At 41.3% G+C, this 72,089-nt stretch overlaps 1 protein-coding gene across 1 annotated transcript; it reads right to left on the minus strand.

Moving 5' to 3' along the window:
• Positions 1–5,348: 5,348 nt before the first annotated feature.
• CFAP300 (cilia and flagella associated protein 300) lies at positions 5,349–32,722 on the minus strand. Its single transcript, XM_006150097.3, has 7 exons — positions 32,584–32,722; positions 32,335–32,416; positions 25,202–25,277; positions 16,575–16,741; positions 9,416–9,588; positions 7,738–7,804; positions 5,349–5,769 (listed from the first exon to the last, which is right to left on the minus strand). The coding sequence occupies exons 1-7, from the start codon at positions 32,691–32,693 to the stop codon at positions 5,641–5,643; spliced, it is 804 nt and encodes a 267-aa protein (XP_006150159.1). The 5' UTR covers positions 32,694–32,722; the 3' UTR covers positions 5,349–5,640.
• Positions 32,723–72,089: the final 39,367 nt, after the last annotated feature.

A 72,089-nucleotide genomic window follows, 5' to 3' on the forward strand; every position in this document is an offset into this window, starting at 1 on the left:
TCCAGCCTTTAGCCTAAGTCAGTCTTTCTCTCTCTCTCTCCTCCTTTCAATTTGCCAGAGGGTACATGTATTCACTAGAGAGAGAGAGATCGCATACCTGATGGGGCATGGTCATGGTGCAATCCCTTCTCCATCTCTCCCTCCTTTTGGGATTTTGGGCACACATGCACACATGCCCAGTGTTATTTTCAGGCTGCTGGATTTGGGACTTGAACTGTGCCATTGGTTATGTGGGATCCATCTCCTTAACCACCAGGCCACAGGCTGGCCCAGTTCCTTTTTTAATGTTCAAATTATAAATCTGTAAGACTCCCCTCCCCACCTCCTTTAAGTAACTTTTGGAATTTCTGAAGAATTTTTTTCAAGTCCCAGAAAACCATCCTGTGGTCACTTGTCACCATGGTTAAATATCTCGCCACAGACAGCCCTTTCACTCTCAGCTGATCACAACTTGCTTTTTTCAGAGCTGGCTTCTCCAGGCTGCTGCTGCTGTTCTCCAATGACAATTATGCCCCCGGCATGTTCCCAGGCTGCACATCTAATCCCACACTGTATAGCTAAATCCAGACTATAATAGATTGCAAAATTTAACAAAAGGTTTAGGGATCACAAGAGGGACTATGCCACGGGAAACTTGAGATTGGCATCTAGATATGAAGGCTGCTAAGTCCACGGGCTAATCCCCTGAGAGGACAGTTGTACACTGATGCTCACTGACCAAAGGTGCCAACTTTTCCCCATCCTTATTGTCCACACTCCTGGGTCACATTTCAAGGCCAGCTTCTCTCCATAAATGCACTCTCTCAGTCAGAGAACAGATAGTCATCGTGTGTCTTTCAAATGCCTGGCACTGTGTTAGGCCATGGGGATGCAAGGGTGAATAAAAAGGGTGTCTCCTGCTTTCCTGAGAGACAGAATGAAATGAATGATTACAAATAGTTAAATAAATAATTCCAACTATACAAAATACTGCCAAAGAAATACCTGCTGGGCTGACTCCACGGCACAGGTGTAATACACTGATCAGAAGTTGGATCTTTTGTGGTGGTCATGGGTTGAATCTCAGGCCTGGTTAGACTGAGGCACTCTGGGCATGGGTGTGAATACCCAGGATCCAATGAGCTGGAAACTGAAGGCAGGGGATCATGGCGTGACCAGACCCTATGAAGGCTGCTCCTTTCTCTGTCACTCTCCTGTGTGTGCATGCACACTCCATCATGAATAAAGAAAACAGATTTTTAAAAAGTGAGATCAAAAAAGAAGTCCCCAAACAACAAACACCTGGAGGCCAGGCTCAGGACCTATATATTCTCTAGGACCCAAGAAGAGAGAAAAACCAATATTTCCACCTCTTATACTCTTTTTTTTTTTTAAAGAATTATTTATTTAATTTTTAAATTTATTCATCCATTTATTATTTTAATTCGACCAAAGAGAGAGAGAGAGAGAGAGAGAGAGAGAGAGAGAGAGAGAGAGAGAGAGAGAGAGAGAGAGAGAGAGAGAGAGAGAGAGAGAGAGAGAGAGAGAGAGAGAGAGAGAGAGAGAGAGAGAGAGAGAGAGAGAGAGAGAGAGAGAGAGAGAGAGAGAGAGAGAGAGAGAGAGAGAGAGAGAGAGAGAGAGAGAGAGAGAGAGAGAGAGAGAGAGAGAGAGAGAGAGAGAGAGAGAGAGAGAGAGAGAGAGAGAGAGAGAGAGAGAAAGTGAGAACGCAAGCCACCAGGTCCAGGACTTGAACCGTGGTTGGCCATGTGGGAATGTCCAGTGCCTTAACCACCATGCCACTTGCTGGTCCCCCCTCCCTCACCTTTTATACTCTATCTAGTCAAATTAATAATAATCGGTAGAAGTGAAATTCTAAACCCAAGAAAGATCATTTTTTTCATTAATATGCTGACAGTTTAGCTTCTCATGTTTCTCTCATTTTCTCAGTAAAGATTAAATACAGCCAAAATTCATGATCACTTAAACTATGTGCCTGGTAGCATTCTAACCCAAATTATGTATTAATTTATATAATTTTCAAAATAACCTATGGGAAAATCTGATTATTTTCTGTCCTGCAGAAAATGTAACAAAGGCATAGAAAGGTTAAGTAACCAGCTCAAGGTCACACAGCAAGCAATAGCAGAATTAAGAATCTAATCTGATAGCCCAGCCCAAACTCCTTATCACTATGCTATTCTGCCTCTCAAAACAGGCAATGTGCATAATTACAGATTATAAATTATAGATTATAAATTATAAATTTTCCTTACAACAATGAAGCAATCTTTTCCCAAAGGTGCATTCTATCAATAGCTCCTTTTAAAAGGGAAAAACAAACAAAAAAAATAAAAACAAAAACAAAACAAAACCCACTGGCCTGTCCTTCAGTTCCTTAGTATCAATGTCCCATCTTTCGCTTCTGGATTTCTGCCCAGGGATATGCTCAGAGCATCCTGCCACACCACACACGGCTTTCCTCTTTGGTTGGAAAAGCCCCACCATCGAAGCTTGTCCTTCCACTGAAGTCAAGTTATTTGGGTAGCTCACAATGATCTCTTCCATCCCTGAATTCATGTAAAAGTCACTGTCTGTAGTCATATCCCCACCAGGTCTACAGGAAGTGCTTGTTTCCCTATAGGAAGCTGTGCAGAGCCTTACATAGAATTGGTATTCGAAAACCATCAATGTCTGACCAGCTGTCGGGGAGGGTTGCCATGTCATAGGAGACTATCTGGTAGGCTGCCAAGACTGGTAGCAAATAAGACATTCTAGTTCTTGATTTTAAGTTTTTATGTATTAAAAACTACAAATATTATGAACATACCTGGAAAGTAGCTTTTCATTCAATAAACTAATGTGCCAAGGCATGTGCTAGATGACAGAAGTAAAACAAACTCTCAAGCCTCATATCCAAATTACCAGCTGCCTTCCAGATTCACATCCAGGTTCAAATTCAAGATCATCATCATAAGTGATAATCTCTACCACATAGATACACATACTCCAAACTTGCCTCTTCTCAAAGTCTAAACATTTCTTGCAGGTTCTCCATCACTTATAAGATTTATGACATCCACTTTTTTTCCATTAAAATAAAATTTAAAAACACTTAAGTTAGGGCCAGCAGATGGCATGGTGGTTAGAGCAGCTGGATTCCACATGGCTGACTGTGTGGTTTGAATCCTGGACCTGAGAGCCTGAAAAATATACTGGTATGTGTGCATGCATGCCCAAAAATCCCAAGAGGAGAATGGAGAAAGGACTGAGACATGGTCATCACCCTCAGGAAACGTGTTTTTCTCACTTTCCCTCTCTCTCTCTCTGTCTTCTGCAAGTGCACATGCCTTATAGCAAAATTTTTTTTTAAAAAGCACCTATGTTGTACATTTATTCTGTAAGTACTGAGAGACAATACCAAGACAACCTTCTTCTTCCATTTTTGCCTACTTAATACCATCAAGGGGCCAGTGAGTGGCATAATGGGTAAGGAGCTGGCCAAGGCCTGGACCTAGCAGCTTGCTTTCTCACTTTCTCTCAGGTGAGCGCATGTGACATATAGCATATTTAAAAAAAAATGGTAATAAATAAAAATGAAAGAATTTGAAAAAATTATTTAAATTTATTTATTTATTATTATTGTCCAGTTTGATCAGACAAGAGAGAGAAAGAGAGAGAGAAAGCAACCCGCTAGGTCCAGGACTTGACCTGCAGTTGTCCATGTGGGTGGGGGTCCAGTGCCTTTAACCACCATGTCACCTGCCAGCCCCCAAATTAAATAACTCTGTAAAAGAAAAACACAAGGGGCCACATGGTGATACAGCAGTGAAATTTCTCTCTGCATAGTTGACTCACATGGGAAGTTCTGTGTTCATGTCCAGAGACCTCTCTGAATACACCACACATGCATGTGTTATGACACAGCGCTAGATGAGGTTGGGGGTAGATTGTGCCATCAAGACCCTTTTGGGGATACGGTTTTCTCGCCCCTCTCTGTCCTTCTCTCTCTAATGGAAGAAATAAGTAAAATTAAGAAAAGTGGCATAGGGGCCAGCAGGTGGCATGGTGGTTGAGGGTGCTGGATTCCCATATAACTGACCATGGTTCAAGTCCTGGACATGGTGATTTGCTCTCTTACTTTCCCTTTCTGTCTGTCTCTGTCAGGTCAAAGTAATAACAATAAGTGGAATTAAATAAATAAATAATTTTTTAAGAATTATTTTATTTAACTTTTTTTTCTTTTTCAAATTTGATCAGAGAGGGACTGAGTGATAGAGACAGAGAGGGAAAGGGAAAGTGAGAAAGCAAGCCGCCAGGTCCAGGACTCGAACTGTGCTTTGTCATGTGGGAGTCTAGCCCTCAACTACCACACTACCTGCTGGCCCCAATAAATAATTTAAAAAGTGGCTTTTTTTTTTTTTTTTTTTTTTTAAAGGCCCACCAGTGGCCTGGTGGTTGATGGAAAAAGATCTCATGTGGTTGACCAGGTAATTCAAATCCCATGTCGTTCAAAGCCCCAGTGGCCTGAAAAAATATGCCAGGCATATGTGCGTACAAGGCCAAAATTCTGATAGTTGGAGAGATACAGAAGAGATTGCAGTATGACCTTGCCCCACTGAGGGCTTTCTTTCACTCCCTTTGTATGTCTCTCTGCTTTTCTCTGGCAAATACAAAAAGATTATCATCATCAAAGCAATTTTCTCTTTATATGCAGCTCTTATCTTAGTTATGGGGCAAATGTAGTTTTAATTTACTATGTAATAAAAGAGTTTAGAAATATTTTCCAAACTTTTTTTTAAAGAATTACTTCATTTCATTTATTATTATCATTATTATTTTTAAAAATATGACCAGAGAGAGAGAACGAGAAAGTAGGAAAGCAAGCCTCCAGGTCTGGAGCTCGAACCATGGTCGGCCGTGTGAGAGTCCAGCACCCTAACCACCATGCCGCTTGCCAGCCCCCAAAACATTTTATTGTGAATTTTAAGTGGAACAAATGAACCATAAGAAATGCTATGCTTTTCCTAGCTCTAGAGTTATTGATCCTTGTGCAATGATAAAATGTAAATAAATGGAACTCAAATTTAAAAAGCTAACAATTTATATTAATGATCAGTGGTAGAGATGTTTAGTTTTTTGCTATAATTTTGGTCCAGAATTAACGTTTTAAACAAAATATATAGAAAATTGATGACTCATTTTAATCTTTTTCTTTTTTTAAAAGAACTATTTTATTTAACTTTATTTATTTTTAATTTGACCAGACAGGGACAGAGTGAGAAACAGAGAGGTGGGGAGAGTGAGAAAGCAGGTGGGGATTTGAATCACACTCAGCCATGTGGAAATCCACTGTCCTTAAACACCATGCCACCTGCCAGCCCTGACTCACTTCAATCTTAATGCAACAAATATGAATCAGACTTTTCAGTTCCTTATATTCATTGTTCAAATTCTATAATAATTTTGGTATAAATTATACTAGGAATAGAATGTGACTTCTGTGTTGGTATTCCAGATCAACTTGAAGAGAAGCATCTTGGTATTTGATCTTGTGCTCCAAAATTGAATTAATTTGCAAAGTAAAGACTTTTCTATATTTTAGTACTAAAATAGAAAGTTTATAAATGAAATATTTTATTGTCAATATAATCTGAAAGAGCATTAAGACATTTCCCCCACACCGTAACAGTGATATAAAACATAAACGTGACGCTTAATAGGATCCACAATAAAGTAAGAAAATGTCTGTTCATGATTCTTCGTTGAAGGGTAGCACATACCAGCAGAATCCTGGAAAAGATAAAGCTAAATTATTTAGCATACACTACATTTAAAAGATAATCAACAGATTTTTCTATTACATATGCTCTGTCAAAATATAACTCTTAAAAAAAAACATAACTCACAAGAAATTGGCAGTTAAATAGTATTTTAAAATACTTATTGACAGCACAGTCTACTATGCTAAAAATGCACACATATTATACATACATTTACACCTTCTCTTTTCTTTTTTTGAGAGGTTTTTGCTATAGGGAGCATGAGCTTGTCACAAAGACAGAGAGAGAGAAAGATAGAGACAGACAGAAAGTGAGAAATGAACCCACAGGAGGGATGGACATGCCTCAATCCCTTCTCCTACATTCTTCTCTCGGGATCTTGGGCACGTACGCACATGTGCCTGGCGTGAGTTTAAACCACCGGCTATGGGACTTGAACTGCAGTCAAATACATGGGAGTCCACTAACATAGCCAGTATGCCATCTGCTGGTCCTACCCCCCCTCCCGTTTTTTTTGGAGAGATTTTTGCTATAGGGCATGTTCCGGCTGGAGAGACTAAGAGAGACAGCAAGTGAAAAATCACCCCCAGGAGGAGTTGGCCACACCACAATCCCTTCCCTCTTGGGACTCTGGACATGCAAGCACACAAACTAGCATGAGTTTTATGCCACTGGGTCTGGGACTCCAACCACAGTCAGCTATACTGGAGTCCAGCAGCATAACCATTATGCCATCTGCTGGTCCCTAATTTTCTTTTCTTTAAATTACTTATTAAATTGGGACCAGCAGTTAGCGTAATGGCTACGTCATTAGGCGTAGTCCTGGAAGTCCTTATTCAGACCCAGTCTCAACAGCGCGATGCTAGCTCCAGGATGATTCGCTGAAGATTGGTTCTGCATAAGTAATTTTCTTTTCTATTTGTCCAATTATGCCAAGATTGCAACTCTGTTTTTGATTTGAAAACCTTGTCCTGAAGAATTTGCTGCCATCAGCCTATTTTGTTTCAATTCTGTCCAATGGCAAGTGGTCAGCGTTTTGCAAACACCGGGAGGTGAGGGCGCTAGAAAGGCCGAGCGGGTTGAGCTCAACTCTCCAGGGGGGCGTGACCACTCCAGCAAAGGGAGCTCATCTCCCCCCCATCCCTAATTTTAAAAAGTGGTTTTAAAGTACTAATATTGCTAATTTTTTAAAAATTGCCATTTTTAATTTTCTTTTAGAATATATCCCTATATTTCAAGGATGCAGGGACTGTGTTTCTTTTGTTTAGCTCAGCATACTAGCTGATACATGGAGATATTTCATAAATATTTGATGAATGATAAAATGAAGGTATTTAGATACTGTTCAAATATATTTTGTATGATATTAAAATTCAGTTATCATACTTTGTGAAATAAAGACATTTGTAGCATTATAATTCTTTTCTTAAGAGATTTTGGCTATAGGGTACATGCGCTTGCCAGAGAGACAGAGAAGACAGAAAGTGAGAAATCACCCTCTTAGGGAGGATGGCCATCCAGCAATCCCTTCTCCTCTATTCTCCTGTCAGGATTTTGGGCATGTATGCACACATGCCAAGCATCAGTTTTAAGCTGCAGGGTCCAAGACTCGAACCATAGTCAACTATGTGCAAGTCCAGCGACATAACCATTACACCATCTGCTGGTCCCATAGCATTCTTACTTCTATAAATTATGACTTGACAGACCAGAGAACTGTGCCTGACTGAGTCACAGATCTAGTTCTAAAACAAGTGGGGAATATTATTAGATACAGACAACAGAAAGAAAGCCATGGAAAAAAGCTTGAACTGGTCTTCAAACAGATGCATACTCTATGGACTTGTAATTTTAACAAAACACTAAAAATCTTTATTCTTTCTCCTAGGAATAACATTGTTCTCTTTGATAACTCTAACAACTCTATGAATAACAAGCAACTAAATTCTTTGGCTACAAAATTTCCCTCAACACTTACATAAGCAGTAACTTTAAAGACAGAAGAGGTAATTTGTATTTTCTTCGTTTGAGGATTCTTTCGAACACTAAAAAAAAGAAAAAAAGTATATTTAAAATATAATAAAGACGGCCAGCAGATGGTATAAAGGTTAAGGCAGTTGGATACCACATTGGACTACACAATTAGAGACTAGAACTTGGCCATTACTTTCTGAGTCATACATTTTCTTAGCATCAGAATCATGTAGAAGAGAGACACAGGTAAAAATCCAGGAAAGGGAAAGTTGGGGGAAAAACGACATCTCTAAAACATTTAGGTTCTAAAGTTATTTGTCTTCCAAATATCTCCAACAGGATCTCCTCCCCCATGCACAGGGTTGTGAGGAATTCCACAGGTTCATGCGGCTGATGAGGTTTAACACACTGTGGCAGTGGTAGAGTGTGTGCTTGGGGAGGGGGGCGAGCAGGAGTATGGTTAGGGCATATCGGAGTTTCTTCAGGGAGTGTTAGAAGTAGTCTAGCAAGGTCACATGAGCTGTAGGTAATTAGGACAGAATATTTTTGATGTGGGTATATGTACACTTGGTGTTTTGTTTTGTTTTGTTTTGAACTTTTGCCAGAGGGTACATGTACTTGCCAGAGACAGAGTTGTGGGGAGAGCAAGAAAGGCACCCTCCATGGGGCATATTCATGCTGCAATCTGTTCTCCTCTGTTTCTCTCTCCTTTCAGGATTTTGGATGGGGACATAGTACATATGCCAGGCCTGTTTCTCAAGCTACTGGGTCTGGGACTCAAACTGTGTGGCTAGCCATGTGGGATATAGTCACTTTAACCACCAGGACACAGGCTGGCCTGTGTATGCTTCTAAAATTTTGTTTCTATCATACCTCTTCCAGGAATATTAATGTACTGAAACAACAGTTTTTTTTTTTTTTTATTAAAATCAGAAAGAGATTATAGAATATTCTTCTAGTTCAAAAACCACATCAGATGGGGGGAAAACAAAACAAAACACCACATCAAATGGGGCCAACAGGTGACGTGGTGGTTAAAGGTGCTGGACTCCCACATGGCCAACTGCAGTTCAAGTACTGGATTTGATGGCTTGCTTTCTCTCTTTCCCCCTCTCTGTCTGTCTCTAGTCAAATTAAAATAAGTAAAGAAAATTAATGAAACGAAAGAAATAATTCTTAAAAACATAACAGAACAGACATAACCACATCAGAGGGCTGATAGGTAGTGTGGTGGCTGAGGCACTGGACTCACACTCGCCTAATTATGGTTCAAGCTCTGGACCTGGTGGCTTGCTTTCTAACTTTCTTTCTCTCTTTCTCATCAAATTAAAAAGGAATGATGATGGGGGCCAGAAGGTAGCACTGTGGTTAAGGCACTGCACTCCCAGGAGTCCTGACCTGGTGGCTTAAAACTCATGCCAGGCGTGTGTGTGTGTGTGTGTGTGTGTGTGTGTGTGTGTGTGTGTGTGATTTCTCACTTTCTGTCTTTCTGTTTCTTCCTCTGGCCAACACACGCACCCTATAGTGAAAAATCTCTCTAAATAAATAAATAAATCTTTCTCACCTGGAAGAGAGGGAGGCCATCAGGAGAGGGGTCAGTGTACTACCATGTTTACACACTTTGGTTGTTAGTACAAGAGATGTTCCCTGGACATTTACATATTATGATCTAGCAATATTACCTCACCAGATCCTTATAGATAAGCTTTGTTGTTTCCATATATGGATTAAGCACATCTTCATACTGACAAAGGGCTCCACCAAGGCAAAGATGCTTGAAAATACAAAACAGGAACTCTTCTCTATCTGGCTGGCTGAATATTTCATATTTTTCTGAGTCTTCCACAAGCAAAACCTAAAATGATAAAATCCATCTTAATGTAATGTAGCTTGAGGTTCATCTTTAAAATAATAATTTTTATTTAATCCAATTAATTAATTAATTAATTAATTAATTTCATTTTGACCAGAGAGAGATGGAATGAGAGAGAAAGAAAGAGAGGGAAAGTGAGAAAGCAAGCTCCTAGGTCCAGGACTCGAACTATGGATGGCCATGTGGGAATTCAGCGTCCTTAAGCACCACACCACCTGCTGGCTCCACTCAAGGTTCATTTTTATATATTTTTTTCTTTTCTTTTTTGCTATACAGCATGTACACTCACCAAAGAGAGACAGAGAGGGGGGAAATAAGAAATAACCCTCCTAGGGACATAGACATGCCATAATCTCTTTCCAAAACTTTCCCTCTATCTCTTTTAGGGATTTGGGGCATACATACCCAGTATGTTTTTGTTTTATGGTTTTTTTTTTGCTATACATCGTGTGAGCTGACCGAAGAGACAAGAGACAGAGAGATAGAAAGCAAGAAATCAACGAACGGGGGGATGGCCGTGCCTCAATTCCTTCTCCATTTTCCTTCCAGGATCTTGAGTATACAGCACACACAGCCGGCATGATTTTGAAGCCACTAGGTCCAAGACTTGAACTGTGGTTGGTCACGTGGGAGTCCAGCGATGTAACTGCTATGCCAACTGCTGGTCCCTATTATTATTTTTTTTTTTAAGAGGTTTTTGCTATAGGGTGCGTGCGCTTGCCAGACAGAGAAAGACAGAGAGACAGAAAGTGAGAAATCACCCCCTGGGGGATGGCCACACCACAATCTTTTTTTTTTTTTTTGGAGAGATTTTCGCTATAGGGCGCGTGCGCTCACCAGACAGACAGAGAGAGACATAGAGACAGAAAGCGAGAAATCACCCCCCAGTGGGAATGGTCACACCACAATCCCTTCTCCTCCATTCTCCTCTCGGGATCTTGGGCACGCACGCACACGTGCCCGGCGTGAGTTTTAAGCCACGCGGTCAACTACGTGAGAGTCCAGCGACAAAGCCATTACGCTACCTGCTGGTTCTCACCACAATCTCTTCTTCTCCATTTTCCTCTCAGGATCTTGGGCATGCACACACATGTGCCCGGCGTGAGTTTTAAGCCACCGGGTCAGGGACGCGAACCGCGGTCGACTACGTGGGAGTCCAGCGACATAGCCATTACGCTATCTGCTGGTCCCCCTATTCTTTTTTAATTCTTTTTCTTTTTAGAGAGATTTTTGCTATAGGTTGTGTGCACTCATCAGAGAGACAGAATGACAGAGAGACAGAAAGCAAGAAATCTTCCAAGGAGATCGTAATCCCTTCTCTTGGGATCTTGGGTATGCACACATGCATACACCTGGCCTGAGTTTTAAGCCACCAGACCCGGGATTCAAACTTTGGCAATGTGTGAGTCCAGCAATGTAACCACTATGCCATCTGTTAGTCCCCACCCAGTGTGTTTTTCAAGCACATGGATTCAGAACTTTAACCACATAATCACCCATATGGGATACAGTCAGCTTAACTTCTGTTTCAACTTGTGGCCCTTTAATTTTAATATTTTCTTTTTTCTTTAAGGTTTATTTCATTTTATTTATTATTATTTTTTAATTTGACCAGAGGCTGCCAGGTCCAGGACATGAACTGTGGTCAGCCGTGTGGGAGTTCAATGCCTTAACCATCACATCACCTGCCAACCCCTAATCTTCATATTTTCAACAGTTTCAATTTATTTAAAATAATCTTAGGCTCATTTTAAGATCTAATCCTGAAGTAACTGGAGAGAGTAATATGCAACCTGCACCTATTGCCTCCAATTTGTCATCAGGTATTGATGATCAATGAAAAGAATAAATCAGAATTTATAATACAGCAGCTAACTCTTCCCCTCTTCCATTTTATTTCCTTTTTAAAGATTTATTTAACTTTATATTATTTATTCATTCATTTATTTTATTTTGACTAGAGAGAGACAGACACATAGAGAGAGGGAAAGTAAGAAAGCAAGCTACCAGGTCCAGGATTTGAACCGTGGTCAGCCATGTGGGAGTGTCCAGCACCTTAACCACTACACCACCTGCTGGCCTCATCACTTTTTTTTTTTTAAATAATTACTTACTTAGGGACCAGCAGATGATATAATAGTTATATCACTGGACTCCTACATAGTTGATGTGGTTCAAGTCCTGGACCCAGTAGCTTAAACTCACGCTGGACATGTGTCTGTGGGTGCCCAAAATCCCGACAGGAGATACAGGAGAGGCAGCTGTGACATGGCCATCCCTCTGTGACATGGCCTTCCTCTGTCTCTTTGGCAAGCTTACATGTCCTATAGCAAAACTCTCCAAAAATAAATAAATATTTATTTAATTTATTTATCATTATTTTTTTAAAGAATTATTTTATTTAACTTTATTTATTTATTTAATTTGACCACAGAGGGACAAAGTGAGAGAGGGAAAGTGAGAAAGTAAGCCACCACTTCCAGGACTTGAAACCCAGTTGGCCATGTGGGAGTCCAGCACCCCCAACCACCATGCCACCTGCTGGCCCCTATTATTATTATTATTTTTTAATTTGCTATAGGGCAAATTAAAGAGAGAGAGAGAAGGTTAGAAAGCAACTGCAGTCAGGGGGCCGGCAGGTGGCATGGTGGCTAAAGGCGCTGGATTCCCACATGGCCAACCACAGTTTGAGTCCTGGACCTGGTGGCTTGATTTCTCTCTCTCCCTCTCTCTCCCTCTGTCCCTCTCTGGTCAAATTGAAATAAACAAATTAATAAAGTTAAAAATAAAATAATTCTTTAAAAAAAAAAAGAAAGAAAGCAACTGCAGTCAGTTCAAGTGGGAGCCAGGGCCTTAACCACCACACCACACCACCTGCTGGTTCTATGAGATCACTGTATACATCAACCCATCTTTTTTTTAAGAGAGAGATATTTGCTATTGGGTGCATGTGTTCCCGGGGAGACAGAGACACACAGAAAGTGAGAAATCAATTCCAGGGGGATGGCCATGCTGCATGCAATCCCTTCTCCTCCACTCTCCTCTCGGAATTTTGGGCATGCAGGCACATGCTCCCAGAATGAATTTCAAGTTGCCGGGTCTAGGACTCAAACTGTGGTTGACTACATGGGAGTCCAGCAAAGTAATCATTATGTCATCAGCTGGTCTTTACACATCACCTGTCTACACTGACTCTTTTTTTTTTCTCAATAGAATTACTTTATTTAACTTTCTTAATTTATTTACTTTAATTTAACCAGAGTGGGACAGAATGAAAGAAAGAAGGGAGGCAAGAAAAAAGGGGAGTGAGAAAGCAAGCCAGCAGGCCCAGGACTCCAACCAGGCCATGTGGGAGTCCAGTGCCCTTAACTACCATGCCACCTGCCAGTCCCTACACTGACTCTTGACTAGGTCAAACTTTTGAGGGGAATTTTCTTCTGTCATTGAGCATTTCAGACAACTCATTCATTTATTGGTTGTAGCAGGCACAAACGAAGTGATGAATATGCCAACTTTAAAAAAAGAATATGAAATAGCTAACAATAAAATATAGATTCAACAAGACCAAAACAATAAAAGATAAAATACTATGGGGCCAGCAGGTAGAGTAATAGTTAAGGTGCTGGACTCCCACATGGTCGACCACAGCTCAAGTCCTGGACCCAGAGGCTTTAAACTCACACCAGGTCTATGCACATGTATGCCCCCAAAATCTGAGAGGGGAATGGAGGAGAAGGGACTGTGGTATGGCCATTCCCCTGGGGGGCGATTTTTTTTCCGCATCTCTCTGGAGAGCGAACACGTCCTATAGCAAAAATCTCTCAAAAACAAAAAGAAACACCCCTGTAATAAATGGTAAATAAAAACATATTAAGGCCTCTAGATGGGGAAAGGCTATAAAAACTGTGCAGTACACAGAACACTATCATACAAGTAAAGGAGGGAAATATGAGTTATACAACAATCGCTGCCTACAGGCAAGAAAAGCTGATTACACTTACTTACAGTATTGCTAGATCATTATATAAAAGGCACTGAAGTAAATAATAGTCTGCAGTGTTGTCTATATACAGCTTAATGATCTGATGAAAGCCCAGGTTATGTAGAGATTATAGAGAGAAAGCGAGCCCAGGTTATGAAGAGTAAAAGGTAGGCAATGGGATGTGATCCACATTTTACTGCGCTCTGGGTGTGCCTCACAAACGCAGGCACGTCCCTCCCTCTCTCCCTTCCTTCATCCCTCCCTCTCTGCAAGGAAATGATGTGCTATTAAAAACCATGTTTGCAGCTACCTGAAGGTCAGACTTAACATGAGGGTGAAAAAAGCATTCAGAAATAAGCAGTAAACACATTCCTTACATTAACACTCTCATACATTAAACTCATTAGGTTGTGTACTTTTTTGAAAATACAATAGCTTCACTTTTGGAAAGGATGTTAAAATGTTCCACAGATCATTCGCATTCGGAGCTCTTTGGCTGTAGGTATTCGGTGGTTGAGGAGCCCAGCTCCTAAGCAGCAGTCACGAATGCGGTCATTATCAGGACTAGTGCTACAGTGTGCCAACAGCATCTGGACTGCTACACAACGTCGGCCCTTTTTCATTCTGGCTAAAGCTAGAAGGGTTTTTTTTTTTTTTTTTTTTTTTTTTTCTTTCAGTCAGAAATCAACCAAGTTAAAGTTAAAAACCCTCTCTGTTGCCACAGAGTGGCAAAGAACACAAGAGCAAAACATATGCACAACTAGCAGAAAAGAGTTCCAGCACTTCACGAATAGAGGTTCTATTCACAGCAGACAAGACAGGCAACAGACAGTTCTGCACAGTCTGTTGAAAAACAAATTCTTTTTATGAGGATCTCGTCACTTAACTCTAATATCAGGTAACTGACCATCAGTTCTACAAAAACAGCCACACTAATAGATAATTAAAAAAATATTTTATTCATTATCATTATTTAACTTGCTGTAGGTCACACATGTTCACCAGAGAGAAAGAAAGCATGCCACCAGGGTTGCAGAGCAATCCGCCATGTGGGAATCCAACACCTTAACCATTACGCCACCTGCTGACCCCATCGATGACTTTTTTTTTTAGAATTATTTATTTACATTTGTTATTATTATTATTATTATTAGAGATTTTTGCTATAGGGTCTGTGTGTTTACCAGAGAGACAGAGACACAGAAAGTGAGAACTCATCCCGAAGGAGGATGATCACTCTGCAATCCCTTCTCCATGCTCATCTCAGGATTCTAGGCATGCATGTACAACAGCATACCTTGAGTTTCAAACTGTCAGGCTTGGGACTTGAACCATGGTTGACTACATGGGAGTCCAGTGACATAACCATTACACCATCTATTTGTCCCTTATTATTTATTTTCTAATTTGATTGGAGAGAAACAGAGAAAGGGAAAGTGAAGAAGCAAGCCACCAGGTCCAAAACTTGAACTGAGAGTTTGGCCATGTGAGAGTCCAGTGCCTTAACCACCATGCCACTTGCTGGTCCACCAATGGAATTTAAAAGGATTTTTCTGTGATGTGTGTGTGTGTGTGTATAGTGATTCAGACAGGGTCCCCCTGTGTTATAATCCTCCTTAAGTTTCTTGAGTAGCTGGGACCACAGGTGGGCATCACTATACCTGGCTCTTTCAGACAGGGTCTCGCTATGTTCCCCAAACTTAACTCACGGTTTAGTTTGCCTAAGCCTCCCAAGTCACTGGGACTACTGGGACGCACCACTGCACCTAGCTTTTGGGGGTGGGCTGGGAAATGAATCAGAGCATTCCATGTGGCCAGACTGCCAACAAACAGTGTCAAGCATCCAGCACATGAGCCTTAGTCCAGCATCACACCCCACTGTTGATCTCAGCAATGAGAGACAAAGATTCTTTTAATCTAGGGATGTTTTTAATCCTAACTTGGTATGTTAAGGGCTCCATATTAAAGAAAAATGGTTATTAATTAGACAGGTCAGGGTTTCTCTACATTTTTTTTGGAGAGGTTTTTGCTATAGGCGCATGCACTCACCAGAGAGAGGGACAGAAAGTGAGAAATCACCCCCCCAGGGGGGATGGACATGCCACAATCCCTTCTCCTCTACTCTCTTCTTGGGATCTTGGGCATGTATGCACACGTGCCTGGTGTGAGTTTAAGCCACTGGGTCCAGGACTCGAACTGCAGTCAACTACATGGGAGTTCAGTGACATAGCCATTACACCACCTGATTGTCCCCCATGGGTTTCTCTACTTTTGCACCACTGGCAATTTGGGCCAGATAACCACTGCAAGGAACTGCCCTATGAGGTACATGATGATGAATATCATTTCTATCCATCAGATGTTAGTAGCACTGAGTTAAGAACTACTAAAATGCACAATTGACAGTAAAATTGCCATCCCAAAAGAAATCTACCAATGTAATGATTATTTCTGATCTTTATTTATTTAAATTATTTATTGAACTTTATTTATTCATTTATTTTTAATTTTTTAATTTGACCAGAGAGAGACAGGGAGATAAAATGAGAAAGCAAGCCTCCAGGTTTGGGACTCAAACTGTAGTTGGCCAGGTGGGAGTGTTCAGCGCCTCTACCATCACGCCACCTGCTGGTCCCCATGATCATTATTTATTAACAACACATATTTGATAAGGTTTTTAAGATATTTTTCCTATAGGTTACATGCACTTCCCAAAGTCAGAAACAGAGATATGGGAAAGTGAAAAAGTACCCCACATGGAGGATGGCCACTCTTATTGGGATTTGGGACGCATATACTCTGTGTATTTTTCAAGACACTTGTTTAGAGATTTGAACCGTCAAGTCGACCATGTGAGATCCTGCTACCTTAACCTCCATGCCATCTGATGGCCCCATATTTTATGTTTTAAGCAGGCAACAATTTATAGTATTTTGCATGTTCTGAAATATAACTTCACTGCAGAATTTTAAAATTCTGTACTTACTTTTCGCAACTCATCAGAAATGAGAAATGGATCACAAAAAAAGTCTAAACACTTAACAATATGTCCACTGTCTCGTACAATATTTTCATCATATAATCGATGAAAAAAGGACATTGAAAGCTGTGTGCAAGGGACAGCGGTAGCTTCAATTTTTTTCACATCAGTACCTGGAAAAAGACATAAATAATAGAAATATAAATATTAATTTAGGGGACCAGCCTGTGACAGCTAGATCACACAGGGCCACTAAGTTTGAGTTCCACACCCCAGTTGCTGAGAGAGGTTTGGGGTGTGTGTGTGTGTGTGTGTGTGTGTGTGCGCGTGCACCCTGAATCTTGAAAGGAGAGACCAAGGAGAAGGGACTGTTGCATGACTATTCACCATGGAGGGGATGCTTTCTTGCTTTTTCTCTCTCTCTGTTTTTCTCTCTGACAAATGTATATTTCCCTCTGGCAACTTTTTAAAAAACAATTTTATTTTATTTTTGATTATCATTATTATTCTTTAATTTGACCAGAGAGAGAGAGAGAGAGAGAGGGACAGAGAGATAGGGAAAGTGAGAGAGCAAGTTACTGGGTCCAAGACTCAAACCACGGTCAGCCATATGGAAGTTCAGCCCCTCAACCACCATGCCACCTGCTGGCTCCCTTCTGGCATATTTAAAAAACAAAATTCTCAGTTTTTCTAAAATAAATCACTATACAGAGATTCTTTATTTTTAAAAGTATTATTTAATTTTATTTATTATTATTATTATTTTAAAATGTGCCATAGGACACATACACTGATCAGAGAGAGTGAGAGAGGAAAAGCAAAAAAGCAAGCCTCCAGGTCTGGGAGTTGAACCATGGTGGACCATGTGGGAGTCCAATATCTTTTTCTTTCTTTCTTTTTTTTTTGAGAGTTTTTTGCTATAGGGCGCGTGCGTTCGCCAGACAGACAGAGAGAGACAGAGAGATAGAAAGTGAGAAATCACCCCCCAGAGGGGATGGTCATGCCGCAATCCCTTCTCCATTCTCCTCTCGGGATCTTGGGCACGTACGCAAATGTGCCCAGCATGAGTTTAAGCCACTGGGTCCGGGACTCGAACCGCGGTCGACTATGTGGGAGCCCAGCGACATAGCCATTACGCTAAGTGCTGGTCCCGGAGTCCAATATCTTAACCACCACATCATCTGCCTGCCCCGACTATATAGAGATTCTAAGATGTAACCAAATATGACATATTTTGATGTATTTAAAAGAAACATTAGTTCAGGATTTTATCATGTTGTAGCATTTTTTATCAACCATTAAAAGCTTAAAAAAATCTCACCATTTCCTGACTAGATGGATATAAATTATAGAATACTTGAAAATAAATTTTTGTGTGTAGTAGGGGTTCTTAGATTATTTTTTTAAAAGAATTTTTGGGGACCAGCAGTTAGAGTAATGGCTATGTCGCTGGATTCCCATGTAGCCGACCGCAGTTCGTGTCCCCGACCTGGTGGCTTAAAACTCACGCCGGGCACGTGTGCATGTGTGCCTAAGATCCCAAGAGGAGAATGGAGGAGAAGGGATTGCGGCATGGCCATCCCCCCGGGGGGTGATTTCTCGCTTTCTGTGTCTCTATCTCTCTTTGTCTGGCAAGCACATGTACCTTATGGCAAAAATCTCTGTCTCAAAAAAAAAGAGAATTATTTAATTTTACTTATTCATTCATTTATTTTAATTTGACCAGTGAGAAAGAGAGGAAAAGTGAGGAAGCAAGCCACCAGGTCCAGGACTTGAACCATGGTCGGCCATGTGGGAGTATCCAGTGCCTAACCACCATGCCACCCACTGGTTCCTCTTAGACTATTTTTAATACATATATCAGAATGGCCTATAGAAGCATAGGAAGTGCTTTGTAGGATTCTGAATCTGTATTATGCTCAAGTTTTATCATTCATATTACAAATTTTTTTAAGAATTATTTAATTTTATTTATTCATTCATTTATTTTAATTTGACCAGAGAGAGACAGAGAGAGAGAGAGAGAGAGGAAAAGTGAGAAAGTAAGCCACCAGGTCCAGGACTTGTACCATGGTTGGCCATGTGGGAGTGTCCAGCCCCTTAACCACCACGTCACCTGCTGGTCCCCATATTACAAAAATTTTAATTAATGAGTACTTATAAAGTTTTAAAGATATCTTGAAAGCATTTTCTCTCCATTTAAAAATTGCAACCTTGGAGCTGGAGGGTGCCATGGTGGTTAAAGGCACTGGATTCCCCACATGGCCAACAGTGGTTCGAGTCCCAGACCTGGTAGGTTGCTTTCTCAATTTCCCTTTCTCTCTCTCTCTGTCTATATCTGGTCAAATTAAAAAAAAAAAAGAAAAAAAAAAGAAGAACAAATAGAATTAACTAAATAAATAATTCTTTAAAAAAATTCAACCTTGTGATTTCATTTACAGTATTATTAAAAGTTTTCCAAATCAAGGCAAATTTCAAACCAAGCCATAATCAAGCTATCACAAGTTCAGAATTTTAAAATTTTGAAATATTGGCATTTTGTTTTTCTGTTGTAGCTTTAGTTCTTTCCCCAACCCCATCTCTCCCCTACGCCACACGTATTTCCTGGATGTATCTTTCAGCAATAGATTTTTCTGGTATCAGGGGTTCTATTAAACCACAAACATAAAAATCAAAGTGACTATTTCTATTATTACCTTAGTCACTTAATCTCTCTCTCTCATAGATAGACACATACACATCGATTAGTCAGATATAATGGGGTGGTAGAATTCTTCTGTATGAAGTTCTAAGGAGATTATAGACCTAGGTGCGGTAGGCCTTGGTATATCCCTCCCTGGATGTATTTGCTGAAAACGTGGTGAAGTAGCTTGTACTTAAAAGGAGTAAGTCATATTGGCAATTATTTGAACTTCTTATTTTGGCTGTCCACCATGCTAGAACTTGTTCTACATTATGATCCTGAGCTAGGCTAATATGGAGGCAAGGATGCCAGGAGCCAGATCTGTGTATGCCTCAGTCATTTAGAAACCTATGCTGCTGAGAGAAGTTTCTTCTGCTTCAGAGGCAGTGTCTTCTAGGTGATTATATAAAGTAAAAAGAAGGGTGTAGAAAATGATAATGTATGTTGAACAATGTTCCAAGACCAAAGAAACAGAGCAAGGTAGAACCTGACAGTTTTGGAAGATTGGTCAGTGGCCACAGAAAGTTCTGATATTGGGCAACATGCCATTTTGATATATCTACCCTAGTTCTGATTTGGGGAGCAGCAGGAGAGTTTAGATGGTGAGGAAAGGAAATTAAATTCAAACCACTTAATCTGAGGCATGAAAATAGCATTCATTCATACAGAATGAACTGTTTCACCTCAAAATTCTTATGTTGAAATCTTAACCCACAAAGTGACAGTATTTCATGATGAGCTAAAAAGTAATTAGGGTTAGAGAAGGTGACTGCGGTAGGTAGGGTCAGAAGACTTCAAAATAAGAGTTTTGGGGTCAGCAGGTAGCATATTGATTAAGTCACTGGACTCCGACATGGCCGATTGCGGTCTGAGTTCCAGACTCAGCAGCTTGACACTCAGACTGGGTGTGTGTGTGTGTGTGTGTGTGTGTGTGTGTGTGTGCCCCAAATCCCAAGAGAATAGAGGACATGTGATAGTGTGTGTGCCATCCTCCCAGGGGGTGATTTCTCATTTTCTCTCTCTCTCTGCCTCTCTGGTGAGAGCATGAACCCTATAGGAAACAAACAAACAAAAACAAACAAAAAAACCTCTCAAAAAATAAAAAACACCCAAAAACCAAAATAAGAATTTGGGGGATCATAATTGAGACCATAGCATTTTACTCCTAGTTCCCAAATTATTGTCCTTTTCACACACAAAATACATTTATTCCAGTTCAACAGCTAGGAAAGCTTTAACTAACTCATTCAAGCATCAACTTTAAAGCCTTCCTTCATATCATCTTGTTTTTCCTGGTCCTTTTAGTTCAAACTGGCAGTGTTTTTGTTGGTAAAATCCCATCTCTATTCCTGACTTCTGCTGAAATTACTAACTTTTGAGTTATACCCATTATCCCTTTATCAAATGGTTGTTCAGCCACATCTTCAGTGTTCTCTGCAGAATATACTTTTTTTTTTGGAGAGGTTTTTGCTATAGGGCACATGCATTCACCAGAAAGACAGAGACAGAGAGACAAACCGTGAGAAATCACCCCCCAAGGGGGGGGGGGTTGGCCACACCGCAATCCCTTCTCCTCCATTCTCTCGGGATCTTGGGCATACATGCACATGTGCCTGGTGTGAGTTTAAGCCACTGGTTCCAGAACTCGAACCATGGTCAACTACGTGGGAGTCCAGTGACATAGCCATTACGCCAACTGCTGGTCCCTATAAACATGTTTTATAACCACTTTGATAAATTATTCTGATCTTTTCCTTTTGAAAATTCTGACTTTGTTAATGTATTTGCTCATTCAGTTTAATTTTGTAGCAGATTGAAGATCATATTGTATCAGGTTTTTTTTTAAGATTTATTTATTTATTCATTCATTTTAATTTGACCAGAGAGACACAGAGAGAGAGAGGGGAGAGAAAAAGTAAGGGACAAGGGACAGGACTTGAACTGTGGTCAGCCATGTGGGAGTGTCCAGTGCCTTAACCACCACACCACCTGCTGGTCCCCCATGTATTAGCTTTTTGCTCTATAAATTTTACAGTAGCTTTTAGCCAAAATGTGTGATATGACTTAGTAAATCTATTATTATGAATTTTGTAATCTTGTTTCTTTTGTTTTTGTTTTTTACTCTGGCTACGTGGGAGTCCAGTGCCTTAACTACCATGCCACCTGCTGGCCCCGCCTGGTGTGTTTTTCAAGCCAATAGTCTGGGACTCCAATGATAACAGGCAGTAATATGGGATCCAGAAGCCTTAACCTCCGTGCCACCTGCTTGCTCCCTATAATCTTGTTCTTGACCAACACTTTAAGTTACTTTTATGTAAGCTGCTAGAATTCCGTTGAAATACAATGTAATAATCTACCCAAAACCATCTAATTAAAAATCAATTTGAGAGGCCAGTAGCTGGTAGAGGTTAGGGTGGCTAGATCTCAGAGCTGACTGCTCAGTTCTTTCAAGTCCTGGATCTGGCAGCTTGAAAATCATGATGGGCATGTGTGCATATGTGCCCAAAAATCCTGAGAGGAGAATGGAAAGGGGATTGCAGTATGGCCATCCCCATTGTGAGGGTGATTTCTTATTTACTCCCCTGCTCTGTTTCTCTCCTAGGAGCACATGCACCCCCCATAGCAAAACAAAAACAAAAACGAGAAAACCAATGATTTGCATTTTCTTTCTTTCCTTTTTAAACATTTGCCAGGGGTGCATATGCTGTCCTGAGACACACAGAGAGAAAGTGAGAAAGCACTTCCTACATGGCCACATCACCATCTCTTCTCTTCTCAGGATTTTAGGCACACAAACACATGTACGTACTACATTTTTTTTTTTAATTAGTTAACTTTATTATTTATTTATTTTAATTTGACCAGAGAGTGACAGAATGAGGAAGAGGGAGAGAAAGTGAGAAAGCAAGCCGCCAGGTCCAGGACTCGATCTGCTCTCGGCCATGTGGGAATCCAGCACCCATAACCAACACACCACCTGCAAGCCCGTCGTGTTATTTCTTTAAGCTGCCAGGTCCAGGATTCAAACCATGTAGCTGGACATGTGAAATTCAGACACGTTAACCACTACACCGTGGTGAGCTGGCACTCAATTTGCACTTTTTTAGTACAAATTCGTATTATCAACCAGATTCTTCTAAAATAACTGAAGCTTTTATTTGTTCTAGTGTTACATGACTATGACCTAAAATTTAAAATATGATGTCATGACTTTTTTTCAAAATAGTCTTTCATTAACTCTGATTTCTTCCTTAAAGTTTATTTAAGAGATTTAAGTTAACGTTGTTAAATGTTCAGATAATTTTCTTGAAAAATTTCTGGCTGTTTCAATGATAAGAGGACTTCATAAAGTTCATGGAAAATGAAATTGAGTTTAGGGACAGGTAGTGGTATAGTGGTAATACAATTGGATACACCTAAGTCTTGGGCTCGTGTTCCAGGACCTCCCAGAGCACCCTGGGCATGCATGCACCTGTTATCTGGGCTGGCTGAGATTTGGGTGGATTGTGGCACACAGACAATGTTGTGAGTACTTCTTTCTCTCTCTCATGGAAGAAATAAAAACATGCACACATACCTGGCATGTTTTTCAAGCTGTTTGGGTAGAAATTTGAATTGCTCAGTGAGCCATGCAGCATCTGGCTCCCTTAATCACTAGGCCACAGAGCCAACCCAATACATAGATTTTTTTAAAAAGTAATTATTTATGGGACCAGCAGTTAGCGTAATAGCTATGTCGCTGGACTCCCACATAGTCGCCGCGGTTCGAGTCCTGGACCTGGTGGCTTAAACTTACGCAGGGCGCGTGTGCACCCAAGATCCTGAGAGGAGAATGGAGAAGGGATTGCAGCGTGGCCATCCCCCCTGGGGGGTGATTTCTCGCTTTCTATCTCTCTGTCTCTCTCCATCTGTCTGGCGAGCGCACATGCCCTATAGCAAAAACCTCTCCAAAAAAAAAAGTAACTATTTATTTTATATTTTATTTATTCATTCATTGATTTTTTTTTTTTTTTGACCAGAGAGAGACAGAGGGTGACAGTAAGAGAGAGAGAGGAAGTGAGAAAGCAAGCCACCAGGTCCAGGACTCGAACCCTGGTCGGCCATGTGGGAGTGTCCAGCGCCTTAACCACCACGCCACCTGCTGGTCCCGCATAGATTTTTCTTAACACATATTTTCCATGAACTTTCTGAAGAGCCATTGTATTATGAATATACCTCCTATACAACATTGTCCTTTTAAATGTTAACACTCTCGATGGCTTAATATTTTCACCCCATGGTTTAATATTTTCACTATTTAAAAAGAATATTCTGGCCGGCCTGTGGTGTGGTGGTGAAGGCAGCTGGATCCCACCTACATGACCAATTGCGTAGTTCAAATTCTGGGCCTGGTGACATGAGAAACATTCCAGGCACATGTGCTTATATGCCCCAAATCCTAAAAGCAGGGAGAGATGGAGAAGGGATTACGGTGTGACCATTCCCCATGGGAGAAGGGGGGTACTTTCTCACTTTCTCTGTCTCACTCTCCTCTGAGTGCACATAGCCTCTAGCAAAATTAAACAAAAAAAAGTTCTATAGTGGCTGATCCTCTGACATAAATCTATGCCCCTACTGCAACTGAGATTTTGTCCAATGAACCCCGTATCAGCAGACTCTTTCCTAACCCCTTCCATCTGGGTAGAACTGACCACTCCTCTTCTCTTATGACCTCTTCTATGGCAGCACCTTTGATACATTACACGATACACACACACACACACACACACACACACACACACATTTTAACATATCCATAGCTCTTTGAATATAGGCCTCTTTCATCTTTTTTTTTTTTTGAGAGGTTTTTTGCTATAGGGTGCGTGCGCTCGCCAGACAGGCAGAGAGAGACATAGAGACAGAAAGCGAGAAATCACACCCCAGGGAGGATAGTCACACTGCAATCCCTTCTCCTCCATTCTCCTCTCGGGATCTTGGGCATGCACGCACACGTGCCCGGTGTGAGTTTTAAGCCACCGGGTCCGGGACGCGAACTGTGGTCGACTACGTGGGAGTCCAGCAACATAGCCATTACGCTAACTGCTGGTTCCCTCTTTCATTCATCTTGACATTCTTTGGACTTAACAGACTGCATGGAAAGTTTACAACAGTATTAGGTTGGCGCTGGCAGGTGGCATGGTGGCATGGTGTTTAAGGGTCCTAGACTCCCACATGGCCAACCATGGTTCAAGACTCGGACCTGGCGGCTTGCTTTCTCACTTTCTCTCTCTTTCTCTCACTCTGTCCCTCTCTGGTCAAATTAAAATAAATGAATAAAAATAAGTAAAACAAATGAAGTTAAATTAAGAAAAAAAACAGTATTAGGTTGTCAGGAAAGTCATTATGCATATTTGTATAGAAAACAGAAAAAATATGTCATGACTTTCCCAACAACCTAATAACTTCCCAAATGAATATAAAGGAAAATTGCTCTTGTGTGCTAAACCACTATAATAGCAGTAGATTCCCCAAAGAAATGCAGGGCAGGACATGCACAACGTGTCCATGTTGTTTTTGTTTTGTTTTGTTTTGTTTGTTTTATTGTAAGAGAGTGTATGTGTTTGTCAGAGAGAGATAGAAAGAAAGAAGAGAAGCACCCTCCAGGGGCGTGTGGTCATGCCACAATCCCTTCTTTCCATTTCTCCATCCTGCCAGAATTTGGGCCACCCACACACGTGACTGGTGTGTTTTTCAAGTCACCAGGGCTGGGAGTTGAACCACACAGTCGATCATGTAGAATCTGGCTCCCTTGACCACAAGGTTGGGAACTGATCCCAAAATTCACATCGATGTTATCAAACACAGACTTCATTATCCATAATTTGTATTTTAATAATAAAAATCTCCTAGGAAAAATTTTGTTATAACAGCAAAATTGTCACCTAAAAAGATGAAAATAAGATTTATTTACCTAATGTAATCCACTGTCTAGAAGAGTCTGAAAGTAACTTCAAATTGGAAATAACATTTGGGTCTTTGAAAAAAGCCTAAAACATAAATTTGAGGGGAACAAGTTAGACGCTTTATTATAAATGAGAATAAAAGTTAAAGTCTAAAATCCCAAACTATAGTAAAATCTCATTTAATTTAAATTAGGGAGAAAAGGCAATTTTGGATTGGTAAATGTCTAATTAATAAATGTCTTATAGAGGCTGGCAGGTGGCTTGGGTGGTTGAGGCACTGGACTCCTACATGGCTGAACGTGGTTCACGTCATGGACCTGGTGGCTTACTTTCTCGCTTTACCTTTCTCTCTCTCTGTCTCTTTCTGGTCAAATTAAAAAATATTAACAAATGGAATTAAATAAATAAATAACTTAAAAAATAAATGTTTTATAAAGAAAAGGAGTTTGGTAGCATTCAAGTTGGAATAGTATGAACAACATTAGGTGCCCAAGTACAGAGGTCATTGGGATGTAATTTAACAAACAGAAAATAATGACTTATAGTAAAACTTAGGTGGGCATATCATGTTTGCAAACTTTATTATCCTTTAATCTTGTTTCCTGAATTAACTATCTTGGTAAGCACTAGCATGCTAGATATAAATCTAAAGGTAACTGTCAAATTTTAAAATATAGTTATTTCTTTCATGACAGAGACAGAGATAGAGTGAGAATTAAGGATTCCCCCAACAGGGTCCCACACCGCAATCCACTTCCAGTCTCAGCCAGCCCACAACACAGGAACTCATGAACTCAGTATACTCAGAGGCCTTCGGACCTGAACTGAGTACCTTTCCCATGTGGGTTTGGTTGCATCACCACTGTACCACTTTCTTAGTCCCTTTGTCATCTTAATTAGTCAACAGGCAAAGATCTGACTGCCTAAAAAATGAAAATTTTCTGTATGGCAAAATACAACAAAATAATCAAGAGTTTTAGTTTTAAGCACCAGCAGCTGAATCTGGCTGAAAAGGAAGAAAATTGTGTTTAAAGCATCTCCGACAGTCCACAACGTTTTCAGGTGGCACAGTGCTGAAGGCTGAACCCTGGAAAGGATCCAAACTCACACATAAACTGCCCTGATGAGGAAACTGTCCCCCTTGCTGTAGTCCCATCAAGCACTGAAGGACGCTACCCTCACCCCATTCCCCTGTCCAAGTACTTACCAAGCACAGCCCTGCTTAGCTTCCGAGATCAGGCACATTCAAGGTTGTATGACCTTGGATAGCACCATCACTTCTAACAAGGCCACCGCTACGCCAGGACTGCCTGCCCTGAAAGTCAGATGCCTCTGCCACCATTTTTTGCCAGTGAAATAAATTCTGTGTGCACCTCCCTCCTTAAACTACTCACTTCAAAATCCCAGTCTTACATTAGTTTGATTGGTGGTCCAAGGCCCTAGGCTTATGCTCTGAATTCAAGGGAGTTCTTTGTACTTTGGGGGGGTGGGGGGTTCACGTGGATGTCCTGAAAAAGTATGGAAATTATCCCCAAATTACATGGACATTCAAATGGTGCTGAGTAGCTCCTCACTGTCCCTTCCCACTCCCCCTGAAAAACTAACAATGTTTGGAATGAGCAATAAATAAAAGAAAAACAATAGGCTGAGAGAAAATATTTGCAACAAATGGGATAAAAAGGAGAAGGGAGACGAAATCCTCAATGGTTAATATCCCGAGAAAAATTGGAGAAGGGACTGCAGTATGGTCATTCCCCTGGGGAATGCCTTTTCATTTTCTTTTTCTCTCTAGTGAGTGTATATGTTCTATAGCAAAATTAAAAAAAAAAAAGTTAATAAACTCACGGAAAAAAGCTTGACCTCAAGAGCAGTGAAAGAAAGTAAGAAAAAAACCCTCAGAAGATACCACTTTTACTCATTATATTACCAAGATCCAAAACCCTGCTAACTTTCGGTGAGTGTACTAGAAAATAAGCACTCTCACAACTGCTAGCAGAAGAGTCTACCTTTACAGATATTGAGGAAACTAACATGATCAAATACCAATAAGAAAAACACGTCTTATCCAACAAATTCTTATTTGGGGTTCTGAAATCACAAGTAGATATGGCTTAAGTATAAATGTATAAGAAGGTTTTAAAAATAGTACTGTTTGGGGACCAGCAGATAACATAATGGTTATGTTACTGGACTCCTACATAGTTGACCACAGTTTGAGTCCCAGATCTGGTGGTTTAAAAATTCACACTGGGGGGGGAACCAGCAGTTAGTGTAATGGCTATGTCGCTGGATTCCCATGTAGTCGACTGCGGTTCGAGTTCTGGACCCAGTGGCTTAAAACTCACTCCGGGCACATGTGCGTGCGTGCCCAAGATCCCAAGAGGAGAATGGAGGAGAAGGGATTGTGGCATGACCATCCCCTCTGGGGGGTGATTTCTCGCTGTCTCTATGTCTCTCTCTGTCTGTCTGGTGAGCGCATGCGCCCTATAGCAAAAACCTCTCAAAAAAAAAAAAAAATTCACACTGGGGGACCAGCAGATGGTGTAATGATTATGCCACTGGACTCTCATGTAGTCGACCACGGTTTGAGTCTGGGACCCAGTCGCTTAAACCCACGCTGAGCGTGTGTGTGTGCATGCCCAAGATCCCAAGAAGAGAATGGAGAAGAAGTGACTGCGGTGTGGCCATCTCTCCTGGGAGGTGATTTCTCACTTTTTGTCTCTCTGTCTCTCTCTGTCTCTTTTTGGCAAGTGCACATGCCCTATAGCAAAAACCTCTCAAAAAAAACCAAAACAAAACAAAAACAAACCAACAATTCATGCTGGGTATGTGTGTGTGTGTATGCCTGAACTAAGAGAGGAGACTAGAATAGAAGGGATTGTGCCATTCCCCTTTGGGGGTGATTTTTTGCTTTCTTTCTCTCTGGTAGCACATGCACTCTATAGCAAAAATCTCTCTCTCAAAAAAAAAAAAAAATTACTTGGGACCAGCAGTTAGCGTAATGGCTGTGTTGCTGGACTCCCATGTAGTCAACTGTGGTTCGAGTCCCGGGCCTGGTGGCTTAAAACTCACACCGGGCACGTAAGCATATGTGCCCAAGATCCCGAGAGGAGAATGGAGAAGGGACTGCGGTGTGGCCACCCACTGGGGGGCGGGTGATTTCTCGCTTCCTGTCTCTCTGTCACTGTCTGTCTGGCGAGCACACACGCCCTATAGCAAAAACCTCTCCAAAAAAGAAGTACTGTTTGTAGAGTCAAAACTTGAAAACAGGGACAGGGACCAGCACATGACATAACGGTTATGTTGCTGGGCTCCCACAGTCAACCAGCGCTAGATTCCCAGACCTAGCAGCTTAAAACTCACAACAGACATGTGTGCATGTGTGCCCAAAATCCCAAGAGGAAAATGGAGGAGACCGGATTGGGGTGAGGTCATCCCCCCAGGGGTGATTTCTCACTTTCTGTCTCTCTGTCTCTCTGGTGAGCGCATACACCCTATAGCAAAAATCTCTCAAAAAAATGCTTGAACACAACTTCAATGTACAAAAGAATGGTAGAATAACATACAGCACACATTGGCCTGTTTGGTGGTACAGTGGTGAGTGGTGGATCGATGTGAAAGATGGCACAGCTTTATTCAGCTGAGCTATACAAATCAGGCCCATGATCCTAGTTGACTTGGAAGATTTGGGGGAGTGGAGGTGACACAAAATGTGATAAGGGTACTTACTTCTATCATGAAAGAAATAAACTAAAAAAAAAAAAAAACCCTAAAAAATAAACACCAGCATATCTATACAGACAGTACACAGCTACTGGAAAGAAAATTTTAGGATAAAATGGAAGATCTCAAACAGTAGGGGCCTTGTTTTTCTTATTCACTATGGTATCCCCAGGGGTTAGAACAGCACCTGGCATATAGCAGCTCCTCAATAAACATCCTTTAAATGGATATTTACTGAATTCGAGAGAAAACTATAAATATTTTCAATCAAAAAAGGGGTAGTTTAAGTGCCAGCCTTGTAGCTTAATGGTCAAGGGAGCTGGATTCCCCCATGGCCAATTGCAGTTTGAGTCAGCCATGTGACTTGAAAAAGACACTAGACACATGCGTATGCCCAAAATCACGACAGGATGGACAGATGGTGAAGGGATTGTGGGTGACCACACCCCATTGAGGGGTGCTTTATCCTCCCTCTCTCTCTGGTGAGTGCATATGTCCACTGATGATTTAATAAAAAAGGACAGTTTTGCAGTAGCATGTGAAAAACACAATAAAATAAAATCTCTATACGTTTATATTAGCACCAAAAAGGTATGTTAGACTATATATATATATTTTTTGAGAGATTTTCACTGTAGGGCGCGTGCGCTCGCCAGACAGACAGAGAGAGACATAGAGACAGAAAGCGAGAAATCACCCCCCAGGGGGATGGTCACGCCGCAATCCCTTCTCCTCCATTCTCCTCTCGGGATCTTGGGCACGCACGCACACGCGCCTGGCGTGAGTTTTAAGCCACTGGGTCCGGAACACGAACCGTGGTCGACTGCGTGGGAGTCCAGCGACATAGCCATTACGCTAACTGCTGGTTCCCTGTTAGACTATATTTTAAACCACTTGGCAACATAAGTGGTAGTTGCAGACTTGTAGGAAGACAAGGGTTGAGAAGGTAGGACAGGATAGATTGGGATAGAGAGAAACTGTTGATTCTTTGTATGAATTCTTTTTATTTATTTATTTTTTGAGAGTTTTTTAGCTATAGGGCGTGTGCGCTCGCCAGAGAGAGAGACAGAAAGCGAGAAATCACCTCTTGGTATGGTCACACCGCAATCCCTTTTCCTCCATTCTCCTCTCGGGATCTTGGGCATGCACGTACACACGTCCGGCATGAGTTTAAACCACCAGGTCCAGGACTCGAACTATTGTGGACTACATAGGAGTCCGGCAACAGCCATTATGCCAACTGCTGGTCCCTGAATTGTACTTTCTTGTTAGTCTTTTTCTTTTTTCAATATTCCCTTCAAGTGATCATTCTCAAATACCTTTTTATTTTAATTTGCCAGAAGGCATGTGCACTCCCTAAAGAGAGACAGAGAAGGAGAGACAGGAGAGAGAGAAAGCAACCCCCAAGAGGAAAGATCATACTACAATCCCTCTCCATTTTTCCTTTCTTTTGGGATTCTGAACATGCATGCCCATACACTCAGTGTGTCTTTCAAGATGTTGCATCTTGGATTGCACAGTGGGCCATGTAGGATCCAGATCCCTTAGCCAACAGGCCAAAGGCTGGCCCCTAAGTCACTTCTGAAAGAGGAATCTAAGCTGTCTTACTTCTCTACCATTAATTTCTCTGCATCTCGTTCCTACTCCTATCACTTAAATGAAAGTTCTCTTGACTTTCTAAACCCAAAATCCAGAGGTCACATGCCTATGCTCATGAAATTTATAGGCTAAAAAGAAAGAGTAAAATGCCATGAGTGTTACAAGGAAGTGCAGGGTGGTGTCAGAGTACATAAAAGGCAGATCTAATCTGACAGTGTGAAGAAAGGTTAATGTAGAAAGAACATTTAGCTTTAGATTTGAAAGTAAGCAGAAGTTAGCGGGCAAAGGCGTATACCTATATGGTGAAGTGATTAATAGTGGTGCCCCCTGCCTCCCCCAAAAGCCCACATTTGTTGGCATTTGCCAACATCTGTGGTGGATTTCAGGTTGACAATAGTTAAACAACCAGCAAACAAGGATTCCTGAAAGTTTAGCAGTCAAACCTCCCTGAACTTTTAGGTCACCAGGAAGTCATGATGCATTTTTGCAGAGAAAAACATCAGAAACACCCAATAGTTCTAGCATGTCACTGGCAAGACTTTTTTTCCCAATTGCCAGAGGGCACATATGCTTGCCAGAGACAGAGACACAACACCTTCTAATGGGGAATGGTCATGCCACATCCCTTGTCCTCGATTTCTCCATCCTGTAGGGATTTGAGAAGTGTGCAGTACACATGTGCCCAGTGTTTTTCAAACAACAGGGTGGACTCCAACCCCACAGTCAGTCATGTGGGATACAACTGCCTTAACCACCATACCACCATCTGGTCTCCTGATCATTGTCTTTAAAACATAAATTAATAAATGAGTGTGCCAGACCTTGGTCTAGTGGCTAAAGGAACCAGATCTCACATGGCTGCCCTAGGTTTGAATCCTGTTCTGGGAGACTTGAAAAACACAAGCCCATGTGCATAAAATCCCAACAGGATGGAGAAATGGAGAAAGGATTGTAGTGTGAATATGCTCCACGGTGGAGTCTGCTTTCTCTCCGTCTGGCTCTCTCTGAGAGATAGGTGCCCTCTGGCAATGTAAAATAATGGGACTAAACTTTAAAGAACACACCACAACTCACTCATTCGAGTGAGTTTCACCCCCTCAAAGTACGACAGCTACCTGCAGCAGAAGACATTCCAACTACTATGCCAATGCTTAAAACGTGTTTTGTGTAAAATTCCTCAATCAGAAATACTGTTAGAGCCTGAAGCCCGGTTCTTAGGGAAGATCTGATTTTCAGAAATAAACAAAAGTAATTTTGGAGCTGAATCTAATATGTAGAGCCAGTGATGAGCCTGGATAACAACACTTAAAAGGAGAAAAAATGATTCTCTAGAAAGAGAGCAATTTTCCAGAAGTTAAGTTCTGTAAGACAGGATACTGGAGGTAGTGGATGAGCTCAACGAAAAATTTATGTCGATAGGAAATGTATTAGTTTCTTTTTTTTTTGTTTTTGAGAGATTTTCACTATAGGGTACATGCGCTCGCCAGACAGACAGAGAGACGTAGAGACAGAAAGCGAGAAATCACCCCCCAGGAGGGATGGTCACGCCACAATCCCTTCTTCTCCATTCTCCTCTGTGGATCTTGGGCATGCACGCACAGGTGCCCGGCATGAGTTCTAAGCCACCGGGTCCGGGACGCGAACCGCGGTCGACTACGTGGGAATCCAGCGACATAGCCATTACGCTAACTGCTAGTTCCCAGGAAATGTATTAGTTTCTTAAACAAAGGGGAAACTCCATGAAAACGGACTCACTACGGGACAGCGTGTTCTCCAGATCTATGCCGACCTGAGGGAACGCTCCAGCCCCGGTACCAACCATAACGAAATCGTCCTTCCGATATGCCTGAAAGGTCTGGTCAAACCCGAACGCTTGCGCCTGGATTCTGCCCAGCATGGACCTGGAGTAGGAGGAAAAGTCACACCGGCTCGGAGCGCTCACCCGACCAGCCCCACCCTCGCTGCCCGCGCGGGCCTCGAGCTGCGGCGGCTCCCGGCTTTCCCTCAGAGTCGGGCGGCTGGTCGCGTGGCCTGGGGGTTCTTCCCGCCCTGCCGCCCAGGCTCTCACCACTGGCGGAGCCGACTGCTGCTCTCCCGAGCGCTCAGAGACGGGAAAGCTCTCTGAGGCAGAAACCTGAAGGAGTATCCACCCAAGTTCCCCAGCTCCCCCGCCGCCATCGTGCTCTCCGCCGCGCTGCAGGGGAGTCGTTTCCATGGAGACGTGGCGGCCCGACGCCGAGGGGGCGGGGCCACGGGCTTCCCGGACACCGGGTCCGGGCGGCGCGGCTGGGCGGGGTTGGGAGAAGGGGATCAGCGCGGCGTTGCCTGGAGCTCGTGCCGCAGGCTTTCTGGGTGCCAGCCTTCTTGCTGCCCCTACATCTGGCTTAGCAGTTAGGGACACTGGGGGTCGGGAACAGAAATTGACAGCTGGCACTTGTTAAAGTTAAAGCAACCGAAATTACTCAGCAGGGGTTAATCGCCTAGTCTCAAACGATGTGATCTCCTATTTACAATGATCTCTATTAAGACGACTCATATCTTTGGAGAGGTTTTTTTTTTGCTATAAGGCGCGTGCGCTCGCCAGACAGAGACAGAGAGACAGAAAGCAGGAAATCACACCCCAGGGAGGGATGGCCACGCTGCAATCCCTTCTCCTCCATTCTCCTCTCGGGATCTTGGGCACGCACGCACATGAACGTGCCCAGTGTGAGTTTAAGTCACCGGGTCCAGGACTCGAACCGCGGTCGACTACGTGGGAGTCCAGCGACATAGCCATTACGCTAACTGCTGGTCCCACTACTCATATCTTTCTGAAGAAAAGGTTATTCTGAATTAGGCTTATCTATTTTGGGAGACAGGTGTTTGTGTGATTACTTGGGGGAGTTGGTCTGTTTTACCACCTGGCTCTCTCCCCCCCTTAAACGTGAAGCCTAAAAAAATGTTTCTATATACACTGCCCTACAACGTGCTGTTTAATAATAAACACATATTTCTTATTTTCTATTGAAAATTGCCTTTTGCATCTGTAATAGTGTTTGTTGTTTCTCTAGCAGCAGTGCATCTGGGCTTCAGAATGTGGGGAACATTTTTTTCCACCTCTTACTAATTCCTTTCCTCTTTTCCTAGGGACAAGCTCTGTGGTACCGTAATGCAGGGCTCTAATGAACCAGGATTCTACCTGGTCAAGATGTTTTAAAGCCCTGTGGTTCAAATCTCTTACCTAGTCAGTCTAAAACAAGCCTGGCATCTTTCCCAGAGTACAAGAGCTGATGGGCCAAAAAAGACTGACCAGACCCCATGAAGGCTGCTCATTTCTCTCATTCTTTCTTTTGTGCAAGAAATTATTCTATCATTAAAAAAAAAAAAAGCTGATTTTGATTATTTCTGTTTTTTAATTTAACATCATTTATTTATTTTAATTTGACCAGAGAGGGACAAAGTGGGGGGCAGGGTGAGAAAGCAAGCCACCAGGTTCGGAACTTGAACTGTGGTCAGCAGTGTGGGAGTCCAGCACCCTTTACCACCATGCCACGTGCCCTTTCCTGTGTCTGTCTTTTGAGGGACTAATGCATTCATTTCTATTGTAAATACATCCATAACTGGAATTGCTTAGTTTTTACTAGCTTCTGCCCAAATTTTCTTTTTTTGGAGAGGTTTTTACTATAGGGCGCATGTGCTCGCCAGGAAGATAGAAACAGAGAGACAGAAAGCGAGAAATCACCTCCTGGGGGGATGGCCATGCCGCAATCCCTTCTCCTTTCTCCTCTTGGGATTTTGGGCATGAACGCACATGGCCCTGCGTGTTAAGTCACCGGGTCCAGGACTCGAACCGCGGTCGACTACGTGGGAGTCCAGCGACATAGCCATTACGCTAACTGCTGGTCCCACTACTCATATCTTTCTGAAGAAAAGGTTATTCTGAATTAGGCTTATCTATTTTGGGAGACAGGTGTTTGTGTGATTACTTGGGGGAGTTGGTCTGTTTTACCACCTGGCTCTCTCCCCCCCTTAAACGTGAAGCCTAAAAAAATGTTTCTATATACACTGCCCTACAACGTGCTGTTTAATAATAAACACATATTTCTTATTTTCTATTGAAAATTGCCTTTTGCATCTGTAATAGTGTTTGTTGTTTCTCTAGCAGCAGTGCATCTGGGCTTCAGAATGTGGGGAACATTTTTTTCCACCTCTTACTAATTCCTTTCCTCTTTTCCTAGGGACAAGCTCTGTGGTACCGTAATGCAGGGCTCTAATGAACCAGGATTCTACCTGGTCAAGATGTTTTAAAGCCCTGTGGTTCAAATCTCTTACCTAGTCAGTCTAAAACAAGCCTGGCATCTTTCCCAGAGTACAAGAGCTGATGGGCCAAAAAAGACTGACCAGACCCCATGAAGGCTGCTCATTTCTCTCATTCTTTCTTTTGTGCAAGAAATTATTCTATCATTAAAAAAAAAAAAGCTGATTTTGATTATTTCTGTTTTTTAATTTAACATCATTTATTTATTTTAATTTGACCAGAGAGGGACAAAGTGGGGGGCAGGGTGAGAAAGCAAGCCACCAGGTTCGGAACTTGAACTGTGGTCAGCAGTGTGGGAGTCCAGCACCCTTTACCACCATGCCACGTGCCCTTTCCTGTGTCTGTCTTTTGAGGGACTAATGCATTCATTTCTATTGTAAATACATCCATAACTGGAATTGCTTAGTTTTTACTAGCTTCTGCCCAAATTTTCTTTTTTTGGAGAGGTTTTTACTATAGGGCGCATGTGCTCGCCAGGAAGATAGAAACAGAGAGACAGAAAGCGAGAAATCACCTCCTGGGGGGATGGCCATGCCGCAATCCCTTCTCCTTTCTCCTCTTGGGATTTTGGGCATGAACGCACATGGCCCTGCGTGAGTTTAAGCCACTGGGTCCGGGACTGAAACTGTGGTCAACTACATGGGAGTCCAGCGACATGGCCATTACGCTAACTGCTGGTCCCTGCCAAAATTTTCGAAAGTTGATCAATTTATATGCCCATTATCAATTCACGAGATCTCCAGTTGTTTAACATTTTTGTCAAAACATAGTATTCTCAATCTTTAAAATTTTTAACCATTTGTACAATGTTGTATTAATTTTTCATTCTGATTTTTATTTTTAATTTTTTAAGAAAGATTTTTGAGGAGACTGCAGGTGGCATGATGATTAAGGAGCTGGACTCCCACATGGTCGACCGTGGCTCAAGTTCAGGACCTGCTGGCTTGCTTTCTCACCTTTCCTTTCTCTCTCTGTCTCCCTCTGGTCAAATTAAAAAGTAAATAATAACAAACAAATAATTATAAAAAAGAAAGATTTTTGCTATAGGGCACATGTACTCTCTAGAGAGACAAAGAGAGATAGAGTTAGAAAGTGACAAATCACCCCCCAGGGTGGGATAGCCATGCCACAATCCCTTCTCCTCCATTCTCCTCTCCAGATCTTGGGGACACATGCACATGCGCCTGGTGTGAGTTCTAAGCCACCGGGTCTGGGACTCAAAATGCAGTTGACTACGTGAGAGTCCAGCAATGTAACCATTGTGCCATCTGCTGGTCCCTTTATCGTGATTTTTAATTTGCAATTCCTTGATTGCTAATACTGTGAATATTTTCTTTGTGGTTAGCTTGAAATTTTGATGCTCAGAAATTTTTTTTTTAAGAATTATTTTAATTTTCTTTAAACTTTCATTTATTTAATTTGACCAGAGGAGGGCAGAGAGACAGAAAGTGACAAAGCAAACAGCCAGGTGGAGACTCAAACCGTGGTTGGCCAGGTGGGAGTCCAGCGCCCTTAACCACCATGCCACCTGCTGGCCCCAAGAATAAGATGTTCAGAAATTCTTAATTTTAATGGTCTGATTTATTAATTTATTAATTTTCTCCTTTATGTGTCATATTTGGTTTCTGCCTAAATTAAGTCATAAAGATAATCCTACACTAATATTCGTAATTCATTTCAAAATAATGTTTCGGGGGGCTAGCAGGTGGTGTGGTGGTTAAGGCATTGGACTCCCTCCCACATGGCCAGCCATGGTTTGAGTACTGGGCCTGGCGGTTTGTTTTCAAACTTTTCCTCTCTCTGGTGAATACATGTACAAATTTTTATTTTTAATTTTAGTATTTTTGAGAGATTTTTGCTATAGGGCATGTGTGACCACTAGAGAGACAGAAAGTGAGAAATCACCCCTCAGGGGGATGGCCACACTGCAGTCCCCTCTCTTCTATTCTTCTCTTGGGACCTTGTGGACTCACACACGAGCCTGGCCTATGTCTTAAGCTGCTGGGTCCAGGACTCGAAATACTGTGGACCAGGTGGGAGTCCAGCGCTTTAACCAATATGCCATCTTCTGGCCCCTCCCCTGTAGCAAATTTTAAAATAATTGAATAAAATAGGGGCCAGCAGTTGGCAAGGTGGTTAAGGGTGCCGGACGCCCATATGGCTGACCGTGGTTCTAGGCCTGGACCTGGTGGCTTGCTTTCTCACTTTCTCTTTCTCACTCTGTCTCTCTCTGGTCAAATTAAAATTAATTAATTAAATTAAAAAATAAAATAAAATAAATAATTCTTAAAAATTTTTTTTTTAATTGGGAACCAGCAGTTGGCGTAATGGCTATGTCGCTGGATTCCCATGTAGTCGACCGTGGTTCGTGTCCCGGACCCGGTGGCTTAGAACTCACGCCGAGCGCGTGTGCATGCCCAAGAGCCCGAGAGGAGAATGGAGGAGAAACGATTGTGGCGTGACCATCCTCCCTGGGAGGTGATTTCTTGCTTTCTGTCTCTAAGTCTCTCTCTGTCTGTCTGGCATGCCCAAGATCCCGAGAGGAGAATGGAGGAGAAGGGATTGTGGTGTGACCATCCTCCCTGCGGAGTGATTTCTCGCTTTCTGTCTCTATGTCTCTGTCTGTCTGGCTAGTGCATGCACCCTATAGCAAAAACCTCTCCAAAAAAAAAAAAATTTTTTTTTAAATTTAATGTTAATTTTTTTTTCATATACTCTTCTAATTGACCCAGCTCAATATAGTAGTGATATTTATATATTGATAAGACCTCACTGGATTGCAGTTTAAATAAACAACTAAACTGAACTAAATTGTCCTAAGCAGTTCTCCATATTTGGGCAATAAATTTGGTCCAACGCCATCTCTTGTATACTGAACTGCAACTGAGCTTAACTGCATAAGCCAGTTGTAACCTAATCTAAGAGCATACGCTGATAAATGAGTAACTGAGCCTCAGCCAATCACATCAGCCAGACTTTATAGGCTTGGCTGTAAATCACAGGCTTCTATTCAATCAGATCATGACCACAAAAGGTAGATGTCAACTAAACATATCCAATCGGACTGGTATTTCATGTCACTTCCTTGGATCACTTGTTACTTCCTTTTCTCTGATTGCAAATATAACCTACACTGGGGATTAGACAGTGGTGCAGCAATAAAAACAAACAAAAAACAGTGTTCTGTGAGGTCTCAAGTGGGAAGTTTTCTGGTTTAAGTCTGGTTCAAGCCTGGACACTCCTTCACTAGATGAGGTACAGGTGTCCGTGATCTGGTACCAAGACTTACTCTCTCTTGCTCATGGAGAAAATAAATAAACTTTAAAAAAAAAGTAAAAAAAAATACATATATAACCTATACATGTTGTCGAGTGGAGCATTCTGAGTCAACTTTGGTCAGGAATACACTGCAGTTCTAGACATTCTCTTTTTCATTCCTTTTCTTTTTTTTAATAAATAATTATATAATTTTATTTATTCATTATTTATTTTAATTTGACTAGAGAGAGACACACACACATAAACACACACACACACACACACACACACACACACACACAGAAAGTGAGAAAGCAAGCCACCAGGTCTGAGACCTGAACCACAGTCAGCCATGTGGGATTGTCCAGAGCCTTAACCACCATGCCACCTGCTGGTTCTCAAACCTCTCTTTTTTAATAACTTAAAATCTGTCAGATTCAACTGATTTCAGATTTTGCTTTTTGACAAAATCAAGTGATAGTTTCTGACTCTGTTCCATTTATCTATTGTATTGGTTTTATACCAATTCCACATTGCCTTAATTACTCTAGATTTATAAAAAGACTTACTATCTGGTGATATAAGCTGTCTAGCTTTGTTATTCTTTTTCTTTTTGTTTTATTTTTTTAGAGAGATTTTTGCTATAGGGTTCCTGTGCTCGCGGGACAGAGAGAGACAAAAAGAATGCGAAAAATCACACCCCCAAGGGGGATGGCCACGCTGTAATCCCTTCTCCTCTCAGGATCTTGTGCACACACACACCCACACACGCCCAGCGTGCATTTTAAGCCACCGAGTCCGGGACTCGAACTGCAGTCGACTATGTGGGAGTCCCGCGATGGAACCATTATGCCATTTGTTGGTCCCAAGCTTTGTTATTGTTTTTCTACAAGATTACATAAGCTGTTTCTTTTGCACTTCCATATAAATTTTATTATCATTTTGCCAGAGGGTGTGTGCACTCACCAGAGAGAGACAGAGGGAGAGGGAGAAAGTACTCCCCAATGGAGAATGGTCATTCCATAACATCGTTTTCTCCATTTCTCCCTCTCTTCAGGATTTGGGGCGTACATGCACACGCACCTGGCATTGTTTTTCAAGCTGTTGGGGTTGAGATTCAAATTGCATTCAGGCAACGTGGGATCCAGCTCCCTTAATGGCAATAGGGTTACCTCGCCATATAAATTTTGAGTTGTCCTTCTCTTTTTCTTTCTTTCTTTTTTTTTTTTTTAAGAAATTTTTTCCTTAGGGCTTGTGTTTTCTCCAGGAGAAAGAGAGACAGTGAGAGGGAAAGTGAGAAATCACCCCCCAGGGGGAATGGCCATGCCCCAATCCCTTCCCCTCCATTCTTTCCTGAGATCTTGGGCATACACGCACATGCACCTGGCATGATTTTCAAGCCATTGGGTCTGGGATTTGAAACACAGTTGGCCATGTGGGAGTCCAGCAATGTAACTGCTAGGCCATCTGCTGGCCCCAAGTTATCATTTTCTATCAAAGAAACCTAATGGGATTTTAATTGGGCTTATATTGACTATGTAGATAAATTTAGGGAGAACTTACATCATAACAATATTGTCTTCCAATCTATAATAAATATCTATTTATTTAGACCTTTAGTTGCTCTCAGTAATGTTTTATAGTACTGAATGGAAGAGTCTTGACATCTTTCATTAGACTGATAGTTGTCAATCAGGGTTAAATTTGTTTCCTGAGAGGACATTTGGCAATATCTGGAGATACTTTTAGTTGTCTTTACTTTATTATTATTTTTTTTGTAGAGGTTTTTGCTATAGGGCGCATGCGCTCGCCAGACAGACAGAGAGAGACATAGAGACAGAAAGTGAGAAATCACCACCCAGGGGGGATGGCTACTCCACAATCCCTTCTCCTCCATTCTCCTCTTGGGATCTTGGGCATGCATGCACACGTGCCTGGCGTGAGTTTTTTAAGCCACCGGGTCCAGGACACGAACCTTGGTCGACTACGTGGGAGTCCAGCGACATAGCCATTACGCCAACTGCTGGTCCCACTTTTAGTTGTCTTAATTGGAGAGGAAGTTGCTATGGGCATCTGGTGTGTAGAGATGAGAGATCCTGCTAAACACCCTGCAATGTATAGAACAGGGCCCTACGACAAAGGCTGATCTCCCACCACCTGGCTAGCCCATTATAAATATTATTAAAACACAAATACATAGGGCCAGCTGGTAGTGTGGTGGTTAAAGTGGCTGGATTCCACGCGGCTGACTGTGTGGTTTGAGTTCTAGATCTGGTGATTTGAAAAAACGTGCCAGGCATGTGTGCATGCATGCCCACAATCCCTAAAGGAAGAGGGAATGGGGAAGAACTGGAGAGGAGTGGATTGTGGCATGACCCCCCCCCACCATGGGGGGTGCTTTCTCACTTTTGCTCTCTATTACTGACTCTCTCTGGTGAGTGCACATGCTCTGGCAAAAATTTTAAAATGATAATAAAATAAATAAAAGGCCCCATGTCAAAGGAAAGGGTTAAATCTGACAGCCTTTTGTTTCTGGAAGATGTTTAGTGTGGAAGTGGGGGTGAGGGGAACAGGAGGTGTGGTGGAGTTATGGTCGCAGGAGGATATAAACAAGTAGGGGCTGGAACTTGTCTGTCCTGTGACAGGACTCCTGCCTTTGACATTAATTTAAAGCTTTACAGGACTGTAAGAAAAGTGGTTCCTTTGCCTCTCTAATGGCTAGATATTTTGGTTTCTATAAAAATACTTTTTATTACAGAATCGCATTTTGGTTTATACTTGTTTAAATGACATTTATAAAATGTTATAAAGTGGGGCCAATAGGTGGTATTGTGGCTAAGGGCACTGGACTCCCACATGGCTGACCATACGCTTTCTCATGTTCCCTCTCTCTCCCTGTCTCTCTCTCTCACTCTCTCACTATGTCCGTCTCTGATCAAATTAAAATGAACAAATAAAGTTAAATAAAATAATTCTTTAAAAAATGTTATAAAGCAAAGTACCTCAATTTCCTACTCAAATCAATATGCCATGCCTCCAGCATTTTTTAGTGATTGAGTTCTAGTACCTAAGATGATGTACACAGGAAGGGATCAGTATATGTATTTTTGGGACCAGCAGTTAGCATAATGGCTATGTAGCTGGATTCCCATGTAGTTGTCCGCAGTTCACGTCCCGGACCCGGGGGCTTAAACTCATGCCGGGCACGTATGCGTGTGTGCCCAAGATCCCGAGAAGAGAATAGAGGAGAAAGGATTGCTGCATGGCCATCCCCTGTGGGGGGGTGATTTCTCGCTTTCTGCCTCTGTCTCTCTCTGTCTGTCTGGCGAGCGCATACGCCCTATAGCAAAAACCTCTAAAAAAATATGTATTCATTGAATGAGTATAAACTTTAGCATCTGCTCTTCTCTCTTCTTTTAAAAAATTATTTATTATTATTTTAAGTTTGCCATAGGACATGTGTGCTCCCCAGAGAGACTGAGAACAAGAGAGAGGGAAAACGAGAAAGCAAGCTGCCAGATCCAGTACTCACCAGGTCCAGTGTCCCAACCACCATACCACAGGCTGGCCCAACTTTAATACATTTTAATTCAACATTCTCGTTTGAATTCTTATCTTGAATAACCTGCTACTACTGTGAACTCTTTGACTTTCAATTTTTTTGTTTAAAGTATAGAGAGGATCATTATCTGTTTTGTTCACTTTAAACCCTGAGGTCCTAGTTCATTGCCTGGGTCACTGAAAGTTCTCAACTTACTGAAGTAAAAAATAGCTCTGAGAAAAAGTAGAACAAGTGCTTGTCTTAGTCTGTTTTGCACTGCTACAACTGAATGCCCAAGACTGGGTAATTTAAAAAGAGAAAAGTTTACTGGGCTCACAATTTTGGAGACTGGGAAATTAAAAAACATGGCACTGGCACCAGGTGAGGGGCATCCATGATGGAAAGGCTGAAGGCAGTTGCAAACACACTCAAGAGAGCAAGAAAGGGCTGTTTATAACAAGGCCGCTCTCATGATAAGGGACCAACTCCTGTGATCACTCCATCAGTCCATGAGTGGCTTAATCCATTCATGAGGGATGGGTTAATGACCTGGTCATCTCTTAAAGTCATCTAGTACTTCTAAAAGGTTCCAAAGATCCCACCTGGTCTCACCTCTTTTTTTTTTTTTTTTTTTTTTTTTTTTAATTTGTCAGAGGGAATATGTGCTAGCCAGAGCAAGTGAGAGAGAGAAAGTGAGAAATCATCCCTTATGGGGGATGGCCATGCTCAATCCCTTCTCCTCCATTTTTCTAACTTTTGAAATTCTGGGCAACCATGTGCAAGTGTCTGGTGTGTCTCTCAAGTCACTGAGTCTGGAACTCGAACTGCACGGTCAGCTATGTGGGATCTTGCCACTTTATATCCATCACAGGAAGGCTTTTTTTTTTTTTTTTTTCCTTTAAGACAGCATTTCACTATGTCATAATTGTCCTACTTTAGTCTCCCAGCAGAGACTACAGGTGCATGCCTGTAGGTTCTCACTACGTTTCCAGGCCAGCCTTAAGCTTGCAATCCTCCTGCCTCAACCTTCCCATCTCTGTGACTGCAGGACATGCCACTGTACTTAGCCTTTAGGTTGGGCCAGGAATTGAACCCTGGCTCCCTAGGTGGTACTAGTCTACAGAGTGCAGCAACTGGGGTCAGCAGATGGCACAGGTGGTTAAGGCACTGGACTGACTATGGTTGTGGCTGACTATGGTTCGAGTTCCAGACCTGATGGTTTGAAACTTACACAGGATGTGTGTGCATGCGTCCCCAAAATCCTGAAAGGAGAATGGAGGAGAAAGAATTGCACTGTGGCCACTCTCTGGGGCAAGGGGTCATTTCTCACTTTCTGCTATCTTTCTGTCTCTCCAGTGAGCAAATGCCTCCTTATAGCAAAAATCTCTCAAAAACAAAACAAAACCCCAAACCCCAAAACAACAACACAAAATAGCACAGCATCTAAGCAGTGCACACCACCATGGTTGGTTCTTGCCCCCCACCCCCTTTAATATGACTGCGTTGGGGATTAAGTTTACAACACAAGAACTTTTGGTAGACACATTTAAACAGCACCATAAGAGAAATATAGATTAAGTGTTTGAAATTTAGAGGGAAAAAAAGTATTTACAATGACAATAATTGGGGAACATTTAACGGAAAATATAGTATTTGATTCGAGCTTATTCAATGCATAGGATTTAGAGATGCTGAGAAATGTCATTTGCCAAATAAAAAAATGGAAAAGAAGTGGAGTAGACGCTGTGGCCTGCCACCAAGCACTCCTTTCACAATTGAGACTTTCCTTCCCAAATGATGGAACTGTGGTCTGTTCATGGTGTGGCTGTCTCTCTTCTGCCTGCAAACAAAGGAAGCTCCTTCACGGAAGTTTAAGCCACCTCCTCAGGGTGGCCACAATAAAATGACTGCACAAAGCTATCCCCTTGCCTCAATTCAAGGCATCTAGGAATGACTGGAATCTGTTGTAATTGCTTCAGTTTCGACATCTCCCTCTACTTAATCCTAATTCCTTTACGGGAGAGCATGTCTTGATAAACCTCTTGCACACAGATCTGTTTCAATGTCTGTGTCCTGTGGAACCTGATCTATGACAAGTAGACGTTGAGAGATTTGCACAGGCAGACCAATTAGTCTATAGAAGGGAATTTGTTTTAAAAGCAACAGAATTTCCTTAGTAAAATTCTTATTTGACGGGACCAGGAGTTGGCGTAATGGCTATGTCGCTGGACTCCCACGTAGTCGACTGTGGTTCAAGTCCCAGACCTGGTGGCTTAAACTCACACTGGGCATGTGTGTGTCCGTACGTGCCCAAGATCCTGAGAGGAGAAAGGAGGAGAAGGGATTGTGGCGTGGCCATCCCCCCTGGGGGTGATTTCTTGCTTTCTGTCTCCCTGTATCTCTGTCTTCCTGGTAAGGGAATGCGCCCTATAGCAAAAACAAAAACAAAAACTTTTTTAAAAAAATTTGACCAGAGAGAGACAGAGAGAGAGAGAGAGGGAAAGCGAGAAAGCAAGCCACCAGGCCTGTACTCAAATCATGGTCAGCCATGTGGGAGTGTCCAGCACCTTTACCATCATGCCACCTGCCGGTGCCCCCTCCAAAAAAAGAAAAACTTAAAAAAAATTTTTATTTGAAAGCATCAACAGGTATATCAGGTGAAAGGAGAGTTCTCGTGTTTGAAGTAGGGGTGAGTGCTAGAATCCTTGCTTCTTTGCTTCCTTATCTCATGCTAAAATGGTGCTAGAAGGGCTTCACATAGTAGCTAGGGCTCACCAGTGTACAGTTTGAACACTATAGGGTTAATAAGATAAGACATGAAAGAAAATAGGACCAGGCCATTGAATGCCAGAACAGGAAATTTGGGCATTATTCTGGAAGTGAGAAGTAAAAGGGTAGAAAGAGTATTGATAGTATTTAATTATGGGAAAAAGAGAATTAGAATTGCAGTGAGGCAAATGGCTACCCATATGGGAAAAACCACTCTCTACAACACAGTTTCCAGGTGGATTGAAGACATACATATAAAAACGACACCATATAATTACTAAAAAATATAAATACCATCTATCTGTCAGTTCTAAACATTTCAGGCTTTGACCTTTCTTGAAACCCTAGATTCAGATCTCCAAATGTTTCCCTAACATCTTGCATGGGTGTATAATCAGCACCCACTTTAACCTGGCCCAAACAGGCCACCTCTTACTCCTGCTTCTTCTATCACATTCTAATTTTTCCATCTAATTTTTCTATCAGCCCTCCGTCTTCTTTATAGCTTGAATCCAAAGTATAAGAATGACTCTAGATTAGGGACTAGCAGTTAGCGTAATGGCTATGTTGCTGGACTCCCATGTAGTCGACTGCGGTTCGAGTCCCGGACCCGGTGGCTTAAACTCACGCCGGGCGTGTGGTTGTGTGGGTGCCCAAGATCCTGAGAGGAGAATGGAGGAGAAGGGATTGCGGTGTGGCTATCCCCCCTGGGGGGTGATTTCTCGCTTTCTGTCTCTCTGTCTTTCGGGTGAGCGCACGCGCCCTATAGCAAAATAAACCTCTCCAAAAAAAAAAAAAAAGAATTACTCTAGATTCCCATTTTTCCCTTATCTTCCATAGCTAACCTTTCAGCAACCTCTATCCACTCTTTTATTAGAACATCTTCCAAACCTGTCCATTCTTCTCATTCTCATTCCAGAAGACGCCTCCATGATCTCTTACTTACAGATGATTTTGACTAAAATCTAAGTGAACTCTCTAATTCTACTTTTGCTTCATTACAATTAATTCTTCACATAATAGCTGCATAATCTTGTTAAAAGATCTTGTCACTCCTCTGCTTAAACCCTCCGATGGGGGGATAGCAGGTGGTGTGGTAGTTGAGGTGGCTGGACTCCTACATGGTCAAACGTGGTTTGAGTCCTGGACCCAGGGACTTGAAACTCACTCTGGGTGTGTGTGCGTACGTGCTCAAAATCCCAGGAGGAGAATGTAGAGGAAGGGATTGCAGTGTGGACATCCCCCTGGCGGGTAATTTCTCACTTTACTTCTCACTGTGTCTTTCCCTCCCCATGCACCCTAAAGCAAAAATCCTTTAAAAAAAAAAAAAAAAAAAGCAAAACCCTCCAACAGATCGTAGAACTAAGTGTAAAATAAGAAAAGAAAAATACATGATTTGAATAGACACTTCACCAAAGATGGAAAATGAACATACTGATGAGGAAAGCATCATTAGACATTGGGGAAATGACAATTAAAACCAGAAAACCACAATGAGATTTTGTCATTCCTTTGGTTGAAATTCTCCAGTGGACATTAGATACAAATATAAATAAAAGGAGAGAGGTGAATAGGAAGGCAAATGGTTTGAATAGATACTTGGTTGAAAATGGTAAGTGGATGGCAAATAAACACATGAAAAATGCTCATCGTTAGTCATTAGGGAAATGGCAATTAAAGATACAATGGGATCTCATCTTTCTTCTGCTTAAAACCAGTCCAAGTTTCCTTCATTTTTCACCTGAACTATAAAACGAATGATACCTCTTCTGCTTTATTATAACCTGTCCTCCTCATAGCAGCATGATCTTGTTACATCTCTGGTTAAAGCCATTTAATGGATCATAGACCTAAAAGTAGGTGTATAGGCAATGGAGTGGAGAGAAGATAGCCTTTTCAACAAATAGAGCCCAAACGATTGGTTATCCACATGCACAATAGATAACTTTGAGTCATATTTTGCATCACATACCAAACTGATTCAAAGTGGAGCATGGACTTAGATGCAAAAACTTAAATTATGACACTCCTGAAAGGAAACAGGAAAGAAATCTTCGTTACCCTGGTTTAGGTAAAGATTTCTTAGATGAGACACAACACGTGTGATCCATAAAAGAAAAAGGTTGATATAGGCCAGCAGGCGACATGGAGGTTAAGGCAGCTGGATCTCATATGACAGCACAGTTAGAATCCTAGACCTAGTGGCTTGAAAATCATGTTATGAGTGTGTATGTGTGCCCAAAATCCGAAGGGGGGAGTGAAGGAGAATGGATTGTGATGTGTGTGATTATCCCTTCCCCCCCACCCAGAGGGGTAATTTCTCTTTTCCTCTTTCTCTCTGTCACTCTTCTGTGAATGCACGTTCTATAGTAAACTAAAAAAAAAAAAAGTTGATAAACTGGGCTTAATAAAAATGAAAAACTTCTCTTCAAATGATGTCATTCAAATATTTGTATTTGAGGGACCAGCAGTTGGCATAATGGCTACATCACTGGACTCCCATGTAGTCGACTGCGGTTTGAGTCCTGGATCGGTAGCTTAAACTCATGCTGGGTGCATGTGTGTGCGTGCCCAAGATCCTGAGAGAATGGAGAAGAAGGGATTGCGGTGTGGCCATCCCCTCCGGTGGGTGATTTCTCACTTTCTGTCTCTCTGTCTCTGTCTTTCTGGTGAGCGCATGTGCCCTATAGCAAAAATCTCTTAAAAAAAAAATTTGTATTTGAATGTTTGTTAATGCTCATAACCACTCCGGACAGGAAACTATGCAAACATCAACCCATTGGTGGATAGATCAATTGTGGTAAATTCATACAATGGACTACAACTCAAGGGACAAACTACAAATACACGCAACAATATAGATGAATCTCCATGCTAAGTGAAAGAAACTAGACACAAAACAATGACATATTGTATGTTGGGCTAGCTTCACAGGTAAAGGCTTGTGTGGGCATGCTAGGCCCCATGCTCAGAAAGGCTCTGTGTTCAGTTTAATGCTCTTCTTTTCCATCATGAAATTTTAAATAACTTTGGAAGAATTTTCACTAGATTTGCAAATTATGTAACCATCCCAGTGACATAACATCCTGGAAAAAACAAATTTCTAATGACAGCAAGTTAATGGTCCACAGGGGAGAGAGGAGTAGCTGTGAAGAGGCAAGAAAAAACTTTCTGGAGCGATGGAAATGTTTTATTTCATGATCGTGGTGTCGATTACATGGCTGTATACATTTATTAAAATTAATTAAGGAACCAGCAGATGGCATAATGGTTACATTGCTGGACCGCCCTGTATTTGACTGCAGTTTGAGTCCCGAACCTGGTAACTTGAAACTCAGACCGAGTGGTTGTGTGTGAGTGCCCAAAATCCTGACAGGAGAATGGAAGAGAAGGGATTTTAGCCTCGCCATCCCTCCTGATGGGTGATTTCTTGCTTTCTGTCTCTGTGGTGAGTGTATGTGCCCGGACAAAAATCTCTCTCTCTAAAAAAAATTTTAAAAATTTTAAAAAAGGAAAGAAAAAAAAGAAAGAAAATTAATTAAATTGTAGACTTGGGGAATTTTATTTAACTTTATTTATTTATTTATTTTAATATAATTTATACCTCTACAGAGCACACACCCACACATAAATACACAACTTTATATAAAAATAACCTCACTGGCATCCCTTCACATTTGGAATAAAAGACCAAATTCCTCCCACCTCTTTTGGGGAGATGCAGGTCTTTCTAACATCTACAATCTCATCTCTCTCACTCATTATACTGTCACCCTGAGCTTCTTGTTTTTCTTACATGGGCTAAGCTTGCTTCTGTCTTAGGCTTTTGCACTAGTTTTCCATCTGACTGAAAAGATCTTATCCCAATTTTAACATGGCTAGATGTTCTCATTCTGATCTCAACTTAAATATTGTCTTCTCAGTAAAACTTTCTCTGACCATCCAACTGGAATAGTCCCAGACATTAAAGAATTTCGCTCTATTTCAATTCTTTGCATAGCATCTATCAGCCTGGAAATTTAGAAATTCTGTTTGTTATCTATTTTTTTTCCTCACCAGATTGAAAGTTCCCTAAGGCTGGGGACCTAATCTGTGGTACCTAAAACAGCACCTGACACATACACAGTATGGGTTTAGTATTTGCTGAATGAATGAAACATTTGATAAGATTAATGACATAAAAGGGCTTCTTGTAAATTTTTTAAAAGAATTATTTTATTTAACTTTATTTATCCATTTATCTATCTATATCTATCATCTATCTATCTATTTATCTATCTATCATCTATTTATTTATTTATATTTTACCAGGGAGAAATAGGATGAGAGAGCGAGAAAGTGAGAAAGCAAGTCACCATGTCTGGGGACTCAAATTGTGGTCGACCATGTGGGAGTCCAGCCCCTTAACCACCACACCACCTGCCAGCCCTGCTTCTTGATAAATTTTTAAGAAAAAAAGAGTGACTGAAAAAACTATGTAAGAATGATTACATTATTTGTTTTGTGTGTGTGTGTGACTAGACTATTCTGCAAGTCCTGGTTCAGCTGTTCATGAAATCCAAGACTGCTTGGGTGAGGTGGCCTTTGCTGGTGGACACTTTCTGTTATGGGCCGCTAAAATCGTATTTGTGAATTATATGAGGTTGGATTCTGAAAAACATACACCCTACACTTCTTTTTCCTCTGAATTCTTTAACCCAGCTTCCCATTTCACATGGATCTTAAATCCTAACAAAGATTATTTAACAGGGAGTATTTTCAGATTCTTCCTGGGCTATGAAAGATGCCCTTAATTAGAGTAATTTCAAAACAGACCTAGTTGCTGGGGTCTGTGCTATATATACCCTACCCAAATAAAAAATCAAGCTTTTCCAAAGTTGTGTAGTTGCAAATGTGTAGATATTTCATCAGACGTTCTACCTCCCTTGTGTTCTTTTTGGGCCATCATTATGGAAACACCAGTTTAATGAGCATCTATGATCATTATTTGCTCTAGCTTATTCTGATTTCCAACCAAACTTCCCAGAGCCTAAATCTACAGGAAGCATCACCACGCACTTGATCCGAGGAGAGCAGTTAACAGAGGACACAGAGGCTGGTAGGTGGCATGGTAGTTAAGGGCACTGGACTCCCAGATGGTCAACTGCGGTTTGAGTTCTGGACCTGGTGGCTTGCTTTCTCTCTCTCTAGCTCTGTCCTTCTCTGGTCAAATTAAACTAAATAAATAAATAAATAAAGTTAAATAAAATAATTCTTTTTAAAAATTATTTATTTTATTTTATTTTAAAATTTGACCAAAGAGATACAGAGAGAGAATAAGGGAAGGGGAAAGTGAGAAAGCAAGCCTCCAGATCTGGGACTTGAACCACGGTTGGCCACGTGGGAGTCTAGCACCTTAACTACCATGCTACCTGCCGGCCCCAAATACAATAATTCTTAGGAAAAAAAAAATAGAGAACACATCTCCCCATTGGGTGATTTCTCACTTTCTGTTTGAAATAAATTTTTTTGGAGAGATTTTTGCTACAAGGCATGTGTGCTTGCTGGAGAGATAGAGAGAGACAAAAAGTGAGAAATAACCTCTCAGGGGTCATGGTCACACTGCAATCTCTTCTCCTCCATTCTCCTCTTGGGATTTTGGATACACATGCACAAGCACTTGGCTGAGTTGACCATGTGGGAGTCCAGTGCCTTAACCACCATGCCATCTGCTAGCCCATGAAATCAATTTTTAGGGTGGCATTTATATCTCTCTAGATCTTCTCCTTATCCTGGATCTGGGCTGAAACACTCTTATTTCATGGTACCATGATTTCTTTATAGCCCCACCCTAGTAGCTGGCCTGGAACTGACCTGGAAGATTTATAGGCTGATGATAATGCCAGGACAACGTGATAGACTGCCTAATGTTTTTGAACATGTATTGTTTTACTGGGCATTGTTTCAAGCATTTTCCACAGATTTTCATTTAATTTTCTCACAAAAACCATTATGTGGGTACTACTAATAGTACAGAACATAGATCTATTGTTTATAGGTCATTAAGCAAGGCACCATTCATCTTCCTTCTAGCATATATGCTTTGCCTTCCCATAACATTAACATTCAAGACAGCAACAGTTGGATATTGAGTTTTTCATCTTTGTGGGATTCACTAACCCTATGATGTTTCCATTATAATTACTCTCTGTGACACTATGACACATATTCTGGTTTTCATTCATGGTTCCTGGCTCGTAACTATTTGGCCTTTTGTCCTGAGTTCTTGAAGCTCCCCAGGGCAGATCATAGAACTGGTCGTAAAGAAATTAAGACCCTCATTCCAGAGGGGTTCTGCCCGGTAATCACAAGGAAAGAATGTTAACAGAGAAGCCAAGAATCTGAACAAACAGGCCTTGCTGGGTTTTCCCATTCAGTCAATTAACATTCAATCATATACTTTCTTTTCCCTCCCAGACAGGGTGTCTGCCTCAGTCTCCAGGGTACAGGTGCATGTCACTGCCCTGAGATTTAAAATCATACCTTTTTTGTCCAACCACATTTCTACCCAGTTTTCCATGCTATGATCATATCTTGCAATGAGGTTTCCACAAAGAGCCAAAGGACAGGTTTCTGAGAGCTTCCAGACTGCTGAACATGTGGAGGTTCCTGGAGAGTGGCATGCCGCTTCTTATATACCTTGTCCTAGTTACCCCTTCACCTATACGCTTTGTAATACTCCTTAAAATAAACTGGTAAACATTAAGTATTTCCCTGAGTTCTGTGAGCTGCTCAAGCAAATTAATTGAACCCCAGAAGGGGATGCTACGTGGGAAGCCCTAATTTTAGCCAGGTAATCCTTAGTACAGGTAAAACAACCTGGGGCTTATGATTGGCACTGGAAAATGGGAAGGGGATGGTCTTATGGGACTGAGCCCTCAACTTGTGGGGTTTCACACTATTTCCAGATGGATAGTATCAGGATTGAATTGGAGGCTACCCAGCTAATATCTGCTGCAAAATGAATTGCTTGCTTGCTGGTGGGGGAAAAAATCCTCACACATTTAGGGATCACAGACTCGATCTGTGATATGGGTACATAACAGTAGAAAATGAGTTTTGGGTTTTTTTTATGACATACCCTCTTTCATGGTTATTTCCTACATCTTCCACCACTTCCTTGCTTGGCCAGCTAGACCATACCTTGTACTTCATAGTCCTATTTGGCTCTGCTGATCTGAGACAGAGAACTGAATGCAGAGTGGAGAAGCAGTAGATTGCTTTGGACACCAATAGCAGTCCAAATGCTTAATGTATTTAGAAGTGTGCTTGGAAGCTGAAAGAGAAGTCATGTGAATATGCATCCACTTCAAGAATAGCCTGAACTTCTACAACTTCCCTTTGGGTTAATCAGGAAAATACTGATTCCACTTTACCTTGGTAAGAACTATGTCTGTTTCAACTTTGGACCTTAAATTTGGCTAATATCCCCATGCTCCACATTCTGGCAAGTTTATAAAAGCAAAACAAAAGACCGAAATTTGCCCAGACCTCTTCTTGTGATACATGGATCACTTACTGCCTGTCTCACTGGTTTTTGCTTTCATATTGACTCCTTACACTGTTCTTTTAAAGAATTCATTTAATTTTACTTATTATTATTTTTAAAATTTGATCAGAGAAAGACAGAGAGAAAGAAAGGGAAAGTAAAGAAACAAGCCTCAAGGTACAGGACTCGAACCACAGTGGGCCATGTGGGAGTCCAGTGGCTTAACCACCATGCTATCTGCCAGCCCCTACACCGGATTTAATACCTATTTCTAGACCATTTAATTCAGAGTGCACTTTGGCTTCTTGAAGTTTTGTTTTCTGTTCTTTTGATTTTGGCATTCTCTGTGGTCTTATGAGCAATTCATTACCGGCATGGTGGCATGGTGGTTGGTACACTAGACTCCCATATGGCCATCTGTGGTTTGAGTCCCGAATCTGGAGGCTTGCTTTCTCACTTTCCTTCTCTGTCTCTCTCTGGTCAGATTAAAAGAAGAAAAAATAATAATGATGAATAAAATTAAATAAAATATATATTTTTAAAATTTCTTTTTTAGGTAGATTTTTGCTATAGGGCGCATGTGCTTGACCGAGAGACAGAGACAGAAAGACAGAAAGTGAGAATCACCTCCCCAGGGGGGATGGCCATGCCGCAATCCCTTCTCCTCCAGTCTCCTCTTGGGATTTTTGACATGCAAGCATATGCACTCAGCGTGTTTTAAGCAGCCAGGTCCAGGATTCAAACTGCAGTCGACTATGTGAGTGTCCCCATTACACCATCTGCTAGTCCCAAAATAAAATAATTCTTAAAAAAAAAAAAAAAGTATGGTCCTGAGCTGCTAGCACATGATTCTTCCCTTGATTATGTGTGGTGACAATTTTCAGCTGGTTTTGATTTTGTTCATAGGTATTCCTTCTATGACTTCATCCGAATTATTAATGAAAAATGTCAGTTGAGATAGGACCTGACAAAAACTGCTCTGGCATGACACTAAAAATCTTACTAAATGGACAGATCTACAGTTATACATAACTATGCTATTCACTCAACCTTTATTTATCTATCTTCTCTATAAGAACATTATATTGCCCAATGATTTCCAGATCATAAGACCCACTGGCCTATAGCAATCTTTTTTGTTTTATTCAGTGATTTTCAGGCTGTCTTTTTTGGAATCCAGAGTTTTTTGCAAGTGTCTCAGGGTTTATTTGGGGGAATGGAAGGGAGGAGAGTCTGACTTTCCTTCCCACTCCAGTAGGAGCAGCCCTCATCTTAACCTGTTTCTGAAACTCAAGTGCTGAGAAAAGGATTCTTTGGATTTAAAGTTTCTTTGAAAACCTTAAAACGATTTTTCTTCAAGATAATGGCCATTGCTAAAATTGGAGATAAAACACTCCTTATGCTAGTGCATAAGTCTAAAGCAGCCTATCAGTCATTATAATTTAGTCGTGTGTGTGTGTGTGTGTGTGTAAGTATGCACATGCGCGTGCCAGAGGGTATGGGTGCTGACCAGAGAGAGATAAAGGGCGAGGGATAAAGCCCTCCCCAATGGGACATAGGCATGGTGCAATCCCTTTTCTTGCACATCTCCATCCTGTTGGGATTTTGGGCATGAGTACACACACACCTACAGAGTATTTTTCAAGCTGCTGAGTCTGGGATTCATATTGTGAGGTCACCATAAGCGATCTGGTTCCCTTAACCACCCAGCCATGGATTAGCACAGTTGTGTAGATAGTCTTTTATCTAAATACATTTCCTGGCTTTTATGGGCCTGGAAGACTTGGAAGGTGTGCGTGACCCAACCAATTGTGGAGTTATCTATGTTAACCAATTCTCACTTAAGTTATTTTTATTTGAATTAATCTATAAAAAGGAATAAAACCCCACAACGTATTAGTAGGAAGTTAGGGGGCCAGCAGGGGTGTGGTGGTTAAAGTGCTAGACTCTCACATGGCCAACAGCAGTTTGAGTCCTGGACCTGGCAGCTTGCTTCCTCACTTTCTCTTTCTCCCTCTCTCTGGTCAAAATAAAAAATATAGTAACAACAAATAAAATAAAATAAGTAAATAATTATTTTTCAAAGATAGGAAGGAAGTTTGAATTTTCTCTTTTCTCTTTTCTTTTTTCCTGTTTGGTTTTCTGCCATAAAGTACATCTGCTTGCTGGAGAAGGAAAGTAAGAAATCAATTCCCATGGGAAATGACCACACTTCCCTTCTCCTCCATTCTCCCCTAGGGATTTTGGGCATGCATGCATACGTGCCCTGCATGATTTTTAAGCCGCTGGATTAGGATTTGAACTGCTCAGTCGGCCATGTAAGATCTAGCTGCCTTAACCTCCACACTCCCTGCTGGTCTGCAATTTTTATTTTAAAATGAAATGTATTCTGGAAATTGTAGGACATAAAAGCAATCATATTGTTTGAAAGTGAGAAATACTCAAAATACTATACCTGATAGAAACACTTAAAATTATTTTTAGATTTTTAAAACAAAAGTGTGGATATAATATGTAAATTTTAATACTACTATAGAGTTCCTGACTCAGAACAATAAAAAATAGAGGAGACAGAAAGGTAGGGTTAGAAGGCTAAAACACACCTGCCTTCTGCATATCTGAAATAAGTGCTTGAAAATCCTATTCCTTGGAAAAATCTCTTTTGTTTTGACTTTCTTTTAAAATCACTATGTGCTTTGTGTTATCTTTGACGTTTTCTTAGTACTCATGCTGAAAGATGAAGTTATATGAATTATTTAAAAGTTACATGCACTTTAAGAGGAAATACGTGTTGATAAAAATACCATAGGATAAATACTCTAGCAGATGTTTCTGGAGATTACCTCTTGGTAGTTAAAGTGGCTGGATTCCCACATGGCCAACTGAGGTTCAAGTCCCAGATCTGGTGGCCTGAAAATCATGCTGGACGCATGTGTGTGAGCACCTAAAATTCCGAAAGGAGAATGGAGGAGAAATAATTGGTGTGGCCATCCCCCCGGGGGGTGATTTCTCACTCTCCCTCTCTCTTTCCTCTCTAGTGAGTGCATGTGCTCCCACAGCCAAAAACCAAAACCAAACCCAGCTATTGTCATCAATGAAATCTCATGTAACTTCTAGCTGTTTGTCATGAGAATAAACTGGAAAGTGATGAGTTGGCATTATGGAAGAGGATGATTTCATCCTCTCCCATTTAAAATGATACTTTTGGCTCTTGACTTACTTGGATTAAAGGTCTTCTTGGCTTCCTAGCCATGCACACCTTCCAAGTCTTTTCTTTTTCTTATAATTTCCTGATAGCATCTCTGGGTTTTTGATGATATTTTTGCCTTTCCAATCCATTTGGCAAAAAGCCATTTGAAAACCTCACTTCAGGTAGTATGTACATTGGAAAGCAATCTACATAAGTAACAATGAAATATTTTACATTAGGGAACATCAGCTAAATTCTCCTAGAAATATGTTGTCAACTTGCTAAGCCTGTGGCTTTAACAGTTTTTTATTTTTAATCCTATTTATTCTTAGCTTTTTCTCAAGCCAAGGAGAAAACAGTTCTACTTTTCTATGTTGATAAAATGTATTCTGCGTTATGCTTCTATTGAAATTCGTAGCCTTAAACACACACACACAGAGTCATCAAAATTCATGGAAAGTACATATTTTGAAGAACTACACGTGGTTTTCAATTTTTTTTTGCATCGAAACAAACTTGTACTTTAATTTTAGTTTTCCATGAACTATTTTTTCTTTAAATTATCTATCTCTAGGACCAGTAAATAACATAATGGTTATATTGCTGGAATCTCATGTCCCTGACCCAGCGGCTTAAAACTCACGCTGGGCACATGTGTGTGCGTGTCCATGTGCCCAAGATCCCAAAGGAGAATGGAGAAGGGATTGCTGTGTAGCCATCACCCCCCCGCCCACCGGGGGGGGGTGATTTCTTGCTTTCTGTTTCTCTGTCCATCTGGTGAGTACACGTGCCCTATAGCAAAAACCTCTCTAAAATAAAGAGAATTACTTAATTTTTATTTTATCATCATCATTATTTTTTAATTTGCTACAGGGCACACATGCTCACCAGAAAGGGAGGGAGGGAGGAAGGAGAGAAAGAGAGAGGAAGTAACAAAGCAAGCTGCCAGGTCAGGGACTCAAACCACAGTCAGCCATGTGGAAGTCCAGTGCCTTAACTGCCATACCACCTGCTGGTCCTACAATGCCACCTGCTGGTCCTAGCATGAACTTTTTGAAGTGCTTCATACGTATATAAAGCCATTATCTTGAGCTATTTGAACATTTTTTTTGGTGATAACCAATATGTAAAATAGAATAACTACATACAGAAATGACACATCAAAAGGAATATAACCCTTACACTTAGTGTGTTTAAATGTGAGACATGAACTTCAATGCGTGACACTGAGTGAGGACTATTATAATTTTGCACTCATTTATATAACCATGAAATATATTTTTCCTTTATTTTTTTTTTTGGAGAGTTTTTTTTTTTTTTTGCTATAGGGCGCCTGTGCTCGCCAGAAAGACCAAGAGAGACAGAGAGACAAAGTGAGAAATCACCCCCAGCGGGGATGGCCACGCCACAATCCCTTCTCCTCCATTCTCCTCTTGGGATCTTGGGCATGTATGCACATGCGCCCAGCGTGAGTTTAAGTCACTGGGTCCGGGACGCGAACCATGGTCGACTATATGGGAATTCAATGACATAGTCATTACGCTAACTGCTGGTCCCCTTTTTTCTCTATTTTAGTCTTATAATTTCCTTCTGCACTTTTAAAAATTATTTATTTATTTATTTATTTTTAGAGAGGGATTTTTGCTACAGGGCAAGTACATTTGTCAGACAGGTAGAGAGACAGAAAAAGAGAAATCGCCCCCTGGGGGGATGGTCATGCTGCAATCCCTTCTCCTTCATTCTCCTCCTGGAATCTTGGGCACACACACACACCCGCCTGGCATGTTTCAAGTCACCAGGTCTGGTACTCGAACTGTGATTGGCCATGTGGGAATTCAGAGATATAACCGCTACAACCTCTGCTTACTCCTTAAATTTTATTTATCATCATCATTACTATTATTATTTTAATTTGCTACAGGGCACATGCACTCACGAGACAGAGAGAGAGAAAGTGACAAAGCAAGCCACTAGGTCCAGGACTCACACCAAGGTAGGCCATGTGGAAGTCTAGTGCCCCATCCATCACATTCCCTGTCTTACATTAAAATATTTTTTGCTATAAGGTGTATGCACTCGCTGAAGAGAAGAGACAGAAAAGTGAGAAAGCACCCACTGGAGAGAATGGCTACATCACAATCCTTCCTCCTTCATTCTCCTCTCGGGATTTTGGGCACACATGCACATACGTGTGGCATGTTTTCAAGCCACTGGTCTCAGACTGGAACCATGCACTGAGCCATGTGGGATCTGGTTGTCTTAACCACCATGGACTTGCCTATGTTTTTTTACTTTTTTTTTTTGAGAGTCTTTTTTTTTTTTTTTTTTTAAGCTATAGGCCGTATGTGCTCGCCAGAAAGACAGAGAGAGACAGAGAGACAGAAAGCGAAAAATCACTCCCCCCAGGGGGGGGATGGCCATGCTGCAATCCCTTCCCTTTCATTCTCCTCTCGGGATATTGGGCACACATGCACATGCACCCAGCGTGAGTTTAAGCTGCTGGGTCCGGGACTCGAACTGCAGTCGACTACATGGGAATCCAGTGACACAGTCATTATGCTAACTACTGGTCCGGCCTATGTTATTTACCTCCATATTTCTAAACAATATGCTTATCCTGCCATTTTTTGTTTAAGCAGAGGTTTTTGCTATAGGATATGTATATTCGCTGGAGAGACAGAGAAAGAGACAGAAAGTGAGAAATCATCCCCCTTGGGGGATGGCCACACTGTAATCCCTTCTCTTCCATTCTCCTCTCGGGATCTTGGGCACGCATACACATGCACCCAGCATAAGTTTTAAGCCACCAGGTTAGGGACTCGAACTGTGGTTGACTACTTGGGAGTCCAGCAATGCTACCATTATGCCATCTTCTGGTCCCTATCCTGTCATTCTTGATATTTCATAAATGACCTACTAACCTCCCATTATAAACTATTTCTTATGCCATTCTCCACCCTTTCCCCCATACTTCCCTTTCTCCCAGGCTACCAAAATACTTACCAATATACAATCATGTGCTATATACTCATGTTTTAAGGATGGACTGTTAATATGATGGCAGTCCTATGAGATTATAACGGAGTTGAAACGTTGCTGTCATGTAGGGACATCGCTGCTATCACATTGCTGTCACGTAATGCAGTACTCACTTGTTTGTGGCGATGCTGGTATAAACAAACCTACTGCACTGATAGTCTTATACGGCACAGCACATACAATTACGTACAGCACAGAATACTTGACAACAATCAACAACTATGTTACTGGTCTATGATTTACTATACTAACTTTTTATCATTATTTTACAGTGCATTCCTCTTTCTACTTATATAAAAAAGGTTTACTGTAAAACAGTATTTCATGTTATGCCACTAGCAGCCTCATACCTTTTGTGTTTACTGAACCAACCTCTCTCTCTTTATTTTAAGTTTACTTCATGCCAGCTCGTGGCATGGTGGTTAAGGTGGTTGGATCCCACATGGCAGACCTCATGATTCGAGTCCTGGACTCAGCAGCTTGAAGAACACACAAGGCATGTGGGATTGCTGGATCAATGACAGTTCTAGTTTTTAGTTTTCTGAGGGACCTCCATACTGTTTTATATAATGGTTGTTGCGAATTTTTAAAAAAGAATTATTTATTATTATTATTTTTTCAATTCACAATAGAGCACATGTGCACAAAGAGACAGAAAATGAGAAAGTAAGTTGCCAGGTCCGGGACTCCAATCTCAGTGGGCCATGTGGAAGTCTAGTGTCTGAATCACCATACCACCTGCTGACTCTGCTAATTTATAATATCAGGTCATTGGGAAAGTTACAGCTGTTTTTCTACGCAAAAATGTGTCCTGACTTTTTTTTTTTTTTGAGAGGTTTTTCGCTATAGGGCACGTGCACTCGCCAGACAGAGAGAGACAGAGAGACAGAAAGCGAGAAATCACCCCCCAGGGGGAGGCCACGCCGCAATCCCTTCTCCTCCATGCTCCTCTCGGGATCTTGGGCACACACGCACATGCGCCTGGCATGAGATCTAAGCCACCGGGTCCGGGACGCGAACTGTAGTCGCCTACGTGGGAGTCCAGCGACATAGCCATTACGCTAACTGCTGGTTCCCATGTCCTGACTTTTCTGATGACCCAATACATTCCCACCAACCCAATACATTCCCAACAGTGAAAGAGTTTCTGCACTTGTCTTGACTAATTGCTTTCTGTTTTGCTCGCAGCTGGAGTTTTCCTTTATCATCATCCTGGGAAGTTTTGTCTTTTCTCCTTTCCTATGCTGGTTCTGGGTCCCCCAGAAAACCATCCTCTGGGCTGAGATAGATTTCAGAGCACATCAGCTATGGCCATGGGTTAATTACACTCCCATAGTTGAATGAATACTAGGGCATTCTCAAGGCCATTGTAGCTCTCTTGGTTTTACACTTATGTTCGTTTTCTTGGTTCACTCCTTTGTTTTGGTAGATCACATCCTTTAGGAGTTTAAGTACATTGGGGACTAAATTCTTATGTCTAATGGTCTTTAAATATTTTGTTATTCCTCTTTTCTCACTGTACAGTCACTCAAATGGCCATAGGTCTCTTTAAGCAAGAACTGAGAAAATCTTTGCAGTATATACGTACTGAGGGTATTGCACAGTCCTCATTCCTGGGCACTTGGCCATCTCTTCATTCAGTGGGTTCCAGATTTTAAAAGTGGCTCAGGGTCAGAAAGTGGCACAGCAGTAACAGGTGATAACTCTTTGAGGCAATCTCACATAGAAAAACTTGTGGTTTGGGTATGGATATCTCCCAGAGTTTGCTGGTCACATGCTTGCCTGTGATCCTGAGTTGGTGGAAGGCTGGACATCAACTGTAGCATTGACTCTGTTGTGGGCGTCTCTCTGTCTCTCTTCCTCTCTCTCTTGCTCATGGGAGAAATAAATACATTGGGTGAGGTCTGGGACCTGAGTAAATAAGCAGCCACGGCCTTCACAGGTATTGTCCCTGCTTTATCTTTTAAAGGACTGAATGCTTGTGCTGGCAAGCCTGCTTTTCGTTGCTGGATGTTTTCCCAGGTCATCACCTGTGGAATATTCAGCAGTTGAGCCACCACTTTGTGCTCAACTCATAAAAATAATCTATGGCCAACATTCCACTCAGCATGGAGTGCTCCTTGGCAGCCAGTGGCTAATCAAATCCCCAATCTTCACCTTAGAGTCTGCTTTCTTGGACCAATCCCAGGACCACCTGAATCAGCTTAGTTACTTTGAGAAGGAAATACCAAGATGAAATTAGACGTAGGTGAGATTTATCTAGAAGGAACATTGGTGAAAGATAAAGTGAGCAGGAGTTAGCAAGGAAAGCCTTGATATCATGATGTGGGTTTGAACTTGTGAAATGCGAGAAGGCAGGAAGAAGCAGCTCTAAGAACTCTTGCCTAGGCCAATGAGGCACCTCTGAGCAAAGACTGCCCACTAGGGATGTCTCCCATTGGGCAAGAATGGGCCTTTTCTGTTTGTATACCCACAATCTTTGGTCACGGGAGACAGTTTTGGGAGATACGGCATGGTGTGAATGCTATGGTAGAGGCAGAGGGTACAGCAGATACAGACTGTCAGACATTGTCTTTAGTGCAGGTTCTCTCTTGAAAAGAAATCTGAGTAATGCATGCTCAAAGCTGCCACATCAGTTGTTTTTCCATTGATTTGTAATGCCTGCTTTGACATAAATCAGGTTTATTTGCACTAGTTTACATTTGGGTTCTCTATACTATTCTATTGACTTTTTTTTTTTTTTCCCCCTGGGTTTTTGCCATAGGGCACGTGTGCTCTGGGCACCAGAGAGAAAAAGACAGAGAGAGAGGGGTAAGATAAGAAATGACCCCAGATGGCTACGCCACAATCCCTTCTCTTCTACTTCCTCTCAAGATTTTGGGCACACGTGCACACCTGCCAAGCATGATTTTCAAGCCACCAGGTCTGGGATTCAAACCACGGTCAGTCATGTGGGAGTCTAGCACCTTAACCCCCATGTCACCTGTGTTTCTCTGCCATCACATGATCTTAATTACAAGATCTTTTTACTAAGTCTTGTTATTTAATAAGGCAAGCACCTTTATATTGCTCTTTTTGCATAAATATATCTGTGCCATCTTTTTCTTTTTCTTCCTTTCCTCCATTTTTGGTTTTTTGCTCTCTCTCTCTTTCTTGGCAGAGCATGTGCACATGCATGGAGTTGGGGGAAGGGGAGGACCCTTCATAGAGCTTGGTCATATGGCAATCCCCTTCTAGTTCTCCAGTTTACCAGGATCCTGGCTATGCTCTGGGTGTATTGAACCATGGTTGGCATGTGGCTTCCGGTTCTATACATCAGTATGCCACTATCACAGAGGCTGGGCCCATTTTCTCTTTGACATGAATTTTCAGATTAGCTTGTCAAGTTCCACAAACAGCTCTTTAGTGTTTTGATGGAATTGCATTGAATGTTTAAAATTAATGGGAAGAACTGATACCTTTTATTAAACAAGAATTATTTAATTTTATTTATCATCATTATTATTACTTTTTAAATTTGCTACAGGGCACATGCACTCACGAGAGAGAAGGAGAGAGAGAAAGTAAGCCACCACATCTGGGACTCAAATCGTTCTTGGCCTTGTTAATCCAGTGCCTTTACCACCCCAACAGATACTTTTTTTGGAGAGGTTTTTGCTATAGGGTACATGCGCTTGCCAGGAAGACAGAGAGAGAGAAAGCGAGAAATCACCCCCCTAGGGGGGATGGCCACACCGCAATCCCTTCTCCTCCATTCTCCTCTCAGGATCCTGGGCATGTACACACATGTGCCCGGCCTGAGTTTAAGCCACTGGGTCCATGTAGTCGAACCACGGTCGACTACATGGGAGTCCAGTGACAGCCATTATGCCAACTTCTGGTCCCACAACTGATACATTTTGATACTGAATATTCAAAGCCCAAAACAAGAAATATACTTCCCATTTATTTAAATATTTTAAAATGTCTTTCTATAGTTTATGTATTTTTTCCCCCAGGAAGGTCTTGCATAGTTTTTTGAAAGATTCATCATTAGTATTTGAAATTTTTGTCATTGTTGTAAACAGTATCTTTTCTTTAAAAAGTTACATTTCCTTTCCTCGTTGATGTACCGCCAGAGTCCTTCACAACTGTCCTACCTTGAGGCAAAGGGGCCAGGCCTTTGTACCCCACATCAATCAGGCCTTAGATATGGGCTGCCCTCAGGGACTGGGTGTGACCCTGTGTGGGGCTATCTTGGCCTGAAGGAAATGCCCGGAGAGTGACTCAGTTGAAAGCTGTCAGTTGCCAACATTTCCCAACAGCTGGGCAAAGCCTCCTTTGTCCTGAAGGAAAAATCTCAGCAGTGTGCACCTTAGTAACAACTAAAACACTTTTTATCAGATTAAACAGGTTCTCTTTTATTATCATTTTTTAAGTTTTGCTATAGGGCATGTGAACTTGCTAGAGACAGAAGGAAAGGGAGAAATCACCTCCAGGATGACTATGTTGCAATCCCTCTTCCTCCATTTTGGGCACACTTGTGCATACACCCAATGTGTTTTTCAACCCAAAGGGTCTTGGGGCTCAAACTGCAAAGTTGGATCCAGCCACCCTAACCACCAAGCCAGCAGCTGGCTCTAGTTTCAGTTTTAAAGTTAAATATTCCTATTTTGGTAAAAGAAGAAAAGTTGACCTTCTTTATATTAAGGGGCTTGGATCTGGGGTCTGTTCTGACCCAGACTACACTTCAGCTAATCCTATTTCAGCCTTACTTTTCTTTACCCTCAATTTCCAGAAGGACCCGATGATGTCTTTTAAACTTGAGCCCTTCGGTGGCTCTGCAGGACTGGATTGCTCTAGGCTCTCCCCACTGCCAGCATAGGTATTATAATAGCTTCCTTTTGTTATCTAAGTTGGCTACCACTTGGCCATCTGCTTTCTAACTTTCAAAGTTTGGTACCAGTTCCCCTTCTTTGTCCTGTACAGTTCTCCTTTTTAGTGATAGTCATTTAAGGGGTAAGGGCTTAAGAAGTAGAGGGAAAAGTGTTATCAACAGCTCTCTTTGCTTGGAGAATACTCTTCAGTCCTCTGTGATGTGGAGATTTATGAAGACTAATGAGGTTGAGTTTGGCATACAGTGTTTCATTGTTAAAAAAAGAATTTATTTGCTATTATTATTGTTTAATTTGCTATAGGGTATGTGCGCTCACCAGAGAGAAAGTGAGAAAGCAAGCCACTAGGTCCTGGACTCAAAATGAATCGAGGGAGTCCAACGCCTTAACCACCCTGCCACCTGCTGGCCCCAATATACACTGTTTCTAATGCCTGAAATTTCTTCCTCTTCCATCTTCGATTGTCTAGTCCATCACGCAGGACTCTAGTAGTCACGTTTTCCAGTAAGCTTGCATCCACAGCCAAAGTCTGGATTAGATGCCCCTTTTACATGATCTCATTATAATACATGTTCATTCCTATTGTAACATTACACTTTGTTGTAATTACAAGTTTACCACCCTTTAAGATGTCATAGGATATACATTTCTTGATTAGTGGAACTCTATTTGATCTCTGTTAGAGTCTCCAGCTGTAAGCACGGACGTTATCAATTCAGTAAATTTGTATTGAATCATACATAAATAAATCACTTAGCTATAATAAATGCAGTAACTTATAAAGCTCTCATTTTGTTATAAGGAATTTCTTTTCTTTCTTTCTTTCTTTTTTTTTGCTGGATTGTAGAAATCAAAAAGGCAAGATGCTGGTTTTATATCCACAGACATTAGAAACAAAGATGTTAATGTTTTAATGCTATTTAAAAAAATACTTGGATCTTTAATATGAGGAGTTTGGAGTAGATGACCTGTAAAGTTCTTTTTTACTTTAGAAGTCTTTAAAAAAAGAATTCACTATATGGTGCACGGACTTGTCAAAGAAAATGAGAGAGAGTGACAAAGCACCCCAAAGAGGGAATGGCTATGCTGCAATTCCTTCTTCACTATTCTCCTCTTGAGATTTTGGGCACATATGCACATGCATCTGGTATGTTTTTCAAGCCACTTGGTCTGAGACTCAAACCACACAGCTGGCCACGTGGGATCCAGCTGCCTTAACCACCAACCCACTGACTGACCCCTTAAAATTCTTGAAAAGTTTATTACTTAAACTTAAAAAATATCTGGGCATGTAAAGAATCTCTAAAAGAAAAACATCAGGATAAATACTACATATGCAATATGAGGATAAGATATTTAAAAAGATTTTTTTAAAAGGGTTTTTGCCTTAGAGTGCATGCACTCACCACGGAATGAGAGCGAAAGTGAGAAATCAACCCCCAGGGGAGACAGCCATGCAGCAATGCCTTTTCCTCTAATCTCTTCTCAGGATCTTGGGCATGTACGCACATGTGACTGGCGTGATTTTGCAGCTACCAGATCTGGGGCTTGAACTGTGGTTGACCATGTGGAAATCCTGCACTGTAACTGCTATACCATCTGCTGGCCCCCCAAATAAAAAGATTTTAAATAATTACAGTTCATGAGAGTTTGTAGTAGAGACTTGTTTGGGATAAATATATATAAGATGTTTATGAATGAGAATAAGTAATAAATTTTCCTTTTTGAAAAAATTATTTTATTTAACTTATTTATAGAGAGAGAGAGAGAGATGGAAAGTGAGAAAGCTGCCAGGTCAAGGACTTGAACTGTGGTCAACCATGGGGGAGTCCAGCACCCTTAGCCACCACTCCACCTTCCGGCACCAATATATTTTCTACATATAATTATTGCTATTAGTAGATGGGAAAATTTTATTTTTATAATGTATATTTGTACTACTACAAATATAATATAGTTATTAAACTTGACCAACTCCATTTTACTATTAGATAAAATTATATCATCAAGACCAGCAGTTGGCGTAATGGCTTTGTCACTGGACTCCCATGCAGTCGATTGCAGTTTGAGTCCTGGACCCAGTGTTTTAAACTCACTGGGCGTGTGTCTGTGCGTGCATGCCTGCCCAAGATCCTGAGAGGGGAATGGAGGAGAAGGGATTGTGGCATGGCCATCCCCCCGGGAGGTGATTTCTTGCTTTCTGTCTCTCTGTCTCTCTCTTTCTGGCGAGTGCATGCGCCCTATAGCAAACACTTCTCCCCCACCCAAAAAAGATTAAATTATTTCATAGCTACTTTAAGAATGAATTAAGGCCAGCCCCATAGCCTAATAATTAAGGGAGTCAGGTCCCATGTGGCCAAATTCGGTTGGAATCATGGCCCCAGTCACCTGAAAGACATGCTGATTACATGTGCGAGTGTGAAAGGATGGAGAAAGGAAGGAGGCACGATCGTGGCATGACCATACCCCCTTGATGGCTGCTTTTTCCCTCTCTTTCTCTGTCTCTCTTTGGTGAGTGCACTTGTCATTTGGCAATTAAAAAAAAAAAGAATGATTTAAATTATGAGCCATGGGACTGGCAGGCGGTATGGTTAAGGGCACTGGATCCCCACATGGCCCACTGTGGTTTGACTCCTGGACCTGGTGGCTTGCTTTCTTGCCTTCCCTTTCTCTCTCTCTCTCTGGTTGAATTAAAAAAAAAATAATAATAACAACAAATGGAATTAAAGAAATAATAAATAATTCTTTAAAAAATTAAATCATGAGCCACAGTCTAGGTGACATTTATAACAATATGTTGAAATTAAGCAAGTGTTGTTAGAGACCACTGTTTGTGAAACTGTGAAAAGCTATTAGTGGGTGAGAATATCTTATTGCTTGCAACTGGTTCTATTTTTAAATTAAATACAACAAAATAGAAAAATATCAGAGTGCATTTCTTAGTTTTGTTATTACCAGCGTCAGGCTACTGGCATCAGTTGTGATAGCTTATTGTTTTATAATCACTAGAGGGCAGTGTATGACACAAGTTTGTTTTTTTTAAAATCTTAGTCAAGTAACAGCTTAATACCTAGTAGCTTAATGCCTACTTATGAAACCGACTATGATAGACATAAAATTATCTTTAAAGGAGATTATTTGAGGACCTACTATGTGGTACACACTGAGTTAGGGATACACTGATGAGTAAGACGAGTTCTGTAATTTAGTAAGAATGATTGATTTAAAAGGGATTATCCATTTGTTTTTGGCTTATGTCTACTTTGTTAACCTCATATTCTGCCCTTGCTCAACTTGCAACCCGAACTGCAGTCTTGCCGATTTCTTGCAGTTGCCTTGCACATGCCATTCTTTCTTCCTGGAATACTGTTCACGTCCCTCTCTGCCCGGCAAACAACGTAGGCCTTGAGCTCTGATATCTGAGTTTCCTAGACGGAGTTAAAGTAAGTGCAAGTGTGTGCTTTTTCCTCCTTTGGGAGCAAGTTCAGCCCTCTTACAGTTGATGACTTTAGTTTCTTTTCCCCAGGAAATGGAACTGGGGAGGAGTGGAGGGGAGGGGATGTTACTCAGTTTTGTGTCTCTAGCTGTGGTATAGCGCATGGCACACAGACAGCGCCTAAAGTACCTATTTAGTAAATGAGCAAACACAAGTGCTATGAACAGATGCTGTAACGAAAGCTTTTCCTATATACTCTTTCCACTTGCCCTTCGACCTTCTCATACCACTAAAAAGCAGCTAGCCGACCTCTAAAACAAACCAAAGACAGACTGTTTTGACTGCTGATAATGAGGGATAGCTGGGCTTTGCCAAATATGAAAGATAAAGACAACTTTACAGGGTAATTTAGGTTTTGCTAATATCTTTCCCATGATACCATGGAAGACATTTGCTTCAGAACTATAACAGCTAAGACTAAATAAACCTTGTTCTTCCATTCCTTCCTTACACTAGCAATACTTACTTGGCCAAGCAGGTGAAGCAGTTTTATTTGTGTTTGGCTAACAGTGACCCTGAAACTTTTGGTATTTATTAAGAAGAAAGAGCTCCTAGTACATTCCACTTGCAGTCTTCAAAAGCTTAAAGGATTGAGGGTCGAGTTCCTACATGCCCTAAGTACTCATGTGGCAAATTAGACGGTTTTCCATACAAGTGGTGTATGATTGGTCTTCAAAAAGTTCATAGGGGGGACTAGCAGTTAGCGTAATGGCTATGTCGCTGGACTCCCATGTAGTCGACTGTGGTTTGAGTCCCGGACCTGGTGGCTTAAACTCATGCCGGGCGTGTGTGTGTGCATGCCCAAGATCCCAAGAGGAGAGTGGAGGAGAAGGGATTGCGGCGTGGCCATCTCTCCTGCGGGGTGATTTCTTGCTTTCTGTCTTTCTCTTTCTGGTGAGTGCATGTGCCCTATAGCAAAAACCTATCAAAAAAAAAAAGTTCATAGGAAATGTATATTATAAAAAATTATGCATGAATTTTTTTTCTTTTTCACACTAAAATAAACTTGTACTTTAATTCCATTCTTCCATGGACTTTCTGAAGCCCCTTTATATGTGTCTGTGTGTATATGTACATGTATATGTATATGTATGAATTGCTTAGAAAAGTTCTTGTTATGGTCATGTTGTAAAAAGTAAAAAAAAAAAAAAAAAAAAAAAATTCCAGAGAGAGGGAGAAAGCACCTCCCAATGGGACATGGTCACACCGTAATTCCTGCATCCAGCACGTTTTTCTTTTTATCTATTTATTTATTTTATTTTATTTGTTGTTATTATTATTATTACTATTGTTATTTAAAAATTTTGATCAGAGTGAGACAGAGAGAGAGAGTATGAGAGGAAAAGGAAAGTGAGAGAGCAGGCCACTAGGTCTGGGACTTGAACTGCAGTGTGCCAAGTGGGAGTCCAGTGCCTTAACCATCATGCCACCTGCTGGCCCACCCCAGCATGTTTTTCAAGCCACCAGGGCCAAGATTCAAACCGTGGTTCACTGCGTGGGATCTTGCACCCAATGCACAGTACTTAACCACTGCAGTACAGGACTGGCCACTAAAAAGATTTTTTTAGAGAAATACCTTTAGCTTGTTTTAAATCCTATAAATAGACCTATACTCATAATTATATACAGAATTCTACTTTATAAAGAGATCTGGCTGTGCATTACAGTGGTGAAGTCATCTTGAAGTCAGACAGACTATGGTTTGATTCCTGGACATGTTGTTTCCTAGCTCTGTGACTTTGGTCCACTATTCAACCTCGCTACACCTTACCTCCCTCATTTGAAATATGAACACAAGAATAGCACTTACCTTATTAGGTTGCTAAGACGTTAGGTGAGATCCTGCATATGAAGAGCTTTGCGCAAAACTTGGCATACTGTACATTTTCAATAAATGTTAGCATTTATTATAGAATCAATATCTTTTTTAAAAAAATACTGTAGGGTGTGTGCACTCACCGGAAAGAGACAAAGAGAGAGGGAAAGCGAGAAAGCACGCTCAGGGGAATGGCCACACTGCAATCCCCTTTCCCCCATTCTCCTTTCAGTATTCTGGGTATGCACGCACTTGTGCCTGGCGCGTTTTTCAAGCCACCAGGTCCAGGACATGAATCATGCAGTTAGCAGGGTGGGATTCCGCAACCTTAACTTCCAAACCACCTGGCTGGCCTTAGGATAAACATCTTTATTACAAGATAAAATCTTTTTTTCTTGACATGGAGACTTTCTTTTTCTTTCAAATAACCAGAACGTAGTGGATTTTCTCCCTCCACTATAACAGCAGCGTATTTTTGTCATTTTGGTAAGACGTGTATCATGAGCAAATAAGGGCTTGTGACCACGGGGACCTTGGCAATGACTTTTCCTGTGGAATGGGATAGCCCAGGGAGGATTCAGGAGACTTCACAAAGTCTGTCAGTGTTTCCCCATCCACATAGTTCTTACCTTTGCTGTCACTGCTGATGTAGTAGAAATACTGCCCTGTTATCAAGCACCCTGAGGCTCTTTCGCTACCTTGGTGAGAATGAGATCCTTCTTCAGTATCACCAATATTGGGCTTGGAATGTGGCTTTGAATCTGATTGTCTAAATTATTAATTCCTGTGGGCAAGAACATGATTCTGTATAACCTGTATCGAATGGTATATATATATATATATGCTTAATACATTTAAAAATATTTATTTATTCATTAATTTATTTTAATTTGACCAGAGAGACACACACAGAGAAAGAGAGAAAGCAAGCCACCAGATCCAAGATTCGAACTGCGCTCTGCCATGTGGGAGTGTCCAGCGTTTTAGTAACCGCGCCACCTGCTGGTCCTCAGTGCTTACTACATTTTAAAGCGTGTTATTCAGTGTGTATTTTACATAATTATGGTGACATAAATCCTGAACCAAAATTCTAAGAGGTATAGGACAACCAAATATTTTAAGTAGTTTGGGAATTTAAAACTTTTTTTTTTTTTGGAGAGGTTTTTGCTATAGGGCGTGTGCGCTTGCCAGACAGGCAGAGAGAGACAGAGAGATAGAAAGCGAGAAATCACCCCCCGGGGGGATGGCCACGCCGCAATCCCTTCTCCTCCATTCTCCTCTCAGGATCTTGGGCACGCACGCACACGTGCACGGCCTGAGTTTTAAGCACCTGGGTCCAGGGCACAAACTGCGGTCGACTACATGGGGTCCAGCAACATAGCCATTACCCTAACTGCTGGTCCCAAAGGAATTTAAAACATTTTAACTTTTTATTGAAAAATAATTTTAGTCTTATGGAAGTGTTTCCATCTGAGACAGCTCCTGTATATATCTGTTACCCTGTTTTTCCTAATGTTAAGATCCTATATAGTCATGGTACAGTTATCAAAGCTAAGAAACAGACATTTGTATAGTACTTAAAGCTATCAGAACTTAGGAAAAAATCTTCGTACAGCGCTATTAACAAACTAAGACTTTATTAGGGTTTCATCCGAGTTCCTCCCCCACTAATATCCTTATTCTATTTAGGGGTTCGAACCATGATGCTGTATTATAGTTTGGTTGTCATGTCCTTCAGACCCCTCTGACCTGTGCTAGTCTGTCTTTCTCAACATTGATGCTTTGGGAATGCCCATCACTTTGAGTTTCTGTGATGTTTTTCTGTTGACTAACTTGAGATTATGGAGTTTAAGGAAGAACACCACAGAGGTGATATTACCTTCTCAGTGAATTATAGCAGGAGGTACAACATGATATTGTATGTCTTCTCACTAGAAATTTTAACACCTCTTTTCCAGGTGATTATTTCCCAGGGTTCTGTGTTATAAAATTCCCTTTGTTTTTCTTCTCTTTGTAATTTGTAATAAAAATATTTGGAGAGGTTTTTGCTATAGGGTGCGTGTGCTCCCCAGACTGACAGAGAGAGACAGAGAGATGGGGAGGGGGGGATGGTCACGCCGCAATCCCTTCTCTTCCATTCTCCTCTCGGGATCTTGGGCATGCACACACACGTGCCCGGCATGAGTTTTTTAAGCCACCGGGTCCAGGACGCGAACCATGGTTGACTACGTGGGAGTCTAGCGACATAGCCATTACGCTAACTGCTGGTCCCTGTAATTTGTAATATTTTTGTGGAGGGAGATACTTTGAGGCTTATAAATACCTTTCTTTTCTTTAAACTTTCTCCTTAAACTTCCTAACTCGTCTTAGCATTACATTAATTTGTGGATCTTGTTGCAACAACTAATTCTGGGATTTTCTAATGTACAGTACTGATGAATACAGAATTTGATGTATTTGTTAATATCATGAGACTGAATATAAAGAATAAATTGTACTTTATTCTCTCTTTTCCTAGAAATAAGAAGGAACAAACACACGCATGCCAAAATCTGTAGCCACAATCCAGACTGGCATGCTAAATAATGACCTTTTCAACAAGTCCTGACATAACTGTTCCAGGTAATAATTTTAAGGTTGGAAATTGAGTTTTACTGGTCATTTACCTCAATCCTTGTATTATTTTCATCAGTACTGAACTCTAAAAAGTAAAACCCCCATTTTGGAAATGTCCAATTTTATAATTTCATTAAAAATTCAAGTTTGAAAATGAAATTACAAATTATAATTTACTTGCATTTGCACTTAAAGCTATTTATTTAAAAATTCTTCCTAAATTTTGAGTACCCAAAAATCTCTACAGTGCTGAAGAGCTGAAAGAAGAGTTCAGGGTGAACTTGTGAAAATGACATCAGAAGGTACTAACAGTGAACGGGCCTGGAACTCACACAGTGAAGGCACTTCAGAAAGAAACCTAGGGGCCCTTTAGCCCCTGCTTCGCTAGCCAGTTTTCCTTCTCACTCTCTCTTTCCCAGTGCTCTGTTTCATCTAGGCCTAGAAGTTTCTTTTTTTCCCTTTTTGGTCTCTGAAATAATACAAGGGGGGTGGTCTTCAAAAAATTCATGGAAAATGTTTTTTTTTTTTTTTTAAAGTCCACGTGTGGATTTCAAAATTTTCTTGCACCAAAATAAAGTTGTATTTAATTCCATTTTTCCATATTAAAAAAAAATGTACCCTTGTATTCATTTGACTAACTCTGGAGGGTTTTCTTTGGAGAGATTTTTGCTATATGGCGCATGTGCTTGCCAGAGACAGAAAGTGAGAAATAACTGACGGGGTGGGGGGGATGGTCACACCACAATCCCTTTTCCTCCATTCTCCTCCTGGGATCTTGGGCATAAAACTGCACCTGGTGTGAGTTTCAGGCCACTGGGTCCAGGACTTGAAGCACAGTTGACCATGTGGGAGTCTACTGACACAACCGCTACACCATATGTTGGCCCCACTCTGAAGCTTTTTTTTTTTTTTTTTCCAGAATTCAGAATGCAGTTCATCTCCTATATGTTCATATGTTTGCAAAATTAAAAAACTGGGGACCAGCAGATGACGTAATGATTATGTTGCGGGACTCCCATATAATTAGACAACTTTCAAGTCCCAGACTCAGCAGCTTAAAACTCACGTTTGTGCGTGCATACACAAAATTCTGAGAAGAGAATGGAGGACATGTGACCCCCTGGGGTGATTTTTCATTTTCTGTCTGTTT

Source organism: Tupaia chinensis, unplaced genomic scaffold (assembly GCF_000334495.1).
Source record: "Tupaia chinensis unplaced genomic scaffold, TupChi_1.0 Scaffold000276_2, whole genome shotgun sequence".
NCBI lineage: Eukaryota > Metazoa > Chordata > Mammalia > Scandentia > Tupaiidae > Tupaia > Tupaia belangeri.

Excerpts from the sequence above, each read along its gene's own strand:
- CFAP300 (XM_006150097.3), bottom strand. The coding sequence starts at position 32,693 with ATGGCGGCGGGGGAGCTGGGGAACTTGGGTGGATACTCCTTCAGGTTT. Across the intron at positions 16,742-25,201 it reads TAGACAGTGGATTACATTAG|GTACTGATGTGAAAAAAATT; the intron begins GTAAATAAATCT and ends GTCTTTTTCCAG. Across the intron at positions 9,589-16,574 it reads TTTCTGATGAGTTGCGAAAA|GTTTTGCTTGTGGAAGACTC; the intron begins GTAAGTACAGAA and ends TTATCATTTTAG.